General features: G+C 46.7%; 1 protein-coding gene across 1 annotated transcript; it reads right to left on the reverse strand.

Annotated features, from left to right (window-relative positions):
* Positions 1-7,289: 7,289 nt before the first annotated feature.
* LOC123119949 (protein LAX PANICLE 2) lies at positions 7,290-48,669 on the reverse strand. Its single transcript, XM_044539927.1, has 4 exons — positions 48,049-48,669; positions 47,914-47,964; positions 47,618-47,690; positions 7,290-7,679 (listed from the first exon to the last, which is right to left on the reverse strand). The coding sequence occupies exons 1-4, from the start codon at positions 48,588-48,590 to the stop codon at positions 7,515-7,517; spliced, it is 831 nt and encodes a 276-aa protein (XP_044395862.1). The 5' UTR covers positions 48,591-48,669; the 3' UTR covers positions 7,290-7,514.
* Between the last annotated feature and the right edge of the window lie 23,420 nt (positions 48,670-72,089).

The following is a 72,089-nucleotide window of genomic DNA, read 5'->3' on the forward strand; positions in this document are numbered from 1 at the left end:
AGTAGTTGTTCAACATTTTTTAATACTTATTCAACATTTTCAATGACTTATACAGTATTTTTAATAGTTATTCAACATTTTTAATAGTTATTCAATATTTTTCAAAAAGTTGTTCAACACTTTTTAAATACACGCTCAAAAATTCTTAATACCTATTCAATATTTGTCAAATACTTGTTCAACTTTTCAATAGTCATTCAACATTTTCAAATACTTATTCACCATTTTTAAAATACTTGTTCAACATTTTTTAATAGTTATTCAACATTTTTTCAAGACTCGTTCAACATTTTAATGCTTATTCGGTATTTTTTGTGTTTGTTAACCGATATTATTTCGGGGAAAGCATGGGAAAACCGAGAAAAAAACACAGAAAAGGCATGTTGAATTAGACGAGTAAAAATGAAGAAAAAGAAAAATAAAGTAAAAACAAGGAAAGAAAGTAAATATGGTAAAACGAGGCTCATCTTTCTTCTAATAGGCCGCGCTCCCCATCGTGTACAACAAGTGGAGTTTGTCGCAGTGGCTAGCAGCTCTCGGAAGCAACCAGTCTATCCCAGGATCGATTCCCGGTGAGCAACCCTCTCGGCTGGCTTAATGCGAGGAATAGGGGCGTCCGCGAAAGTGCGTGGCTTTTCCTGTGTGTGTGTGGTTTATCGGGCCATGGGTGCAGGTTGGCTAGGCTAGGACAGGCTGCAGCGCTGGCGGAGCTCGGCCGGATTGGTAGGACGTGGCCCACGAGAAGTGACTGGGCGAGGCTGCAGCGGACGCGTGGGTAAACCATGCCAGGCGAGCGGCTGCGAGGCCGATGCGGGTTGATGGTAGTGCGGTGCATATTCGAACATCGTCAGGCAAAGGCGGTGGATGGAAGGGAGACGTAGGCGTCGATGCAGATTGCCCGAGCAGCGGGGATGGCGGCTGGAGCCCAGATGCGGTCGGGCGCCATGGCGTGGCTGCGAGCTCCCGCTCCTGTCCAGAGAGAGATCAAAGATGAGATGAGAGAGAAGATTGGGGCGACGACGCGGCTTACCGACGAGTATTGATTGCGCTCCGGCGAGGTGGAAAGGCGGCGGCACGCATAACTGCAGCGGGACGAGGGAGATCCGCGGCGGAGGCGAGCAGTGTGACGTGCACCTCGGGAGGACCTCGGGCTTGGGCGTGAGAGATCGAGCGAGGCCCGCGAGGCGTTGGCTACCGCCGACAGGCCGGCGGGCATGTCTGGTGTGGGGTCAAGGCGATGTGAGCCCTTGGATGATATGACCGTGCAGATCTAATGAAGGACTAGGGTTTTAGAATTTGTAATGTTATCTGGCTAACCTTTTCTGAAAAAATGATGATAAATGAATATTGTTTTGCTGATATTTTTAGTTGTGACGTGTGATCAAATGATGGTAGTTTCTCTTTGTTTTTGTTTAAAAAATATCTTTTTTGCAAAAGTTGTCATGCTGTTCTGAAAAAAAGGTAACCCTCAAATAACTAAAACTACCATCAAAACATTCGTAAATGTCACCCCTCCTCGTCAACGTTCATCCGATAAGAGGGTCATTTGAGATTGGGGACTAGGAATCCTAATTTGATCTATGGAACCTGTCATTTTTGCTAGGGAATGATCATTCATATACGAAAGGGTGGGATGGCTTAAGTAGGTTGTGCTAGATGGTTGGGCTATTTAGGAAATAGGAAAAATAGTCCATGCCATTTCATTTAGCAAAAACCGTTTATTTATTTAATTCACTACTACACCTCATATATTCAAGCTTTCAGGTATAAAATCGACTCCTATTCGGATGAAATTTGGAATGCAGCCTTGATATACTGTAACAAGATAACACGCAAACTTTTGACTCATTTTGAGAACATTTAATTCCCATTTGTAAAATAATTTGAATCGCATCGCACCACCATGTGCGAAGTGTCTAATTGGTCTGCGAGGAGAAGGTCAGATGACTAGGGGTACTATTCACGTTTCTGGAGAACCATGAAATAAAATAGGGTTATAAGTTCAATAAAAACACCCCATAATACGGTATAAAGGCAATGTGCTGCCGATGCAATGTTGATGATGCCACGATGATGCATAAACAATAATAATGGCCACTATAATAATTAGGGTTACTTTCGGTTGTACAAACACGTGCGCTGCCGCAAATTTAGCTCAGTCCTCTACGAGTCGCGATGCTTTACTATTGCCACATCTGGCGCTGCCACGGGGACCCTTGGGGCTGCCATTGGGACCCACCGACGACCATGGTGTGACCATCGAGGATGGCCTACGACCAACAACTTCAACTGGTGGCGTGACATTGATGTCCGCGTGCGCGACGACCGCTATGTCTTGTTGCGCACTCTATGCCAGGGAGGCACCATGCTTAAATCGCCAAGGCTACCTGCTCCAACCACCTGCATGTGGAGCTGGACCTGCGAGGGGAGCTCCTGCAAGCCCATGCCGTCATGCTAGAACGGTGATGACACTATGCTACGATGGGTGGCATGGGATATTGGAATTATCTTAGCTGCGGGCTGCAATTAGCTATGCCTGGAATTGCATTTGATGAGGGGTGGTTCTGGAACGGCGGTTACCTCTTGCTAGGATAAGGCGCGAGATGCTAGAACCGACCCCCGACGTTGCTACAATTACGTCACCCACGTGATGTAACAGGTGTACAGAGACGCTTTGACTACGGTCATGATGTGCAGGAAACAGCCTGACGATATGCTGCGATAGTGGCCTCTCTATGTGCTGGAACCAGCGTCGGGGATGTGACGCCCCCGATTCGACCGTACACTAATCATGCACGCAAATGTGTACGATCAAGATCAGGGACTCACGGGAAGATATCACAACACAACTCTACAATATAAATAAGTCATACAAGCATCATAATACAAGCCAGGGGCCTCGAGGGCTCGAATACAAGTGCTCGATCATAGACGAGTCAGCGGAAGCAACAATAGCTGAGTATAGACATAAGTTAAACAAGTTTGCCTTAAGAAGGCTAGCAGAAAAGTAGTAACGATCGAAAAGGCAAGGCCTCCTGCCTGGGACCTCCTAACTACTCCTCGAAGCCGAACTCCACGTAGAATCATCCTCGGGATCTCTAGCTCCTGGACTCCAGCATCTGGTTGCGACAACCAGGTATACAAAGGGGAAAAGAGGGAGAAAAGCAACCGTGAGTACTCATCCAAAGTACTCGCAAGCAAGGAGCTACACTACATATGCATGGGTATATGTGTAAAGGGCCATATCAGTGGACTGAACTGCAGAATGCCAGAATAAGAGGGGATATCTAATCCTGTCGAAGACTACGCTTCTGGCCACCTCCATCTTGCTGCATGTAGAAGAGAGTAGATGGTAAGTTCACCAAGTAGCATCGCATAGCATAATCCTACCCGGAGATCCCCTCCTCGTCGCCCTGTTAGAGAGCGATCACCGGGTTATATCTGGCACTTGGAAGGGTGTGTTTTATTAAGTATCCAGTTCTAGTTGTCATAAGGTCAAGGTACAACTCCGGGTCGTCCTTTTATCAAGGGACACGGCTATTCGAATAGATAAACTTCCCTGCAGGGGTGCACCACATAACCCAACACGCTCGATCCCATTTGGCCGGACACACTTTTCTGGGTCATGCCCGGCCTCGGAAGATCAACACGTCGCAGCCCCACCTAGGCTCAACAGAGAGGTCAACACGCCGGTCTAAATCCTATGCGCGCAGGGGTCTGGGCCCATCGCCTATTGCACACCTGCATGTTGCGTACGCGGCCGGAAGAAGACCTAGCCTAGCAGGCGTTCCAGTCCAATCCGGCGCGCGCCGCTCCGTCGCTGACGTCAAGAAGAGGTTCGGCTGATACCATGACGCCGAGTGCCCATAACTGTTCCCGCGTAGTTGGTTAGTGCGTATAGACCAAATGGCCAGACTCAGATAAAATACCAAGATCTCGTTAAGCGTGTTAAGTATCCGCGAACGCCGACCAGGGCCAGGCCCACCTCTCTCCTAGGTGGTCGCAACCTGCCCTGTCACTCCGCCACAAAGTAACAGTCGGGGGCCGTCAGGAACCCAGGCCCACCCCTACCGGGATGGAGCCACCTATCCTTTCAGCCCCCTCATCAGAATCACTTGCGGGTACTCAACGAGCCGACCCGACTTGAGTCACCATATGTGTCATGTATATAAAGTATATAGTATATACCCGTGATCACCTCCCGAAGTGATCACGGACTAGTAGTATAGAATGGCAGACGGACAAGATTGTAGGGCCACTGATGGAACACTAGCATCCTATACTAAGCAGTAGGATAGCAGGTAAGGGTAACAACTGTAGCAACAATGACAGGCTATGCATCAGGATAGGATTAACGGAAAGTAGTAACATGCTACACTACTCTAATGCAAGCAGTATAGAGAAGAATAGGCGATATCTGGTGATCAAGGGGGGGCTTGCCTGGTTGCTTTGGCAAGAAGGAGGGGTCGTCAACACCGTATTCATACTGGGTAGCAGCGGCGTCGGTCTCGGTGTCTAACGAGAGAAGAGGGGGAAGAAACAATAAATATAATGCAAAGATAAGCATGACGATGGAAGACATGTCAATGCGCGGGGCTAGGTGTGCCCTAATGCGGTAGGAGGTGGTACCGACGAAGGGGGGAAACATCCGGGAAAGTATTCCCGGTGTTTCGCGTTTTCGGACAGATGAACCAGAGGGGGAAAGTTGCGTGTTTGCTATGATAGGGATGTGTGGCGGACGAACGGGCTGCGTATCCGGATTCGTTGGATTTTTCTGAGCAACTTTCATGTAGAAAACATTTTAATCCGTGTTACGGATTAAAAGATATGATTTTCAAAAGAATTTATTAATTTCTAGAATTTAATTAATTATTTAACTTAATTCGAAACTGGATTTATGACATCAGCATGATGTCACGCTAACGTCAGCAGTCAACAGGGGTTGACTGGTCAACCTGACATGTGGGTCCCGCTCGTCATTGACTATACTAACTAATCATGATTAATTAGTTTAATTAGTAGTTTAGTTTAATTAATCAAAATTAATTAAGTTAATTAATTCTTTAATTAATTAATTAATTATTTTCATTATTATATTTTTTAATTCTTTTTTTTATAAAAACGTTCTGGGGCTGGTGGGCCCCGTTCGTCAGCGACCCGGGGGCTTAACGGGCACAGGGTGCGGGTGTAAAGGGTGCCGGGTGCCCAGCCCATTTGGGCGTCTGCCCAGACCACGAGGGGGGCGCCGGCAACAGTAGGGCACGACGAGGCCGACCGCCGGAGGTGGCAGTGGCGATGCCACGGCGGGGCGGCGTCGGGGCGCGGCAGCAGCGGTGGAGGGCGGCAAAGGGGCGCGGCGGCACGGCCTCAACTGGGTGAGCGCGTGCGGGCGCGAGGGGCAGGGCCGTCGCAGGTGTGACGAGCTACGGCGCGGACCGAGCGCGACCACGGCGGGGCAGTGGACGCAGCCGGTGGGGCGCGAGCACGGGGCGGCCTGAGCGCGGGCTAGCGGGGCGCGGTCATCGCCGGCGAGGACGCCACGGGCGCGGGGTCAAAGAGGGGAGAGAGAGAGGAGGAGGGGGCTTCCTCACCCCACGTTGCAGGGGAACAAGCGGCGAGGCTTGAGGTGGCTGCTCGGGGGGGAGACAAGGGAGCGTTCCGGCGACGTGGCTCCTGCGGCGGGGTCCCGGGCAGCGTCAGCGTCGCGGCGAGGAGGCGGCCAGGTCAGGGAGGGAACGGAGGAGGTGACGCGGTCGGGGCGGCGCTGACGAGGTCCGGTGGCGCCGGGGACGGCTTCGGGCGACGGGTTGCCGCGGCGGCGCCGATCCAGTGGGAGGGAGAGGGAGGAGTGGATCCAGGGGGAGTGGGGATCGTGGGGGGAATGGGTGTCGGTTAGGGTTACGGTGGGAGGGGGAGTGGGTTAGTAGGCAGCGGGTGGGCCGGCCTGGCGTTGGCCTGGTGGCCCAGTGGCCAGCTGGGCCGAGGCCCAGCGGGGGGGGTCTTTTCCTTTCTTTTTTTTTTTTTTACTTTTTATTTATTTTTCTTTTCTGTTTTATTTCTAGTTTCTCTTTCATTTAGTTTTCATCTAATATTAAAATGATCCCTAATTTAGTAATACATTAAAACCCACTACAACAAAAGGTTTTACCCCAAAACAATTTAGTTTAGTATTTTGTTAATTATAAAAGCATTTAAATATTGGTTTTTGCTACCGTTTTATTCACCTAAGGGTATTTAAACATTTTATAAAAATGGGGTTTCTTCACCATTATTAGCTAGGGATTATTTGTCACAAATAGAACATTTTAGTTTTAATGTTTGAAAACTTTTACCGTTTGACTTGAGTTTGAATTTTGAATTCGAACGGGATTGAATCATCGTGAAACTAACAATACTAATTGTGGTGACGTGGCCTCATTAGCAGAGGTTTACTGTAGCTTAACTATCCGGGCGTCACAAGGGACGCTGCCACTGGGGTCGGCCCATGTTGCGACTAGCATTGGGAGGACAAGATAAGTTGGACAACATGCTGCAACTAGGGCGATGGACCTGCGTGAGCTCGCTGTTGGGTGGTGTTACTAGTGCGGCCTTGGGGGATGATATGAGCAAACCGCATGGTGCGACGAGCTCGCATAGTGGTGTGCATTGTGTGCAAGGCGGAGTGGAGATGCGGTTATGGGAGGGATTGGGAGTGTGCAACTACATGACTAAAGGAAAATCAGGGAAGGGTGCATCCAATGGTCGTGCGAGTTCGGACCGGACGGCTCAATTTTTAAGACGGAGGTTATTGTGTATGTAAGAGATGAAGAGAACGTATATAGTTGGGCCATAGATTTACCCGTGGAATAAACACTACAATGCCACCTTTATAAAAGAGTATCATACTATTTTTGTCAAGAGGTAAGTTTTAATCTCAACCACTCATCTACATCGAAGTTTTAAACCTTTTAAAAGAGGGTGTACTAAAGCACATGCCATACTCTGTATGCTTGGTTGTATGGCTCTGAACTGTGTATTCACTTGGTAGTAATAGTTGGCACTTCTTTCTCCATGATGTTGACTTCCTACTTTCTCTTTTCAATATCTTTCATTGATTTTGAATACTACAAGATGCTGCTTCATGATCTCTCCATTGTGCTACATTGCAGTCGTGTTGGATATTGTGCCTTCCTTATCTTTCAATCTTTCCTTTTATTTATGTTCTGTTGAAAATATGTTGTTAAAACCTTGAAAGACCATCTGATGCTATGAAACTTCCGTTTTCTGAACAAATGTAGAGCATGGGAACAAATTTAATATATTGTAGTTAAATAAATAAGAAATAAATCATTTCTCATATTTCTCAAGTACACTTACAATTGGGGGTTAGTGAAAAAAATGGGATGCTAAAAATCTTAGTGAAGATTAGGTGTTAGGAAATGGGGAAAAGAGGGTATCAGTGGCTGCGGTTAGTGAAAAAGTAATTACAGTATGAAAAAGATAGTTGTGTCTATATGTGTTCCATTCTTCAAGTGTTATCTCCTGCCATAATGCAATGTCATGACCTGGTTCGTGCTGGGCGAGCCAGGGACTCGCAAAATTTCTGCATCCTCTGCTGGTGGGGGCCGCCAAATAGTGTCTCGCACGTGCCGCAATGTCATCACCGGGAGAAGGTTGTGACCTCGACAAGTAATCTCTAACTGCATTTGATATAGAGATAGTTCATGTCAATGTGGATTTGCGGGGATGCCACTATGTTACACTTGTTTAAGCAGCAAGGTAAAGTATCATTTACGCCCAAGAAATTTTACAAATTAGAATTTTTATCATGACTCATGAGATTTTCTTTAACGAATGAACTCTTTACTTATGATGACGCAAAATTTCGATCAAACAAATCTTTCCAGTTTAGTTATGTAGATGGTGGGATGCCAAAAATCTGAAAGGGTGATTGATTTATTTCCTACACTACAATTTTTTATCTAGTAGCGGCCGTGATATTAGTTTCCACTAACTGGTCCAAGTGGTTGAAAAAACAAACATATACCTGAAAGATGTGACACCAATTCTTAAAATGATCCTTCACATTAATCGACAACGTGATAATGCATATTTGGATTACCTCCCCCCCCCCATGTTTGTAAGAGAACTTGAAAAGGTTGGGACATTTAAATGATTAGGTTCCTTTTGGTAAATTAGCTTACCCTTCTTTATATTCTAGACTTGGCGTGGTTGGCCACACATTACACTTATTTAAGTTCTAGACTTGGTTTGTCTACTTGCATATTTCCTTATTTATTCAGACTTCCCGACACTCTTCTTTCAATGGTATGACTAGTCCCTCAACAAGGAGGTGCATGTCGTGCCTTCATCAATCTCAATATCTATTGATGCGGTGTTTCATATATTCTCATAGAGGTGCGTTGTGCGTTCGTAGGGATGAGCATGTATGTTGGTCTATGTGTGTTTTTGTTTGTTTGCTTGTGTGTGTATGTGTGTGTTGTTTGTGTCTATGTCTCACTATGTTTCCAAATAAAAATGTCTTGACATGCTTCCAACCAAATTTTAAAATATGCCAAAATGAAAATGGTGATAAATTTTTTATTTCCATCGAAAGTAGTTCGATGTAATTACACTTCTAATGATTTTCTATTGCTTGAAAATGAAGGTCCCAATGCACTCTGTATATTCTAACTGTAGTTTGAACTAAAAATGTGCCGACCGATATGTATGTTGTATTAATGCATTTGAAGTTTCATGTTTCTAAATTGATGGACTCAAATACTAGAGTACAAAGTTGAACAATCAACAACTGGTTTATAAACCTCGATGTTATACCCTAAATGTGATTAAAAGAGTAGCTAGAAACATGTGCAATAAAGAAAAAAAAACAATGTCTAGCAAAGTTCATCACAACCAAATGTTTGGCATAAATGAGAAGGGAGTAATGATTATAAAATACAATAATTATTTTGTAGTGACGCATTCATAGCTTCCTCCAGTTGTGATTGCGTTCCCAGAAAACGCTTAATTATAGATGCACTTTTCTTTTGAGTTGGCGTGCAAAAAAGGTAAATCTTAACAAACAAGGTGGAAACATACAATTGATAGAAGCACGAGGACAATACTATTTTGTGATTTACGTGTGTTTGTTAAGATGAATACATCCATCTAATCTTCTGTATTTCTTCCATGGTTCACTATTGATCCAATAACGACGGTGCTTGCGTGCCATTGATACGTCTCCAACATATCTATAATTTATGAAGTATTCATGCCATGTTTACAACAATTTTATATGATTTTCGACTGACGTTGTTTTCAGCAGAACTACCGTGGTGTCGTTTTTTGTGCAGAAATAAAAGTTCTCGGAATGGGCTGAAAATTTACTGTGATATTTTATGGACTAAAAGAGACCCCCGAAGCACAAGAGCTAGGCTAGGAAGTGGATGAGGAGTCCGCAAGCCCTCTAGGCGCGCCCTACCCCCTAGGGAGGGTGCCCCGGGCTTGTGGGCCCCTCGAGCACCCCCCCTTGATGTGAGACCAATGCCAAAAATTCTTATAAATACCCAAACCTTCGAAAAGAACCTAGATCGAAAGTTCCGCCGCTGCAAGCTTCTGTAGCCACAAAAAATCAATCTAGGCCCTCTCTAGCACCCTACCGGAGTGGGCCATCATCACCGGAGGCCATGGAGGAGGAAGCCGGAGGGGGCCATCATCACCATGGAGGCCAAGGACCAGAGGAAGAACCTATCCCCATTTAGGGGGAGGCCATGAAGGAGGAAGAACAAGGGGGAGACTCTCTTCCGCTCTCTCTCGGTGTCGCTGGAGTGCCGCTAGGGGAACCATCGCCGCAGTGATCGTCTTCATCAACATCACCATCTTCATCACCTTCCTCATCTCTTTTAAGCGGTCCACTCTCCCGCACCCACTGTAATCCCCTACTTGAACATGGTGCTTTATGCAACATATTATGATCCAATGATTTGTTGCCATCCTATGATGTTTTGAGTTGATTTCTTTTGTCTTTTGGGTTGATTGATGATCTAGATTGGTTTGAGTTGTATGTTTTATTTTGGTGATGTCCTATGGTGCCTTCCGTGCCACGCACACGTGAAGAATTCCCGCTGTAGGGTGTTGCAATACGTTTATGATTTGCTTATAGTGGGTTGCTAGAGTGACAGAAGCTTATACCCGAGTAAGGGGGTCGTTGCGTATGGGATAAAGGGGACTTGATACTTTAATGCTATGGTTGGGTTTTACCTTAATAATCTTTAGTAGTTGCGGATGCTTCCTAGAGTTCCAATCATAAGTGCATATGATCCAAGTAGAGAAAGTATGTTAGCTTATGCCTCTCCCTCGTATAAAATTGCAATAAAGATTACCGATCTTGTTAACAATTGCCTAGGATAATTCCGCACACCGATCCATCATTATTCCACACTAGCTATTTATAATATATAGTAATATATTCTAAATTTATGTTAACATCACCTATTTTTATATTTTAGTTCTTCGTTATCATGCAAATCTATCCTCTTCATACCCACAACGTAGTTTTATTTCTCGTTTCTAGATGGAAGCAAACGTTCGGTGCACGTAGAGTCGTATTAGTGGCAGATAGGACTTGAGAGAATACTGATCTTACCTTTATCTCCTTGTGGGCTCGACACTCCATACTTGTCACTTCCACCTTTGGAAATTGCTACGATGATTCCTTGCACTTGGGGATTATCAAGCTCTTTTCTGGCGTCGTTGCCAGGGAACAATAGCGTGGGGTTGATATTCTTGTGTGTGCTTGTTTGCTTTCTTCACTAAGTAGATTTTGTTTTCCATTTTGTTTTTTTTTCTTTAGTTGTGGGTGAAACAAACAATTTTTTAAAGAATGCAAAATACAAAAAAAATTACTTGCCTCTTATGCCTAAAAACTTTTTTAAAAAGAGAAGTGATTGGAAGGTTATGCATTGGAGAAGCGAGGGTCGACCATGAACACTTGTGTTCATGCTCATGGAAACAATGTAGAATTTTTCATGGAATTTTCTCAAACATCATTATCCCCTTGTATATATCCATTGTATTAAAAAATAATGTGTCAAGTTTTGGCTCTAGGATGATTAGATTGCTTATTTGCTATGTGCGGTGCAAAAACAGACACTTTGGCTATAGTGCGTGAATTTACATTTTTTACTGGAACCTCAAAAGTTTCTGAAATTTTTACACAGTACTGCTATACAATTTTTTTATTTTGTCCTAATTTTTCCAAATTTTTGGAACTACATAAGTCTACGAAGTTTCCAGATTGCTATAGACTGTCATGTTTTTGACAGATTCTGTTTTCTATGTGTTGTTCACTTATTTTGATTAATCTATGGGTTGTATCGGGGGGTATGAACCATGGTGAAGTTGGAATAAAGTAGATATAATGCTAATATGAAATTGGAATGAGTTTACAGCAGTACCTAAAGGTAGTGATTTGCTTTATGATACTAACGGATCTCACAAGGGTTTTTCGTTAAGTTTTGTGTGGATGAAGTGTTCGAAGATCGAGGAGTTATTGATATAAGAGGAATAAGGAGAGGTAAGACTTCAAGCTTGGGGACTCCCAACGCACCCCAAGTAAATATTTCAGGGATACTCAAGCATCTAAGATTGGGGATGCCCCGGTTGACATCCCATCTTTCTTCTTCAACAATTATTGGTATCTCTCGGTTTTTGTTTTGTTCACATGATATGCGTCTTTAGTGTTTGTTTTTTTTCTTTTCCTTTATGCACCATGCTAGTATGAGATAGTCCTTAATTGATGTATAGAATTTTTCATGTGCTTCACTTAAATTTTTAGTAAGGCGTTATAGAATGCTCTTTGTGCTTCACTTAAATCTTTTAAGTATGGTTTTATAAAATGCTTCGTGTGCTTCACTTATATATTTTGAGCTTGGATATTGGTCAATCTATATTGATTGTAGAATGCTCTATGAACTTCACTTATATCTTTTAGAGTATGAATAGAATTATCATCGGAATTGGTCTTGGAAGAGTATCATTAAAATATCATGCCTAGCTAAAAAGGCATTAAAGAAAAGTGTTTGTTGGAAGACAACCCAATATTTACCCCTATTGTTTTTGTGTGTTATAATGATTATTCTACTGTAGTAATCATGTTTTATAGTTTTTTCAATAAAGTGCCAAGTAAGACCTTTGGGATGATCTATGGTGATAGTTGACTTGATTCTGTGCAAAAACATAAAATTTTGCGCTCATTGCCAGAATTTTAAAAAATCATAGAAGTGTGCTTTTGATCTGCATTTTTTACACAAGATTGAAATACAAATTTCCTAGGTTGTCCTAAGTTTTCAGAATTTTTGGAGTAACAGAAGTTTGGCTAGTATTCAGATCATTATAGACTGTTCTGTTTTTGACAGATTTTGCCCTTAATGCATAGTTTGCTTGTTTTATAGTTTCTATGGCTTATATTGCTTAATATAATTGTGGAAATTATATAGTACAGTAGGAATTATGTGGAAACAATTATGAATCTTGTCTTTGACATTACCCAAGTGAATGATTTTTTTATCATACTAACCCATCTCACAAAGTTTCGTTATTGTTTTCTTCGATTGATGTTTTCAAGTTTTGGGTGAGATATCGATATGAGGAGAATAAGGAGTGACAAGACCCTAAGCTTGGGGATTCCCAAGGCACCCCAAGATAAAATTCAAGGAATATAAAATCAACTAAGCTTGGGATGCCTCGGAAGGCATCTCGTCTTTCGTCTTCAAAACTATCGGTATACCTTACTCGGAGCTATATTTTTATTTGTCACATGATATGTGTTTTGCTTGGAGCGTATTTTCATTTTACTATATGTTTGAATAAAATCTTTGGATCTGAAATCTTTAATGAGAGGGAGTCCTCACATGGCTATTTAACTACTTGACTACACATTGATCTTCACTTATATCTTTTTGGAGTAGTTTTGTCATTTACTCTCGTGGTTCACTTATATCCTATGAGTAAATGGTTGAATGAATTGAATATCATAAATCTGAAATTATATATGTTGTATATGCTTATCCCATGGGGAGTAATGACTTCACATATAAGAAGTATTGGTGGTAAAATTTATTGAAAGTTAGCAAACACCGCATTGGTCACTTGAACAATTCATGAAAGAATATTGAAGGAAGAGAGATTTCATATATAATTATACTATCTTGGACATCTTCTATGATTGTGAGCCCCAATAATTATTTTCAAACTTGAGCAAATTAGTTGAAGTTGGACAAGGAAGAAAACGTAATGAGTTATGTTTGGGTATATTTGTATAAAAGTTATATTGTTATGGATCCTCCAACATGTGGTGCTTGCTTAGCATCTTTTGCAAGCCAAAAAATTGTACTAAGTGGAGATAATACTTATGCATCCAAAACCATTAAACCCAGTTTCTTGCCATGAGTGTCCACCATATCTACCTATGGAGCGAATAAGATCCTTCAAGTAAGTTGTCATCGGTGCAAAAAGCAATAGAGATTGCTCCTAAATATGTATGACCTTTTATTGTAAGGGAAAATAAGCGTTGTACGAACTTGTGTTGTTAAAGAAATAAAAGCGACGGACTGCATAATAAAGTTTGCTATCACAAAGGGCAATACAACATGACGTTCCTTTGAATTAAGGGTTTGCACATTCAAAACTTAAAAGCGCATGACAAGCTCTGCTTCCCTTTGTGAAGGGCCTATCTTTTACTTTCATGTATTTACTTTTTATGCAAGAGTCAATAGTATTCCTTCTTAGTTCAACCTCATTTATTTTTTAGTTGGAAAGCATCATGTGGTGGGAAAACATCCAAGCATATATGGCCATTCAAATATATTTGATCATGAATTATTATTTTTCACAATTACCTATATGATAAATAAGTTCAGAGGCGAAACATTAAGTCCATATCTTTCTCTGTGTTCGATGGATGCTGTTTGTTCTAAAAGTATGCTTTGAGTGTTAGCAATCATGGAAGACTATATGATAGTTGAGTATTTGGAATCTGCTTAATCAAAGTTCTTACATAGACCCTTCCTGAAAATAAGATGAATTGCAATTGTTTGGTGACTGAAAGCATAGTTTGTTAGTTTTCAAGAAACTTTATGGTCTATACTTTAACATGTGAATAGCTTGTTACTTGATCACGAGAAGTTTTATGAGATGAGCTACTATTTATGATATATAATGATGCTAGAAAACGTGTTTGGAACTATCATTGATCAAATTTATGCACTATGCTAGCATTCACACTTCATAAATTATTTCTTTTATCATTTACCTACTCGAGGACGAGCAGGAATTAAGCTTGGGGATGATGATATGTCTCGAACATATCTATAATTTATGAAGTATTCATGCCATGTTTACAACAATTTTATATGGTTTTGGTATGGTTTAATTAGAACTAACCCGGACTGACGTTGTTTTCAGCAGAACTACCGTGGTGTCGTTTCTTGTGCAGAAATAAAAGTTCTCGGAATGGGCTGCAAATTTACGGAGATTTTTTACGGACCAAAAGAGACCCCCGAAGCACAAGAGCTAGGCCAAGAACTGGACATCCACAAGCCCTCTAGGCGTGCCCTACCCCCTAGGGGGTGCTCTGGGCTTGTGGGCCCCTCGGGCACCCCCTTGACGTGAGACCGACGCCAAAAATTCTTATAAATACCCAAACCTTCGAAAAGAACCCTAGATCAGAAGTTCCGCCGCTGCAAGCCTCTATTGCCACGCAAAATCAATCTAGCCCCTCTCGGGCACCCTGCCGGAGGGGCCATCATCACCGGAGGCCATGGAGGAGGAAGCTGGAGGGGGCCATCATCACCATGGAGGCCAAGGACCAGATGGAGAACCTATCCCCATCTAGGGGGGATGCCTTGAAGGAGGAAGCACAAGGGGGAGACTCTCTCCCCCTCTCTCTCGGTGTCGCCGTTGTGCCGCCGTGGGAACCATCGCCGTGGTGATCATCTTCATCAACATCACCATCTTCATTACCTTCCTCATCTCTTTTAAACGGTCCACTCTCACGCACCCGCTGTAATCCCCTACTTGAACATGGTGCTTTATGCCACATATTATGATCCAATGATGTGTTGCCATCCTATGATTGTTGAGTAGATTTCTTTTTCCTTTTCAGTTGATTGATGATCTATATTTGTTTGAGTTGTATGTTTTATATTGGTGCTGTGCTATGGTGCTTTCCGTGCCGCGCACACATGAAGGATTCCCGCTGTAGGGTGTTGCCATACGTTCATGATTCGCTTATAGTGGGTTGCTAGAGTGACAGAAGCTTAAACCCAAGTAAGGGGGTTGTTGCGTATGTGATAAAGGGGACTTGATACTTTAATGCTATGGTTGGGCTTTACCTTAATGATCTTTAGTAGTTGCAGTTGCTTGCTAGAGTTCCAATCATAAGTGCATATGATCCAAGTAGAGAAAGTATGTTAGCCTATGCCTCTCCCTCATATTAAATTGCAATAATGATTATCAATCTTGTTAACAATTGCCTACGATAATTCTGCACACCGATCCATCATTATTCCACACTCGCTATTTATAATATATAGTAATATATTCTAACTTTATGTTAACAACACCTATTTTATATTTTAGTTCTTCGTTATCATGCACAACTATCCTCTTCATATCCACAACGTAGTTGTATTTCTCGTTTCTAGAAGGAAGCAAACGTTCGGTGTACGTAGACTCGTATTAGTGGCAGATAAGACTTGAGAGAATATTGATCTTACCTTTAGCTCCTTGTGGGTTCGACACTAAATACTTATCACTTCCACCTTTGGAAATTGCTACGATGATTCCTTGCACTTGGGGATTACCAGTCATACCTTTCCTGAAGGTGTTGTTGTCTGAGAATTCTTTTATAGTTTATGTGTTGTTAATTGTGATGGAGATGTTGCTGATGGTTTGGTTGTTTTGTGTCATTGCTCCTGCCGGATTTTTTTTCTTGTGCTATTCTTATTTTGATCCCTTTTTGGCTGTGTGCATCCTTAGTGTATGGACAATGTACAGATATTGTGCCATTGCAGACTTCAACAATAATCTATACCATGTTGATAGCAATTATGTTTGGATTTCGTGAGGTGTTCACATGTTCATATAAAATTGTTTACACAAATGTTTATAGTGCAAGATATATAGTACATTCACATAGGAGAACCCCCATCATAAGAGGGTGAACTAATTTCAAACATAGCATGACATCCTTCTTGCATTTCCCTAATAATAGTGATTTGTATGGTTTCCAACAACAATCATCATGCTTAGTTGAGAAACCTAACTTACACAAAATAAGTTATGCTTTAGCTTAGTGACTAGCTCCTAATTGGAACCATCATGCGACTTGTGAGCCGAATGCATGGTCTCGACAACAACGAGTTATCTTATTTGGAATTAACATTAGACCAAAATTGTGTTTAGCCCCTACTGCTCAATTAATGATTACAAGAACAATAATGAGACACAATTTACCAAACTATGTTGAATTGTACAGTTGGAAATATTCTTGTTTTTCAACAAAGTCTCATATATTAATATCAAGATGATTACAATTACACTAGGCATTTGCAATGTTAAAAATATTATGACCTACTTTGAGACTTTGAGAATGTGTACACTAATATACAGAAAAGAGAAAGGATCAATAATAAAATTCTATGTGACCAATTACACAATCCACCATCCTTGATGACATGCAAACTATGAGAAAGGTTCTCTGGAAGCAAAACCTCCAAGAAGGAAATAATGCGCAGTGTCGTCATTGTTAGATTCAATCACTAAAGCTGAGATCCCGAGTTCTCATTCCTATGTTCCAATAGCAAGGAGACAGTGTGTAAATACCACCATTGCTACAAGCAACCATTAAAGCTTTAGACCAAGGTTACCCCCTCGCAAAGTGGAGAATCGATACTTGAGGAGTGCCACCTATCCGAAGTAACCTTGTGTTGCTGCCACCACTTGGTGAAGAAGATAATGTTACATAGAGGGGCACACAGACATGTGCATTGTGAATCTTGTTGGTAGGCCCAGGGAGAAGTTGAAGACCATTAATTTTATGTGTTTTATTTGCCGGTCGTTGATCTCTCTTCACTCGAAATGGAATTTAAAGAAGATGAAATTTGGCGCTTGATCAAGAGCCCCCGACAAAGTTCTAGTACCAAACGGGTTTCTCTACTCATTTTTTTCATACCTACTGGTTGATCGTCAAAATGGATATAATGGTGGCAATTAATGATATTACGTGTATGTATGATGGAAATTTCCATGTGCTTAACCAAGATTTGACATCCCTACAGCCAAACCAAGATGGGGTAGTGGACTATTGTGATTCTAGGCCTATTAGTCTTGTTCTTAGGTTGGAAAAATATTTATGAAGGATTTTGGTGTTCATGACCCTCAACCTTGACCAGTTAGTTGCTAAATATCAAAGAGTATTCATCTGGGGTGGGGCAATTAAATACTACTTCATGCTCGCCAGTCAATCTGCAGATCTTTCCACAACCGCAAAACGTCTTTGATATTCCTAGAACTACATATAGCTATCGGTTTCTATGCCATTTTTTCTTCAAGTTCTGGAGAAAATAGGATTTGTCCGTCAATGGCATGTGTGGGCTGCTCTATCTCTATCATCGGTGAGAACTAGTCCTGATAAATGGGCATTCCGATAGGTGCATATGGTAGGTTCGGGGATTGTGGCAAGGCGGCCCTCTTTTGACACCTTTTTACCAACTGGTCATGGATGTCCTAACCAATATGGTAGATAATGTGGAGTCTTGTGACATCTTTGAGTAGCAGAGGAAGTGGGGTGTGTCAGAGCTAAATTCGGCAACTCCCTTGGTAGGGTGTCCTAGCTAGGCGATTTGTCACGATGGTAATAAGAGGCAAGATTTACCCAGGTTCAAGCTCTCCAAAGGAGATAATATCCAACTTTCTAATTCAGTTTTGTTGCGTTGGAGTGTATACAAGTACATGTAAAGTACTAAGGGATTAAATCTGATCTACATTGATCCTGACCACCCTCTTATATACACAATGCGGGGTCCTAGGGTTTACAAAACTAGGTCGGTTATGTTGGTGGAGGTAGAGTCTCCATGGCTCCATCGTAGGATTGTACTCCATGTCTTCTGGAATCTCCACGTAATCGGCTATAGGTTGCGAAAAGTGACCCAGGAAAGAACCAACCTAGGGTGGCATAGCTTGGCTCACCAGGTCAGGAACTGACGTGGCGAGTACCCCTTTGCCCAGGACACCAACGACAACCCATGAACCGGTCTTCAAGCCTGGTTGCACTTCCGGTCATTCACCTTGTACGTCGTCTTCGATCATCGTCTTAAAACAGGTTCGATGGAACGTCCCCAATCAGTATTGTCACGTAGCCGGCCTCCTGCCAAGCTTCTCCAGAGGTGATGAAAACCACTTTGGTCTTGAAAATGTGTAAGGTGCTGACCAATCTGTGAACAAGAAAGGTTTCCTGCGCACCCTACCGCTTGGTGGGCCAAGTTCCTGTGCCGTTCGCTCAACAACTAACCGAATAGTTATGACATGCCATACTGCTCTTATTGAGCAGCCCCACAAGATCACATGTCATCACTCTTTTGACGATCAAGGTGGTGTGCGGGAACAGGCATGGGCCCCACCCATGTCATGTCCCATCAGCGCTCTGATTCTCAAGTCTTATTGACAATGCCTTGATCCTCCGCATAATTAATGTCGTCATCGGGAAGAGGGACACATGGGGATTATGCGCCATGCGGTAGGATAGCCTGCAACTATTTCATCTCCCTCACTCACTATATAAGGGCCAAGGCATACTAGGATAAATTTTTTGCGCCATTCCCCCCTGCAATCTTCTTCCTCACGCTCTCACTGTCAAACACCCAATCACTCCATTTCTCCTCAACTTTTGAGCTGCTCTCCATGCACACAACTACCACCAATAGATTCATGGCCGGGGAATGCCGCCTACGGAAGGCTAGCCAGCCAACATCGGCAAAGCCTCTGCCGTGGATCCTGCAAAGGAGAGAGTCGCTTACTTGACCAAAGGGAAGTAGAAGCCCTTCAATGTCGTGCAGGAGCAACTGGACCGGCTCTCCGATACAGGATGTTTGTCAGTGTCGGAAGTAGTTTTTTCTCGTGCCCCGCTGACCGCCGAGGAAGGCAATGCTTGGTCCAACACAGTGGCCCAGCCCAACTCGGAGGCCAGCGAGCGGGTATGCTTCGTCCTCTTCCTGCTCCGTGGGCTAGCATTTCCCATCCACCCCTTCTTCAAGGGTCTTCTTCATTTCTGTGGTCTTTAACTCCACCACCTTCCCCCATAGTGATGCGGAGCATCCCATGGTCATCCCCACGGACACGACCTCGACTATCCAAGCTCCAAGTGGACCCATGACAAGAGCAGGAGCTCGTACTATTCAATCCGAGATGACATCACTCCTACTTGAGTTCCCCTTTCCTTCGACAGAGACATGGTTACTTCCTAAGTCCGAGACGCTATGTGTGATCAGGTATAGCACACAAGCCACGGAGCCGAGAGCTAAAGAAGGAGAGACGGTCGTCAACTCTCTGTCCACCCCGGAACTTCCGGCCCCCGGAACCTCCGGCCGACCGAGAGCGTCTAGCCTCGATGACCCGGACCAGCCCGGGCGTGCCAACTCTCTGGTTAGCCCAGAACCTGGCCCGGACCTTCCGGCCCCCGGACGCCAGCCTAGCTTCTCCCATGCCAACTCTCTGGACCCTCCCTAGAACCTGGCCCGGAACCTCCAGCGCCCGAACATTCCGGCCTCACCCAAAACTTCCGGCCCTACTGCACGCAATGACTTGGGCCGAGGCCCGTGTACCCTTTCGCCCCGAGAATATATATACTCTTCTCCTACCTACGTTTTAGTGTAAACAAAGTAGTATCTCATTGAGAAGCTTTTCTCTCCACTTGATCCCCTTCTCCTTAGGAGTTCACGGCCTCTACGGAGAAGATCCCCCAAGTGGATTCAAGACCCCTAACGGGAAGACCCCTCAAGACCTCCTCACAGAGAAGATCGTACCACTTGTATCATCCCTTATTGATCGTGGATCTTGTATCTATTTTGTGTTTCGAGGATCTAGCATATGTGTGACCGAATCTTGTTGGTTTGAGTGATTTCTCCCGTGTTTCCCTTGAGATTTCCCTTTGTGTTCTTCGTGTTCCTCGTGGAATCCACTCCTTTCATGAAAGACCGGGCATCTAGGGTTATACCTTACATCATCTTGGTATCATGAGCCACGTTGATCATGATTTTGGAGCCTCCTTCTTTGTTTTCTAGCCTAATTTTGTTGTGATTCGTCCCAATTTAGAAAATCCCCACAAACATAGCCCTCCCAATCTTTTTGTGATTTGTTGGTGTGATGAAGTTTTCTTGGATTTGCTTCGTGGATTTCGTGTGTGGCACGTAGATCTAGCTTCCCCACCCTTCCATCCACCTAAAAATTTTCTTTTCACCCTCGGATTTGGGTTTTTCCCGAAGTTTTTCCGCCCGGATCCACGATCCCCAATTCCCTGTTCTTGCAGAATCGCGACCCCCAGACCTTCCGGCCACACCGGGAACCTCCGGACCCCGGACCTTCTGCTTGCCCGGAACTTCTGGCCTAGACAGAAAGTCTGCGCATCTTCGATGACTTTCGCTACTTCGACAACTCCAACTACCGTGCAGCAACATCTTCGCCGACGTACTGTAGACCGTGCACTATGACATCGAGAACAATCACATCATTTTTACACTCTCAACCGTAAGCAAGAACGGTAACCTCGACGACACTTCATGTAATTCTTTCCATTACATTAATAACCCCTTACCCTTCCTTTTGCGTCGCTTACCCATCGAGACTAGCCTTTGAGTATTGCCGGCAACGTCACTTGTGCACATTAGTGATCATCATCTCGTTGCATATATCATATCATCATTGGTATCCATATCTTGATATCATCTCTTGTGCCACAAGGTTGTCATAGCATATACACAATTGCTACCTTGGTTCATAAATTTTGCATGGAAAAGAGCTCAAAAGAGAAAAAAAAAAGCCAAACAAGCTTTTAAGCAAAATAGAAAAGATAAGCAAAGAGCTTTTAAGCAAGAACCATAGCATCACACTACATTAAGATTGTCATACTTGATCATCTTGGATCATATCATAGAAATACCATACATATAGCATACTTGGGATAGAAGTCATTGCATTTTTTCTTTATAGGTTGTGCACAAGTTTCGTATCCGCCTATTGTGCAATCGTGCTAGCATCTCTCTAGTGTTGTGCAACAAGAGCATTTTCGTGGATTCCACATTTTGGCTCATTTCTTGGTTGCACGACCCCATTTATCTATCCGTGTGTGTTTTTTCGTGTACCATATCTTGCTATCAGTATACTTGTTGCATTGCAAATTTGCGAATCTTCTCCAACATTATTGAGTATCACTAACAATTGCATCAATTTTGTGCCACCATCCTAAACGAGCTCCACTATAAGCTTTATTTGTGTAGGTGTGAGAACCGACAAGAATTGGTACCAATTGTGCTATTTCCCTGTTACATCATTGAGTGATCTTTGATCCACCCTCAACATTGGTCAAGGTACATTTGGTATAAGTTCTTCCCCTTCTCCCACTCACATATTTGCTGGCAATGATGGATAGCCCAAGTTCTTCTACCAACCCACTCTTCATCGAGCAAGACGACGACATGTCTTCCTACGTCACAAAGAGCCACCTCTTTGGTGCACAATGAGCTTTGCATCAAGAACAATAAGCAAGGAGCGACCGCATCGACCATCTCGCCACCGACTTACGCCTCTTGGAGCAACATACAAGAGACTACTTTGACAACAAGCTCAACGAACAAAAACAAGAGAGCAATGCAAGAATGGACGAGATTCGTGCCTTGTTGGTCAACTGCTCTTCTACCTCTTCGTCCCACTCAAGACGGAGCTGCTCCAGTAGACACTCCGATGACACCATCTCCGGCTCAAGTACTCCTACATCGAACACTCTTCGACGAGCCGCACACCAAGATCGTCAAGCAAACCGCAATCCTCTACACGACACCGATCATCAAGAGCAACTTCAAGCGCAAGAACATCGACATCGTCAAAATCAAGCTACTCTTGCGCAAGCACAAGAACGACAATGTCTATGCCAGCAAGAGGAAGAACGAGCGCGGAAACACCAAGACAAGGAAGATGCCGAGGCACAACATCTTCAACAACAATGGTGTGAAGCTCAAGCACTTGAGGCGCAACATGCCCTCCAAGACACAAGCCGCAACGTAGCCGCGCAACCGACAAACTCATGAGCAAGAAGAAGCGCTTCACGAGGAAATTCAAGAGAGGAACTATCAAGCATGATTGCACCATCAAGTTCCTCAAGCTCCTCCACAAGTTCCACAAGCTCGACAAGTACCACAAGTTCACCATGAGCAACAAGACAATGGGAATCCTCTACTCCAAGAGCAACATGAGGCTGATTACACTCCACGTCAAGGGTGTCATCATCATCCCCGACCCCAACACAATGAAGAGAAACGCTACGGCAAGCTAAAGTTCACCATGCCCAAGTTCACCGGAAGCAATGATCCCGAAGAGTACCTTTCATGGGCATTGAAGGTTGACAAAATCTTCCGTTTGCACAACTATGAGGAAGACAAGAAGATCGCTATGGCATCCCTTGAGTTCCAAGATTATGTCCTCATATGGTAGGAACAAGTCATTGAGCGCCGTGGCAAGAGGTGAACCACCAATCACTACTTGGGCACAAATGAAGGATGTCATGAGAGCACATTTCGTGCCAACCTACTACAACCACGACCTATTCAAGAAACTCCAACTCCTCAAGCAAGGAACAAAGAGTGTTGAAGAGTACTATAAGGAAATGGAGATTGCCATGATACGAGCCAATGCCACGGAAGATGATGAGCAAAACATGGCACGTTTATTGAATGGACTCAATCATCCTATCAAGAAGATCGCCGACTTCCAACCTTACTCCAACCTCATCGAGCTAGTGCACCAAGCCACCAAGGCGGAGCGGCAAGTGCAAGATGACTTTAGGTATGCCAAGTTCTCTTCCAAGTCCTATAGCTTCTCCAACAACCAAGCTTCAACGACTCCAACACCCTATAAAAGCAACAGCGACAAGTCAAGTTCCAAGAAAACTTCGACAACCTCAAGTCGTCCTCCTACTACAAGCAACTTCAAGCCGAAAGCTTCATCATCATCTACTCCAACCGATGACACCGTCAAGACAAGTTCCATCAAGTGCTTCACATGCGGCGGCCGAGGCCACAAGTCCTTTGAGTGTACCAACAAGCGCACCATGATCCTCAATGACGACGGAACATATGACTCCATGAGTGAAGGAGAGCTGGAAGCCCTTGAGCAAGTGGCCATGCACCAGTGCGTGAACAAAGATGAAGATGATCAAGTCTTTTGGGACGAAGATTCGAGCCCCGCTCTCATTATCTCCAAGGTCTTGACACTTCAACATCAACAAGACGAAGACCAAAGATGACATATCTTCCACACCAAGGCCGGCATCAATGGAAGGTCCGTGAAGGTCATCATCGATGGAGGGAGTTTCCATAATTTGGCGAGTGAAGAGATATGCTCCAAGCTCCAATTAGTCAAGATGAAGCACCCGCACCCCTACAAGGTACAATGTCTAAGTGACTCCGGCACTATCCAAGTCGAGCATATGGTGCAAGTTTCCTTCAAGATCGGAGAATACGAAGACACTTTGGATTGTGATGTCGTGCCGATGTCCGTTTGCCACCTCCTTCTTGGACGGCCATGGAAATTTGACCGAGGCGTCATCCACAACGGGCGTACAAATCACTATAGCTTCAAGATGAAGGGAAAGGAGTATGTGCTATGACCTATGTCTCCTAGCCAAGTGATCGCCGACAAGAAAGCCACCCATCATGGAGAAAATAGTGAGAGTGCGAACCACCAAAAAGAGAGTGAGCGCCATAAGCCCAAATTGAGTGCCTCCACGATGAGCGACAAGAAAAACTTAGTCCTATTTGCCACCAAAAGTGAGATGAGAGAAGTGTGTGAGAACCCATCAAGTGGCATGCACTATGTCCTTTTGTGCAAGGACAAGGCACCCAAAACTAACAACTCTCACAATCTCCCTTTAGTGTTATCTTCTCCATTGAAGGAATTCCAAGATGTTTTCCACGACGAGCTACCTCCGGGTCTACCTCCACTACGAGGCATCGGACACCGCATCGACCTCATCCCCGGAGCACCCCTTCCTAACAAGGCTCCCTACCGCGTCAATCCCGAGGAAACCAAGGAGATCCAACGGCAAGTACAACAACTCATCAACAAAGGCCATGTACGTGAAAGCTTGAGCCCTTGTGCCGTCTCGGTAATCCTTGTTCCCAAGAAACATGGTACATATCACATGTGTTCCGATTGTCGTCCTATCAATGCTATTACCGTGTGTTATCGTTACCCCATTCCACGCCTAGATGATATGCTAGATGAACTTAGCGGAGCCACAATTTTCTCTAAAATTGATCTTAAAAGTGGCTACTATCAAATACGCATCCAAGAAGGTGATGAATGGAAAACCGCATTTGAGACCAAATTTGGCTTATATGAATGGCTTGTTATGCCTATGGGTTTATCTGCGGTACTTTCATGCGACTCATGCATTTTGTCCTTCGACCCTATATTGGCGTATTTGTTGTGGTCTATTTTGACGATATCCTTGTCTTTATCAAATCTCTTAAAGATCATGTCACCCATCCTAGAACCGTGTTGCAAACCCTTAGGAAAGAGCGCCTTTATGCTAATATGGACAAATGCCTTTTTAGTGTTGATAAGCTTGTTTTCCTGGGTTTCGTTGTGTCTTCTAAGGGTGTTCATGTAGATGAATCTAAGATCAATGCTATTAAAACTTGGCCCCAACCAACAAATTTGCAACAAGTGTGAAGTTTCCTTGGTTTAGCCGGTTTGTACCATAGATTTGTGAAGGATTTTAGCACCTTTGCTTTACCTTTACATGCTTTGAGTAAGAAGAATGCTCCCTTTGTTTGTGGACCATCTCAAGATGCCACATTCAATGAGCTTAAGAATTTGCTAACACAAGCTCCTTTGCTTGCTTTGCCCAACTTTGATAAACCTTTTGAGATCCATTGCGATGCTAGCGGTTATGGCATTGGAGGTGTATTAATGCAAGAGAGGCGCCCCATAGCTTACTTTAGCGAAAAACTTTCCAGAGTGCAACTCAATTATCCCATATATGACAAAGAGCTATATGCTTTAGTGAGAGTCTTGCATGTTTGGGAGCATTACCTCCGCTAGAGTCTTGCATGTTTGGGTCAAACTAAGTTGAATAAGCGTCATGCTAAGTGGAGTGAGTTCATTGAGTCATTTCCTTATGTCATCAAGTACATCAAAGGTAAGGAAAATGTTGTGGTGGATGCACTTTCCCGCATATGCATGCTTGTTACCAAACTTGAATTGAATATCATTGGCTTTGAGCACATAAAAGACTTGTATGCACATGATCCTACTTTTGATATCCCATATGCTAAATGTTTGACGCATACATCTTGGGAGCGATATTACATCAAAGATGATTATCTTATGAGAGCTAACAAACTATGTATTCCGAGTCTTCCCTTCGTTTGTTGTTTTTGCAAGAATCTCATGGAGGAGGACTAATGGGACACTTTGCACGCGACAAGACATTCGCTACGCTCTCCAAGAACTATTTTTGGCCCAAGATGTTCCGCGACGTCTCACGCTTCACCAACCGATGCTCTACATGCCACAAAGCTAAGTCTAACGCTCAATCCCATTGTCTCTATATGCCACTTCCTATTCCATATCACCCATGGGAAGATATTAACATGGATTTTGTGCTTGGTTTGCCTAGAACTAGAAACGGCAAAGATTCTGTGTTTGTTGTTGTGGACCGATTCTCTAAGATGGCTCATTTCATTCCTTGCAACAACATAGACGATGCTTCACATGTTGCAAATCTTTTTTGTAGAGAAATCTTACACCTCCATGGAGTCCCAAAGACTATTGTCTTGGACCGTGACGTCAAGTTTTTGAGCTACTTTTGGAATACTCTATGCGTTAAGCTCAGAATCAAGGTTTTGTTCTCATCGGCATACCATCCTCAAACCGGCGGCCAAACGGAGGTGACAAACCGAACACTCTCCACTCTACTTCGCGTGTTGATCAACAAGAACATCGAGGAGTGGGAGGAGTGTCTACCCATCACCGAGTACGCCTACAACCGCGCAAGACATTCGATTACCGGAAAGTCCCCCTTCGAGGTCGTCTACGGTTTCAACCTGTTGTCCCCATTGGACATTCTTCCTCTACCACTACAAGAGCGCATCAACATGGACGCAAGTGCCCGAGTGAACTACCTCAAGAAGATGCATGAAGATACAAGGCACACTATCGAGCGCCAAGTACAACGACTCGCGACCAAGCTCAACGTCAACAAGCAACCCGTGATATTCAACATTGGAGATCTTGTGTGGCTACACCTTCAAAAGGAACGCTTCCCCAACGAACGCAAGTCCAAACTTCTACCAAGAGCTGATGGACCCTTCAAGGTGCTTGAATGATACAACAAAAAACACCTACAAGATCGACATCCCACGCGACAAGTACTCCGTGAGTGACATATTCAACGTCAAAGATCTTTACCCGTACCATGGTGATCAGGATTTCGATCCGAGGTCGGATCTTTCCCAAGGGGGGGGAGATGATGGAGCATCCCATGGTCATCCCCATGGACACTACCTCGACTATCCAAGCTCCAAGTGGACCCGTGACAAGAGCAAGAGCTCGTGCTATTCAATCCGAGGTGACATCACTCCTACTTGAGTTCCCCTTTCCTTCGACTAGGACATGGCTACTGCCTAAGTCCGAGACGCTATGTGTGATCAGGTATAGCGCACAAGCCACGGAGCCGAGAGATAAAGAAGAAGAGACATGCATCAACTCTCTGTCCAGCCCTGAACTTCCGGCCCCCATAACCTCCGGCCGACCCGGAGCTTCCGGCCTCCGACGACGCGGACCAGCCCGGGTGTGCCAACTCTCTGGTTAGCCCGGAACAAGGCCCGGACCTTCCGCCCCCAGGAACCTCGGCCCGCCCGGACCTTCCGGCCCCCAGACGCCAGCCTAGCTTCTCCCGTGCCAACTCTCTGGTTAGTCCGGATCCTCCCCGGAACCTCCGGCGTCCGGACCTTCCGGCCTCGCCCGGAACTTCCGGCCCTACCTGTGCGCATTGACTTGGGCTGAGGCCCGTGTACCCTTTTGCCCCGAGACTATATATACTCTTCTCCTACCTACATTTTAGGGTTAGCAAAGTAGTAGCTCATTGAGATGCTTTGCTATCCACTTGATCCCCTTCTCCTTAGGAGTTTACGGCCTCTACGAAGAAGATCCCCCAAGTGGATTCAAGACCCCTAACGGGAAGACCCCTCAAGACCTCCTCACGGAGAAGATCGTGCCACTTGTATCATCCCTTGTTGATCGTGGATCTTGTATCTCTTTTGTGTTTCGAGGATCTAGCATATGTGTGACCAAATCTTGTTGGTTTGAGTTATTTCTCCCGTGTTTCTCCCGTGTTTCCCTTGAGATTTCCCTTTGTGTTCTTTGTGTTCCTCGCGGAATCCGCTCCTTTCGTGAAAGATCGGGCATCTAGGGTTCTACCCTACATCACATAGTTGGGGGCTTTCCTTTGTCGTGAGCCACACTTCGACTTCTGGCAAAAAAATATGCATCAAGCTACACACAAACGTCACCTGAATGCGGCGAGACTACCATCGGTCGGGTTGGAGACTCCAAGTACAATCCGGGGAGTTCGTGGAGATAAACATAAGGTGGCGGGAGGAGTGTCTCTACATCCTAGATGTACAACTGCCAGACCCACCTCAGTCTAGCATCACCACGCCACTAAGCCCGACCCCACCACTCAGGTGCAACTCCTGGACCCCAAAGAACTATCCACAGGAGTACGTGACGGTTGGGAAGCTGGCGCGCAAGGTGGCCGAGCTACATGACCAAGGGCTGACACACGAACACATCATGCACGTGGCCCTCAGACGATGATTCCAATTGCTGCAAGCTCGGGCCCATCCAGTGTTTGAGTTCACTGGCGAAGACCACCCGACCCATGTCATCTGAGGTGCCTTCTTTGAGGGGAAGTCCATGAAGGAAAGGATGTCTCGTATGTTCAAGGGAAAGGTAGAGGAATTCCCCAGTGACGCATTTGCACCAGCTTTGACACCCAAAAGAAAGCTATAAAGCATTTGCTCCCACAATCGTAATCTTTGTCAATTACCACAAGCCATGGTTGATTATTTACTTGTTGCAACATCCATGGGGCAGATGGGCAGCCGATACAGGACATCCTTTCACTAGCCACACACTGGATGGCCCCTAGCCAGAAGAGCTGGACTGGTTATGGGCCGAGAACACCACCCCAAACCCAGCGCGACAAAATGTAACAAGGTGCCCATGATTGAACTCAATGATCACATCGATGAGGTTGTCGAGGAGTCCAATAGAGAGATCGATGAAGCTGAGTTGCATCAATATGAGATCCGAAAACAATCTATGGAGGCGGGAACCTTGGCCACAGGCACCGCCAAGCCGGACCCGCCCGAGGAATCCTGAGGAATCAGGACGCGAGAAGCGCTAGAAGGTGCACTAGGATCAGGTAACCGGCTTGGACGCCCGTCTTCTGTCCAAGGAGTGACCCCACTAACAAAGGTCGGCAAACTTTTTCCTCCTTCCAAAAACCTCGGAAGAAGCTGGCAAACACCTTGGAAGCAACTTTCAATAGTTTGTTTACTAAATTTACCTTGAACTCATTGGGGTAATACTCATTTTGATCGTTCTGCTGGCCCTTGTGCAAGTTTGGCGCCATGATCACCGTCGCCCCGAAAACATCTCCAATACCCTCTGTCAATGACACCCCCAACAGCGAGATGATATGTCTCCAACGTATCTATAATTTTTGATTGTTCCATGCTATTATATTATCCATCTAGGATGTTTTATATGCATTTTTATGCTATTTTTATATGATTTTTGGGACTAACCTATTAACCTAGAGCCCAGTGCCATTTTCTGTTTTTTCCTTGTTTTTGAGTATCGCAGAAAAGGAATACCAAACGGAGTCCAATTGACGTGCCAATTTTTGATGATTTTTTATGGACCAAAAGAAGCCCCCGGAGTAAAAGAGTTGGGCCAGAAGAGTCCCTGGCTGTCCACGAGGGTGGCGGCGCGCCCTACCCCCCTGGGAGTGTTCCCCTATCTCGTGGACGACTCGGAGACCCCCCTGACGTGAGACCTATGCCAAAAATTCCTATAAATACAGAAACCTCCAGAAAATAACCTAGATCGGGAGTTCCGCCACCGCAAGCCTCTGTAGCCACCAAAAACCAATTGGGACCCTGTTCCGGCACCCTGCCGGAGGGGGAATCCCTCACCGGTGGCCATCTTCATCATCCCGGCGCCCTCCATGACGAGGAGGGAGTAGTTCACCCTTGGGGCTGAGGGTATGTACCAGTAGCTATGTGTTTGATCTCTCTCTCGTGTTATTGATTTGGCATGATCTTGATGTATCGCGAGCATTGCTATTATAGTTGGATCCTATGATGTTTCTCCCCCTCTACTCTCTTGTAATGGATTGAGTTTTCCCTTTGAAGTTATCTTATTGGATTGAATCTTTAAGGATTTGAGAACACTTGATGTATGTCTTGCGTGGGATACCCGTGGTGACAATGGGGTATTCTATTGATTCACTTGATGTATGTTTTGGTGATCAACTTGCGGGTTCCGTGACCTTGGGAATCTATGCATAGGGGTTGGCACACGTTTTCTTCTTGACTCTCCGGTAGAAACTTTGGGGCACTCTTTGGAGTACTTTGTGTTGGTTTGAATAGATGAATCTGAGATTGTGAGATGCATATCGTATAATCATACCCACGGATACTTGTGGTGACATTGAAGTATCTAGGTGACATTAGGGTTTTGGTTGATTTGTGTCATAAGGTGTTATTCTAGTACGAACTCTATGATAGATCCAACAGAAATAATAGCTTCGTGTTATTTTACTAAGGACTCTTAATAGATCGATCAGAAAGAATAAGTTTGAGGTGGTTTCGTACCCTACCATAATCTCTTCGTTTGTTCTCCGCTATTAGTGACTTTGGAGTGACTCTTTGTTGCATGTAGAGGAATAGTTATATGATCTAATTATGTTGTCCTTGTTGAGAGAACTTGCACTAGTGAAAGTATGAACATTAGGCCTTGTTTCCTAGCATTGCAATCCGTTTACGCTCACTTTTATCGTTAGTTACCTTGCTGTTTTTATATTATTCAGATTACAAAAACCTATATCTACCATCCATATTGCACTTGTATCACCATCTCTTCGCCGAACTAGTGCACCTATACAATTTACCATTGTATTGGGTGTGTTGGGGACACAAGAGACTCTTTGTTATTTGGTTGCAGGGTTGTTTGAGAGAGACCATCTTCATCCTACGCCTCCCCCGGATTGATAAACCTTAGGTCATCCACTTGAGGAAAATTTGCTACTGTCCTACAAAACTCTGCACTTGGAGGCCCAACAACGTCTACAAGAAGAAGATTGTGTAGTAGACATCAACCAGTTTCTGGCGCCGTTGCCGGGGAGGTTAGTGCTTGAAGGTATATCTTTAGATCTTGCAATCAAATCATTTTGTTCCTTGTTTTATCACTAGTTTAATTTATAAAAGAAAACTACAAAAAAATGGAATTTAGGGTGCCTCATATGCTTCATCTTTTTAATGTCTTTCATGAAAATGATGGAAAGGAAAATTGTGCTCAAGTGCTAGAAGAAGAATTACATAGAATGCTTGGCATAAAATATGTGAATGATGAGCATGATTGCAATGTTTTTAGTATGAATTCTTTGAATACCCATGATGCTAATGATATGCAAAGCCACAAGCTTGGGGATGCTATGTTTGATGAAGATGATATGTTTAGTGCCCCAAGTTTTGATGAGAATATTTATTATGATGAAAGCATGCCTCCTATTTATGATGACTATATTGATGAAAGTGGGTTTGGAAGAGTGTCAACTTTAGGAAGTAATGATCACACTATTTTGGAGGGTGTTGAATCTTATTGTGACAATTATGAAAGTGATTTGGAGAGGTCATGACTTTATTTAGTAATGATTCCACTATCTTGGAAGAGGTTTCAATTGATTATGATGAGAACAAAGTTGCTACTTATGATGATTATTGTGATGACACTTATGCTATAAAAAGTAGTGATGATTATATTTATAAAACTTGTCATGATTATGGTTACCTTTTTTCTGAACATTACTCTTTTAATGCGGAAACAATTTATAGTATTCGAGTTTCTTATGATACTCCCACTATTCCGAATGAGAAGAATTTTGCTTATGGGGAGAGTAATAAAAATTCTATGCATGTGGCACATGAAAAGAATGCTTTATGTGATAGTTATATTGTTGAATTCATTCATGATGCTGCTGAAAATTATTATGAGGGAGGAACATATGCTTGTAGGAATTGCAATAATATCAAGTTTCCTATGTGCTTAAAGTTTTAAAGTTATGATTGTTTTGCCTTCCTATGCTAGTTGATTATTGTTCCCATAAGTTGTTTGCTCACAAAATCCCTATGCATACGAAGTGGGTTAGACTTAAATATGCTAGTCAGATTCTTCATGATTCTCTTTTTATGTTTCAATTCTTATCTTTTATGTGAGCATCATTGGAATCATCATGCCTAGCTAGGGGCGTTAAACGTTAGCGCTTGTTGGGAGGCAACCCAATTTTATTTTTGTTCTTTGATTTTGCTCCTGTTTAGTAATAAATAATTCATATAGCCTATTTATAGATGTGGTTTTATGTTTTAATTAGTGTTTGTGCCAAGTAGAACCTTTGGGAAGACTTGGGTGAAGTCTTCGTGATCTTGCTGTAAAAAGCAGAAACTTTAGCGCTCACGAGATTAGCTGCCAGTTTTTACTGGATAGTGATTTTAGGTTGATTCTTTTTGAAGATGATTAATAGACAAATTCCTCAGGTCCACCAATTTATTTCAGAATTTTTGGAGTTCCATAAGTATACATTTGATACAGATTACTACAGACTGTTCTGTTTTTGGCAGATTCTGTTTTCTATGTGTTGTTTGCTTATTTTGATGAATCTATGAGTATTATCGGAGGGTATGAACCATAGAGAAGTTGTAATACAGTAGATATTACACCAATATTAATTTATAATGAGTTCATAAAAGTACCAAAAGTGGTGATTTAGTTTCTTATACTAACGGAGCTTACGAGTTTTCTGTTAAGTTTTGTATTGTGAAGTTTTCAAGTTTTGGGTAAAGATTCGATGGACTATGGAATAAGGTGTGGAAAGAGCCTAAGCTTGGGGATGACCAAGGCACCCCAAGGTAATATTCAAGGACAACCAAGAGCCTAATCTTGGGGATGCCCCAGAAGGCATCCCCTGTTTCGTCTTCGTTCATCGGTAACCTTACTTGGAGCTATATTTTTATTCACCACATGATATGTGTTTTGCTTGGTGCGTCATTTTATTTTATTTTGTTTTGCTTGATGTTTGAATAAAATACCAAGCTATGAAATTCTTAATTGTTAGAGAGTCTTCACATAGTTGCATAATTATTCGACTACTCATTGATCTTCACTTATATCTTTCGGAGTAGTTTGTCGTTTGCTCTAGTGCTTCACTTATATCTTTTTAGAGCACGGTGGTGGTTTTATTTTATAGAAATAATTGATCTCTCATGCGTCACTTATATTATTTTGAGAGTCTTTTAGAACAGCGTGGTAATTTGCTTTGGTTATAAAACTAGTCCGAATATGATAGGCATCCAAGATGGGTATAATAAAAACTTCCATATAAAGTGCATTGAATACTATGTGAAGTTTGATGCTTGATGATTGTTTTGAGATATAAAGATGGTGATATTAGAGTCATGCTAATTGAGTAATTGTGAAATACTTGTGTTGAGTTTTGCAAGTCCCGTAGCATGCATGTATGGTAACCGTTGTGTGACAAATTTGAAACATGAGGTGTTCTTTGATTGCCTTCCTTATGAGTGGCGGTCGGGGACGAGCGATGGTCTTTTCCTACCAATCTATCCCCCTAGGAGCATGCATGTAGTGCTTGGTTTTGATGACTTGTAGATTTTTTCAATAAGTATGTGAGTTCTTTATGACTAATGTTGAGTCCATGGATTATACGCACTCTCACCCTTCCATCATTGCTAGCCTCTTCGGTACCGTGCATTGCCCTTTCTCACCTTGAGAGTTGGTGCAAACTTCGCCGGTGCATCCAACCCCCGTGATATGATACGCTCTATCACACATAAACCTCCTTATATCTTCCTCAAAACAGCCACCATACCTACCTATTATGGCATTTCCATAGCCATTCCGAGATATATTGTCATGCAACTTTCCACTGTTCGATTTATCATGACACGCTTCATCATTGTCATATTGCCTTGCATGATCATGTAGTTGACATCGTATTTGTGGCAAAGCCACCATGCATAATTTCATACATGCCACTCTTGATTCATTGCCCATCCCGGTACACCGCCGGAGGCACTCATATAGAGTCATACTTTGTTCTAGTATCGAGTTGTAATCCTTGAGTTGTAAATAAATAGAAGTGTGATGATCATCATTATTAGAGCATTGTCTCGAAGAAAAAAAGAAAGGCCAAATATATATATAAAAAAGAAAGGCCAAATAAAAAATAAAAAAATAAAAGAAATAAAAGGGACAATGCTACTATCCTTTTTCCACACTTGTGCTTCAAAGTAGCACCATGATCTTCATGATAGAGAGTGTCTTATATTGTCACTTTCATATACTAGCGGGAATTTTTTATTATAGAACTTGGCTTGTATATTCCAACAATGGGCTTCCTCAAATGCCCTAGGTCTTCGTGAGCAAGCAAGTTGGATGCACACCCACTTAGTTTCTTTTGTTGAGCTTTCATAGATTTATAGCTCTAGTGCATCCGTTGCATGGCAATCCCTACTCCTCGCATTGACATCAATTGATGGGCATCTCCATAGCCCGTTGATTAGCCGCGTCGATGTGAGACTTTCTCCCTTTTTGTCTTCTCCACACAACCTCCACCATCATATTCTATTCCACCCATAGTGCTATGTCCATGGCTCGCGCTCATGTATTGTGTGAAAGTTGAAAAAGTTTGAGAATACTAAAGTATGAAACAATTGCTTGGCTTATCATCGGGGTTGTGCATGATGGGAGCATTTTGTGTGATGAAAATGAAGCATGGCCAAAATATATGACTTTGTAGGGATGTGCTTTCTTTGGCTATGTTATTTTGAGAAGACATAATTGCTTGGTTAGTATGCTTGAAGTATTATTATTTTATGTCAATATTAAACTTTTGTCTTGAATCTTATGGATCTGAATATTCTTGCCACAATAAAGAAGATTACATTGATAAATATGTTAGGTAGCATTCCACATCAAAAATTCTGTTTTTATCATTTACCTACTCGAGGACGAGCAGGAATTAAGTTTGGGGATGCTGATACGTCTCCAACGTATCTATAATTTTTTATTGTTCCATGCTATTATGTTATCCATCTAGGATGTTTTATATGCATTTATATGCTACTTTATATGATTTTTGTGACTAACCTATTAACCTAGAGCCCAGTGCCAGTTTCTGTTTTTTCCTTGTTTTTGAGTATCGCAGAAAAGGAATACCAAACGGAGTCCAATTGACGTGCAAATTTTGATGATTTTTGATGGACCAAAAGAAGCCCCCGGAGTAAAGGAGTTGGGCCAGAAGAGTCCCGGGATGTCCACGAGGGTGGGGGCGCGCCCTACCCCCCTGGGCGCGTCCCCCTATCTCGTGGACGACTCGGAGACCCCTGTGACGTGAGACCTGTGCCAAAAATTCCTATAAATACAGAAACCTCCAGAAAATAACCTGGATCGGGAGTTCCGCCGCCGCAAGCCTCTGTAGCCACCAAAAACCAATCGGGACCCTGTTCTGGCACCCTGCCGGAGGGGGAATCCCTCACAGATGGCCATCTTCATCACCCCTGCGCCCTCCATGACGAGGAGGGAGTAGTTCACCCTCGAGGCTGAGGGTATGTACCAGTAGCTATGTGTTTGATCTCTCTCTCTCTCGTGTTCTTGATTTGGCATGATCTTGATGTATCGCGAGCTTTGCTATTATAGTTGGCTCCTATGATGTTTCTCCCCCTCTACTCTCTTGTAATGGATTGAGTTTTCCCTTTGAAGTTATCTTATCGGATTGAGTCTTTAAGGATTTGAGAACACTTGATGTATGTCTTGCGTGGGATACCCGTGGTGACAATGGGGTATTCTATTGATTCACTTGATGTATGTTTTGGTGATCAACTTGCGGGTTCCGTGACCTTGGGAATCTATGCATAGGGGTTGGCACACGTTTTTGTCTTGACTCTCCGGTAGAAACTTTGGGGCACTCTTTGGAGTACTTTGTGTTGGTTTGAATAGATGAATCTGAGATTGTGTGATGCATATCGTATAATCATACCCACGGATACTTGTGGTGACATTGGAGTATCTAGGTGACACTAGGGTTTTGGTTGATTTGTGTCATGAGGTGTTATTCTAGTACGAACTCTATGATTGTCGACGGAAAGAATAGCTTTGTGTTATTTTACTACAGACTCTTGAATAGATCGATCAGAAAGAATAACTTTGAGGTGGTTTCATACCCTACCATAATCACTTCGTTTGTTCTCCACTATTAGTGACTCTTTGTTGCATGTTGAGGAATAGTTATATTATCTAATTATGTTATCCTTGTTGAGAGAACTTGCACTAGTGAAAGTATGAACCTTAGGCCTTGTTTCCTAGCATTGCAATACCGTTTACGCTCACTTTTATCGTTAGTTACCTTGCTGTTTTTATATTTTTCAAATTACAAAAACCTATATCTACCATCCATATTGCACTTGTATCACCATCTCTTCGCCGAACTAGTGCACCTATACAATTTACCATTGTATTGGGTGTGTTGGGGACACAAGAGACTCTTTGTTATTTGGTTGCAGGGTTGTTTGAGAGAGACCGTCTTCATCCTACGCCTCCCACGGATTGATAAACCTTAGGTCATCCACTTCAGGGAAATTTGCTACTGTCCTACAAACCTCTGCACTTGGAGGCCCAACAACGTCTACAAGAAGAAGGTTGTGTAGTAGACATCACGAGACAAGCACCTTGCTGGCGAGGCCCCTGTTACCAAGCTCCTCCTCCTCCATGGAATTCCACTGTTTTCCTTCTAGCTGTGGGGCTGGATGAGGTTGGTGAGGCCGACCACGCCGTTGATGACCTGACGCCGCTACGCAGTGTTTGCAAAACAACTTGCCTGCCTTGGAGATGGGCAGTGCAAGCCAAATACGCTACTCTAAGGTTACACCCCGGGAGGCTGGAAACGCAAAACACACTAGGGAGGTATAAACTTCCAGGTTTGCTAAGTGGAAGAGCAAGACCTTATGGCTCCTCCCCTCAGTCCGACCAACCCGGCCATGACAGTCGAGCCATCAACCACGCGCAATACTAGCACCACTGTCAACTTCTACTGCCACGCTTGGCATGGCTGTTGTACCAAAAGCCTACGTGAAAATGTGTGTGACCACTTCTGAGGCTGCGTCAACCCTTCCCGGCCAGAATGACAAGAAATCCTAGACGAACCCGACATTGACGTGATGCCAAGGGGCTTCCTCATAGCAGCAAGGGAGCAAGTCAATGCCATGAACCAGGGCTTGAAGGACATGACAGATGTCTTTGCGGCTAATATGGAGGTAAACTTTTCCCATGCTTCTAAATTAGCAAATGACAGCATAGCCAGTAGACTCAAGGTGTGTATCGGTACAAAATCCAGCATGCGCCTAGGTCTTGAAAATAACTTGGCGTCCTTGCATACCGCGATCCCCAACGTGCAGCTCGACATGGAATATGTCGGGATGCAGGTTGGTGTTGATAGACATAGTAGATAGAGAAAAATAGGCAATGTGTTGTAGTCCCCGAGACTCAGGTCGGGCACACGTGGCCGACCTAAGGATCAAACCGTCCTCAGTTGGTATCTCATCCTTTGTAATAAAAGAAACCATCGATCTAGTAGCCCTCAAGACTCAGGTTGATTTGATAAGTCAGCCCGAGGACCGAACTTGAGCACGGGAGCACACATAGAACAAAATTGATATGCAGTAGCCCATGAGACTTAGGTCGGGCACAAGTGGTTGACGTGAGAATTGCAACCATGCCGGGAACTCCATAATGCTTAGAGTGATTGAATCACGGATGAAGTATCCCGTGAGATTGAGGTCGGCTTTAGAGAAGTGCACCTCATGATCAAATCTCCTGAGGAACCTAATACTAAGCATTGTGGTTCATTCTGGTGATATGCAGAAGGCCGGCCTATTCGTCCACAACCTTACCCAAGACCTGGTGAAGGTGGAGAACATCCTGGCATAGGCTGAGCTCAAGGGACAGTGCCTAGAGCAGCTAGCCGAAAATACTTTAGGTATGTCATATTGTATGTTTTAATCTTTCGCTTCAATTTTTTATACAACTCGAATTATTGCCAATGTAATATTGTTGCATTTTGTTAGTGGTGAAGAAGCGTGTGGCCAAGCCGGAATCTTAGCTCCAAACTGCCCAACAATAGGCCCAGGCCGCCCGGGAAGAAGCTCAACATTCCCAGGGCATGGCTCAGAAGATGTCTGCCCTCCTCGAAGAAGAGCACTTGCCGGGCTGCCCGATATGCATTTGCCCTTCTCCAGCAGATCTTAACAAGCACATCGAGGACTACGACTAGCTGAGGGTCAAAAGGCACACCATGGATGATGACCTGAAGAAGCAGACCTTGGACCTCAAGGAGGCTAAACTACGCTAGGGTACCGGCGAGGACGAGCTTAGGCAAGCTGACAACGTCCTTGCCAGTAAGGTGTATCTTCTGTAGTGCACTTTTGGATGCCGACACTACCCCGAGCTCACACAAACTTGGTGTGATTCTGATTACTTCGGCGATCTACCCAGAGTGTTGCCCACGCACATGTCTTCTACCAAGGGAGCCCTGATCCTGAGCATGGGAAGTGCCAAGCTTTTTGGGGGAAATTTCAGGACGTCTCATGTCCTGTTATTCTTGCTGATAAGCTCAAATAGCTCAAGGAGCTTCAAGCTTTCTTCCGTATGGCGATCGAGGTTATTTTTCATATGTTGTGCCCCGGGGAAGCCACCTGGACACTCTCTTCAACCTTGTTCTCTGTCTTCAGGGTGCTCCTTTTTGGATCGACTTATAGAAGTACTCGGTTGCCTGGGAAGGAGCACCTCAGGTGTGGGCAATGCTTCAGGACAACTTCCTTGAGCTCAACATGCTTCCTATCACGAAGTCGAACCCCTTGGGACCAGAATGCCAGGGCGTGCTCCCGAACAACTTCTTCTACAAGGTCATGGAGATGCCTGGCTGACCGAGCAAGATTCCCTCGAGAAAACAATAGGGTAGATTAGTAGTAGTTTGAACATGGAATGCCGATTATGTGCTTGTAAAAAACTTTGAGCCTCAACTATTGTAAATAGTTCTGTTTCCAAGACGTGTTGGTCTGAAGTTTTATGTTTGTGTGCTCCCGTCGTACCTGTTAATGTTGCAGCATTGGATTTCGTATGCTGTGACAACCAGGGTTTGATTTCACCCACCTTAGGCACCCTACCAGGGAAACTAGAGGGGCAAACAAAGGGGTGCTTCCATGCCAATCTTAGCCGAACTGGCAGAAACATAAGGGGCAAACATAGGAGCAAGAAAACCCGATTTTGCCAAAGACACAAGTCGAAAAGCACAACGTAGAAACTTGGCAAAAATGACTAAGGAAGAAATCACATAGGCAGGAAAACTACCCGATTGTAAGTAAGGGCTTTAACTACCACCCAGTTTGGGCCAGTGGAATAATTCCAACAACTCGGTCAAAATCAAAATAGGGTAAATTATTGAGCATGATGACTAAAAAAAATTGGCCCAACAAGAAGATATAAGATACCCCGAACTAGGGGTATCAAACTTTATTTGAGTCATACTATAATGTCTGGGATTGAGTTAAACAGTAATATAAGCTAAGATAAAGATAAATAGAGCTAAGTGAAAACAATAATGTAACAGGGAAATGCTCTAGGGATTGATCTTTAAGGCGCTTACTCATGGCTTGTTTGGATCTGACAAGATCCTATTTAGGATTGGGTTGGTTCCCATAGAAGTCATCATGGAATAATTCATAGGGCGTGCCTTAGGTTTGACGATATTGTCGTCGAGCTAGATTAATGTTAGCTTTGAGCATTTGGTGAGGATGATGTCGCATTTTCTTACTTTTGCCTTCTTTTCGGATGAACCCTTACCTGCCAAAGATTTAGCTTCCGCCTCGGCCATGAAGGCCACTTTCTGCTGCTTGGTCCTTAGGGACAGTTCAGCACTGCCCGAGATTGTAATGACGCCTTTTGGGCCTGACATCTTCAACTTCATGTACGTGTACTGAGGTACGACATGAAAATGCGTAAACGCGATCCGACCTATGAGGGCATGATAGCCACTCAGAAAGGTACTATGTCGGAGCTAAATGGCTCTAGCCGATAGTTATCAGGGGCAACGAACACCACATAGAGTGTGACCTTGCCGGTGCATCGAGCTCCATGCCAGGGATAATACCCTTGAACCTGGTCTTGCCGAGCTCGATGTGCCATGAGTCGAACTGCATCTTTAAGCATCTCAGCATAGATGCGATTTAAAATGCCGCCACCATCCATAAGCACACTAGTGAGGTGAAAACTATCCACAATTGGGTCTAGGACGAGTGCAACAGTTTGCCATGGCGGATGCTAGTCGGATGGTCTCGGCGATCAAAAGTGATCGGGATTTCCAACCATGGGTTATATTTTGGTTCTCCTCACTCCACAGTATAGATCTCAGGAAGAGCATGCTTCCGAACCTTTTTGGAGATAGGGGATGCGTACATCATGATCACATTCTTTACCTCCGGTGGGAATTGACTCCGGCCGCCATTGCCCTGCTCGGGCTGCTGCATGCCCCCGTTGTCACCATGGGGCCAGCCTGTCGGGCTTGCTGCTTCCAATTTGTATGGCCTGCCTATGGACCCATCAATTCTGGTTAATGTGGGTGGCGGGCCGGTCTGTCGTTCCTGGGTGGATAGCACAAGGCTAGTCCAGGATCTTGTCCCGACAAGGGGCCTCTGCCACCTTTCCTTCCTTGGAGTGTCTTCTTCTTGCCACTTCTTCCTTGGTTGTTGAATTCAGCATTAACCTCACCAACCTCAACATTGCTGCCACCTTGGTGCTTGTTTCGATGGTTCCGGCGTGACCTTCCGTTCCCATCCTTTACCTCAAACATCTTGGGATTGTTACCTTGGTCCTTCTTCTTTGCTAGCCATGTGTCATCACCGGAGCAAAATACGGTCTTCATTTCCATGATTTCATGCATGATCTTGGGCTTGTAGTGACTGAGGCCCCTTGCGAGGAACTTTTCGTCGACACCATGCTTGAATGCGGGATGGCCTCGGCGTCCTTGCACTCAACGATTTCGTTTTTCGATTCTTGACAACCCAGGTCCAGTAACTATGTACTGATTCATTTTTTCTTGCCTCATGCTACCTAGGTCACTGGCATCCGCAAGTCAAACATACGTACCCCAGAAATTTTCCATGAATACAGCCTGAAGGTCTGCCCGACTATCAATTGAGCCGTCTAGAGAGTGTGCAACCAAGACGGAGCTAACCCTTTGAGCATGAGGGACATGTGCTTCAGTGTTGGTAGCCATTACCATTCGCCATTGGTACCACTAGGATATAGTCAACAATCCTAACCGTGGGACCCAAGGTGTCATCATATTTGTCATGCTTTTTTATTTTAAAGTTCGGCGAGAAGGGATGGGAAACTATTCAATCCGAGAAACATGAAGGGCATAGCACAGACGGGCCTCCAGATCCTCGAAGGGCGTCAATGGTGTGACGCGCATCATTTATGCTTATTGATTTATCATGTTTGCTGGCCTCCTCACGAAGTCGAACTACTTGCTCGGCTGACGTCTCATAGTGGCGAGGGGACGAGGTGCATAGCGCTTGGACAGGTAGATTGTCCGCGGAGCCTCATACTAGAGTGATCTTGGGATCTTCTCCTTTGTACATGAGCTCGACTTTTCCCTACACCGGGAGGCCGAGCTGCCGACGTGATGAGATGTCTCGGTGTGGATCTTAATGTGATGGCCCACCGCTTCTGGAGCATGCTTGCTTTTGTCAGCCCGCCTATCGACATGATAGGCCCGTTGATCTCCTGCACCAGGGTGCAGATTCTATGCCCACAAACATTCTAAAAACTGCGTTGTGGTCCGCAACAATATCCATATCCTTCATTAGGTTTCGATCATGCCCGACTGGTGCCTTCTTTGCCGCTCTCCACTGTGATCACCCTTCAGGTTCTCCTCATATTGGAGGACTTGCTTCTAGTGATATTCGGGGTCCTGAATTCTCCCAGGAAACCAATTGTTGTCCGTGGTCACCTTACATGCTAACCTAAGAAGCCTCAGATGAGCCTCGTCGTATCTAGGGCCTCCTAGAGACTCATTTAGTATTTCCTCATCATAACGGACAAACTCGCTTAGGGACCAAGGTTCCTCGTCACGCGGGGGCTCTCCCACTCAGGATAACAGTCAGGGTCGAGCCAACTTCAACCTTATTAATTAAATTTTGCAAACCGTGTGAGTGCCTTGCATTTTTACTCGTGGGAGATGCGAGGGGGGAGACAAGGTAGTGTATGTTTGCAGTACGTATGTAAATAGAGTAATGGTGGCACATTCCTTTAATTTTTATGCGCTCTCTCATCTTATTTTTAATAGACGCAAGTTGTAGCGTGTCTCTATAAAATGCTTAGTGCTTGCCGCTAAACCCCTTTACCCCTTCCTTTGAAACATGCTCATACAATAGGGTAGGTCTACATAAGTCTTGAAAGTAGAAACGAGCACTCACCTTGTTTAAGTTAGGTTTGCATAAGTCTTTTAAATACAAGTGAGTACTCACTTTTCTTAATATACTCTTTTTCCTTGGAGATGACCATCATCCACCCGGCAACAATTCAGAAAGCAGATTTGTTGATGGGCTTCGTTAGCTGGTTATCCCATAGACAATGGTCTGGGTAGGAATATGGGTGCTCATCGCTTTTATTTGATTCTTTTTAAGGCAATTTTATTCTTTAACTGTCTACGTTATATTGGCTTCTGTTGTATAAGTTGTATCTTGGTCCAAAAGCTCATACTGTATTCATTCGTTCAATTTGACTCTCCAGAGTTGTTGTGTGTGTATGTTGTCATTGTTGCGGACTATTTTGATTATTCGTGTTGTGATACCGACTGTTCCAACACATGGCGTGCACGTTTCGACATGTCCATTATGTGAAGGTGGAACCTTAGAATCATTATTATGCAAAGTGTACGGAAGGATGTTAGATCTACATACTGCCGATCCGGGGGTGCTACACTATACACGGATGTGTCTGGACATATCCGTGAACAAGTTGGCGGCTAAATTTACCCAATCCGATTAGAGATGCCCTAATCACCTTTTCTCCCAACAAAAGGTGATTTATTAATTCATAATGTCGTATGAAGGGATATAGGCAAATGAATACACACCTGAATTTTTGCGTGGCTATGATGATCGCAACTAAACACACCCACGCACATTGAGTACAAACAACAAGGTCAAAAATGACCAAATAGAGGTACTATTTTTATTTGCTTGTTGTAGCCTAGATGCACGTCAGCTCAACTTGACGACTGACTGGAGTGAGCTGGCTCTAGAGACCATTAGGGCTTCTAGGAGAAAAGAAGCCCAGCAATTGCTAAATCTACCCAGACCCCCTCGCCCCAACCACTGCATTGGAGTTGTGAGCTGAGGGGAAGCTCGGTTGCTGGTATGTGTGTTTTAGCAATATTCTGATGATGAGTTTTGTGGTCTTAATGAAAACATGCGAGCGTTGGACATGACGTTAGTGAAAATAAAGGTTATCAGGTTCTTCCCCTGCTGTCGCGTTGCTTTTTGGGTGAGAGCATGGAGCTATAGCGATGATCTTGCTATCGGTTTAGTGCAACCGCTCATGCAAGGTTTAGGCATATGTCCACAAAGGACCGATCGGTTGAGTTTTTATCAATGTGGTTTGGGTGCTTTTACTGGTTCACCTTTTTTGTGAAGCTAGAGTACTCTTTGCTTCGAATTATGGTGAAAATCTTGCATTTCGACAGCCTGCAGATCTAGGGGACCATCCAGGCCGAAGTCCGCCGGTTGTTTCTCTTTGGATGGGCAAAGGCCTATCTGAAACATTTATCTATAATCAAATTTGTGCAGGTGTACAAGTGGTAGTGTAGCTACTCCGGTTTAATTGTGGTGTTTTTGTTGAAGGCTTGGGATAACTCTGTCTTCTTAGTTTTAGGAATTACTTTGCAATTTCTTGGATCTTGGATCCAGAGCATTGTATTTGTAATGGTTATCTGTTTGAAAAAAGTTACACACATATTTCTAAAAAAATACTAGTTGACGCAGAAAAGAAAAGAAAACTTTACCGGCCAGGCAGGCATGTCGCAAGCACAAGTATAGTGTCCTGATCTGCAGTGGCGGAGGACTCTGGTGGGCAAGGTCTAGTAGCCGTCACACCTCGATTTGGTCCAGTTTTCCTTTGGCCGATGCTAGGCGTAAGCTGGCTGATAGCTTAGAGTTATCAGCCGCCTTGATAACCGTTCAATGGTGCAAATCCTAGCCGTTTCTTTGGTGTCCCATGGATCGCACTTCCCCTCAGTGCTATCTTCCCCTCGCGCAACACATGCATCACCCACAGCTCCCACTGTCCCGCTCCAAGCACGGCAGCAGCAGCCTCGACGCCGTCTGAGCTATGATGCAACGGCCACCGGAGCTACGATGCAGCGGACGACGACGCCGCCGCCGGAGCTACGATGCAGCGGCCGCCGGAGCTGCTACACAGCGGTCATCGATGCCGCCGGAGCTGCGATGCAGCGGTCCTCGATGCCGCCGGAGTTGCATTGCAGCGGCCGTGACACCGCCGGAGCTGCTATGCAGTGATCGTTGATGCTGCCGGAGCTGCTATGCAGCAGGCGTCGATGCCGCCGGAGCTGCGATGCAGCGGCCGCCGACGTCATTGGAGCTGCTATGCAGTGGCCGCTGGAGCTGCGATGCAGCGGTCGTCGACGCTGGCGGAGGTGCGATGCAGCGGTTGCGGCGCCGCCGTAGCTGCCATGCAGCGGGCATCAATGTCTGCTGTCGTGGACGAGTTGCATCACAGCAAGAGCAGTCGTGACGAGGTTGCATCGCAACAAGAACAGCGCCGGCGAGGTGCATCGCACCACGGTGGCCATGGGCGAGTTGCTGCATCGCAGCACGGCCGCCATGGGCGAGTTGCTGTGTCGCAGCACGACGGCCGCGCGCGAGCGCCGCATCCCATCGTCGACAGCAACGACGAGCGGCCGCCTCGGCGCCTCAGCCCGCATGTTGTGTCACCCCCGCTGGGTTGCAGCACTACGACGGTGGCGCTCGGGGGTCGGGGCTTCAGCACCCACCGTTTGCAACAGGGATGTAGCATTGGGTTGGCGCCGCCGCTCCTCCCTAGTTCACTGCAGCGAGCGGGGGTGGCCAGCATTGCCATGGCCCATGGGAGATTCTCTCCTTCGAGCGGGAGGGCTAGAGATGGGGAGGGGAAAAAGATGAGCGGCGAAAACGTACGGAGGACAAGGGATGCGAAGAGATAAGGCTGGAGCAAAGCGATGGATGGGTCCAGGGGGCACGTGGCAAGCAGTGCGGGAGGTTTAAGTTTCGTTATTATCAGCCGGTGAAAACAGAGGTTTTTCCTTTTCCTTTTATACCTACGCGTATATACGTGCTCTCTCGACTAGCTACACAACCTAGGCTAGGTCTTGTCGCTGCTGCCCCGCTGGAAATATCAAGAGAGGCCGCAAATGGGCCACGCACACACAGTTGGGCCACGAAGCACAACCGATCCAGCAGGCAGCGACCAAACTCGTCTTTGACGCACACGCCCAGCACGAACGACCAGCGCCCAGCCCAGACCGATATGCCACTTGCCCACTTTGCTCACAAAAAGAAAGAAACAAAAAACACACACACTTTGCTCACAAAAGAAGAAGAAAAAAACACACGCACGCAGACACAACACTGGTTAGCGCGGTGGCGGCTGACCACGACGAGACAGACATTGGTCGACAGCAGCCAGTGAGGGTCGAGAAAGTGTGGCGGCTAGGAACTGCCACTCAGGATGTAGACTGCAGTGCTGTGCCGAGGCGCAGCAAATTTGACCTATGGACGAAATCAAATCATAAAATGAACTGTCCGTGAAACTATTTCACGCGGCTGACTTTTTTGTGCGACGCCCGACACGAAGGCGCCACACTACACTGTGCAACGCCTCACAGATAGGCGCTACACGGCCAGCGTCGCACCCGTGTGATCCGAAAATTACTAAGTCAGTGTGCAACGCCTGAGAGCTAGGCGCTACACTATACCTAGGCGTTGCACTAGTGCAGCGCCTAGCTCCTAGGCGTTGCACGCCTAAGAGCTAGGCGCCACGGGTCAGCCGCGTGAAATAGTTTCACGGACAGTTCATTCTGTGATTTGATTTCGTCTATAGGTCAAATTTGTCAAATTTGCCCCGAGGCGCAGCTAGCGGCGAAAGCGAGCAATGGCGCAATGGCGCGGAGTCCAATGAGGGGCGGCATCGACCGTTGTTGGTGTGTTTTAGGTTGTTTCTCTATTAAAATATGTTGACATTTTCACTGTATTTGGTCATTCGTTTTTAGTGTGCATTGTCATCGTGTATTGACTCTTTTGGTTTTTCACAAAAATAATCTTTGCCTAAGACTTCGCCCCACCTTAAAAAAAATTCATCCTCCGCCGCTGTGCCGGATGATGCATTACTTCCATCGAATTAGGTGAGACATACCCTCTTTTTTGGGTCAGTAATATCTTGAAGTAAACTCAATACCCCTCACAAACTTCCTTCTATTTAAAAAATGCATGAGGTGTAGCATGCATTCCGTCCACTCACAAAAAGAAGTTATGCATCATGAGTGTGTGTGGTCGGTTTGCGCCTGCGTGGCGCGTGCACGTGTGCCCCTAACTTGTAATCGCAGAAAGGTAGAGGGAGCTCAGCACAAATATATAGAGTTCAAGCCAAAATTTGTTATAACCATATTATTTGAAATTAAAAGTTATTTTAGTGATTAGGTGGATCATCTAAATAATAGTTTACTCCACACAATTGGCTTCTTGGGTCATTCGGCTCTAGGCAAAATTGATGGGAAGTTAAAACTCACCACCACTCACAGTACACACATAAACCCTAGATCTTTGCTAATACGACACCTGGCAACCACTCCAAAGTTTTTCCCTCCCACGGAAGGCCTCTAAAATACACACCTAGTTATGGCGGTGGTGCCGCTTTTTTTCTTCATTTTTTTTTGCAGGGGATGCCATTTCCTATTGTTCAGGTCCATGTCCAGGGTAGACACAGCTAAATTAAGGAGATCATGTACACCAAATATATTAGTAAGCCATAAGCAGGCATGCAGCTACCAGCAGTCACAATAGCATTCACGAGAGAGAGAGAGAGAGAGAGAGAGAGAGAGAGAGAGAGAGAGAGAGAGAGAGAGACCTTAATCATGGGGTGGCGCCATGATGTAACGCATGGACTGGCACCCGTCACCTACAACAGCAACAAAGACAATTGGGAATCCCGACGTCTAAACTACTGTCCGTAGCTCCAAAGCTCCTTTCACCTACCAATTTGTGCGCTGCCACTTTAAACTACCATAACATGCAAGATTAGATCTGTAGCGACATGGATGCACTGCTAGGTTTCCCTAGCTACTATCTAGCGTCCCCTGCCAGTCTTTCCTCCTAACTTTTTCTCCAGCATTCTCTCTATTTTACACACCATATAAATATAATACGGAGTAGTACCAAAAAAGAGACAAAATATCCAGTGCGGGGAGTTCTTTTTCTTGATGGCTTGTTTGGATACACCGACACCCGTTTCGGTCACTTGAATGTGGTACACTCGTACTTGAATAATGAATGTAGGAGTATGTTATATGTATTAGTTTTGGCTAAATGGTTTCTTTCGGATCCTTTAATGGCTGAACGATTAGAACCATTTCGTTTGTTTGGGAGCTCATGGGACTAGTCAGCTCAATTAATAAAGCAAACTTCAGTGAATCATATCCAAACGAAAATCCTAGTAGAAACTATGAAAATATCACTGTTCTGCACTTAAAGGGCACATATAAAATACTCCCTCTATAAAGTAATATAAGAGTGTTTAGCTTATATTAGTCTACGGAGGAAGTAGAAATTAAGCATAAAGAAAAGAGTGCAGACAAATTGCAAGGAAAGGAGACGGATGCTATATGGCATACCTGTGAGTTGTCCTCAAGACCCAGCTTGCTAACCAGGTACCCCATCACTACTCTAACTGTCATCCGCCCGTCTCTACTGGCCGTGCAACAATAGCACACACCAAAGGAAGTCAATATCTAATGGGTCAAATGTATCAATAATTTTTCCTAATTAACCCAACCAAGAATCCATCATTAATCCATTTATTTGTCGTTAATGACTTCGATCCAAGTTAAAAGATCGATGCTGATGGACCATGCATGCATGGTAATTTGTATTAGTAAAAACATTAAGGCAAGTTTAGGAGCTAACCTACCTGACCCTCAAGTAGCTCCTGTGCACCTGCGGCAATGGCGGCTCCCTTCTCCTGCATTGGATCAACGGCAACCAGTACATGAGCTAGCTACCCACATTGGCAAATGCACAAGATCGCAGCACGTGGCGTACTCACTGGTTATGCGCCGCCTGGAGCACGAACCATGTGCCGGCCTGGTGCTCTGGAGGAGGCGCCGCCGCCACCACTGAACCCGCTGCCGACAGCGACGAAGAACCAGCTGGGAACAGAGACAGCCCTAGCTCTGACAGCGGCGGCGGAGCGTCCGGTTGTATGGACGACGAGGGTCCAGCTTCATAGTCGTTTCTTGTCCGTTTCCCGCGCAAAGACGACGAAGCCGAGTGTCCGGTACCGAGCTGCAGCCACGAACTGGTGTCGCCGCAGCTGCTACTGCTCGTACTTGGTTCCTGGACGTCGGGCGGTGGCGGAGATGCCGCTGGCGGCAGCTGCTGCTCTGGTTGCTGTTGTGAGATCGGGACAGTGTCGTCCTCCTTTGTTGGCTGGTAGGGGTGCGGGGGGTCCTCCGCCATGGGCGTGAGGCAGCCGCAGCGGCAGGGGAGCAACGACGACGGCGAATGGAGGCGGTGGCTTCTCCGGAGGCGAACGTTGACGGCGGTCGGTCCATGGGCGTGAGGGAGCGGCCGGAGGAACGTCACCATCCTCTCATACCTTCTCCTCTCTTTTGAAGTTGCGCAGCACCGCGGCCGACATTATGGGAGGAGGAGAATGTTCAAAGGGGAAAGCATCTGCGTTTCATGTACATAACATAACCCCGGGTGTGGTGCGGGGTAAGGTGAGCTGTCAACGGTGTGTGTACAGGGTCCAACTTTGGACTCTGTACTAGATGGATGTACTACAAGACGGAATATTTTTCCATTTCTTTAGCATGCTGACATCTAGTGGTGTGGCCTGATGATGAATAGTTTATTTCTAGCTTCTTAATTAACTAGCCGTGTCTTCATCCATGTGTGTTAAGCGTGTGTCACTACCAGAATCGCCCCCTATGCTGACGGTCCTGGCCGTCGGCATAGCCTTGATTCCCGTCGGGACAGGCCTATGCCGACGGCCCCCGCCGGCATAGGGCCGTCGGCGTAGCCCGGGAGGCCGTCAGCATAAAAGGCCGTCAACATAGATCCTATCCCGATGGTGTCCATACATCTATGCCGACGGCCTCGGCCATCGGCAATGTCCCCGCCTAACGGTGGCCGCCGTCAAGTGCTGCCCAACACCTGCGCGCCATGTGGCACACGTGGCGCGCTGCTGCACCTCCTGGGGCAGGGCTATGCTGATGGCCTGGCCGTCGGCATAGTTTCAAACCTACACCGACGGCCAGGCCGTCGGCATAGCCCTGCCCCAGGAGCTACAGGTGCTCGCCACGTGGCACCTATGCTGATGGCTGGCCCTCGGCATAGGTGCCACATGGCGAGCACTGGTAGCTCGCGCCAGCCCTAGGCCATCGGCATAGTTTGTGTCTGTTTTTTTTCTTTTTCTGTTTTCTTTCCAGCTCAATTCATTTGAATATATACATCATATATAAGAATCATAGAGCAATATATGCATCAGATAACAATAAGGAGCAGCATCATACAACAATATATGCATCATCACACAACATAAGAAGCATCGCAAAGCATAAACATATAAGTATCATCAGCACCAAACATATAAGAATCTCACAAACAACAATAAGGAACATCACAAGCATATAAGTATCATCACCACCAAGACCGCCACAAGTCACCCAAAGGCTTAAGCGCCAGGACGTCGAGCACCGCGGAGGTCGTCACCACCAAGTCTGCCGAAGCCCAGGTCGTCACTGCTAGCGGCAGCGCTACGGCCAAGACCGCCACCGCCTCCGCCTCCGCCTCCGCCTCCGTGGATCGGAGTGATCGGGCTCCGTGACTCGGGAGTACTGCGAAGACCACCACCAACGGTAGATCCACCGGTTCCCTGGATGTTGAAAAGACATGTTAACGGGATATATGACTGTGTTGAATAAACGATATGCTTTGGGTGAATAGATTGGGGATGAACTAACCGACGAGGGGCTAGCGTTCTGTGCCAGAAACTCCTCAAAGGTAAGCATCCTTGGTTGTGGTGGAGGAGATGGTACTGGTTGCAATTCAGGAACCCTGTCGGCCGCCATTTCCTGAAGAGCGTGCTACATCATGTGATTGTTCTGCTCGTGCCACGCCATGGTCTCCTGGCGTGTGTACTCCATGTAGGCCTACGGTATGACATGCTGGAACTCATAGAACTACTAAATGCGGAAATAAAGTGAGCAATGAAGATAAGAGGGAAAATAATTACAGATTGCCACTCCTGAAAGAGGGAATGTGACTGCGCACTCGTCATGGGCGTGCTCGTGCGCTGGCTCAGGCTCGGGTCGATCCGATGGGGCTGTGTGTAGGAGATAGTAGGAGTGATCACAGCATCCAGAACCGCCTCCCGACCGTGCTCCTTGGGCCCTGTGCCCACCACCACTCCCTCGTCCAGATCCGCCGCAACGGGGTCAGGTGTGTCAGGATGTAACCTTAGATACCCTTCGGAGTAGGCCTTCTTCCTCTACGCGGTCTTGCCGTGAGGGGGGCACACCCCGGAGCCGCATGCCGGGTGCCTGCGCCTGCCACCACGCTTCCAAAAGCGTAGGAGGGCCCACTGCAACACCTGGCGGCATTGCTACCCACCAAGATAGCCCGTCCCGTCTCCCCACTCCGTGACCGACGGCAGCAAGGCCCGTGTGGGGGGGGGGGTCGATATATATATATAAAATCGAGATATGTTTTCTGTACATAAGGCACATTTAAGTTAATCAAATTAGTTTTGGAAAAAATAAAAAGGAAAAAGAGAAAATAAATAAACTATTAAAATATGATTAGAAATCTATGCCTACGCCAATGCCGTCGGCATAGCTACGGCCACGGAACGGTAGAGCCCTGGATCGATGACGTGGCGTAGGGCGCGGATCAATGACGTGGCAAGGGCCATGGGCCAGGCCTATGCCGATGGCAAGGCCGTCGGCATAGATATGCCACCCCATGGACCGGCAAGCGGCTCAGATCGATGACGTGGCACACGACGCAGATCGATGACATGCGCACACCTATGCCGACGGCCTCGCCATGGGCATAGCTATGCGGACGGCCACCGTTAGTCCGTCGGCGTAGGCCTCACACCGTCAAACTGCCGTCGCCGTCCGGCTAGCCGGGCCCACATAATATACCGACGGCCGCGTCTATGCCGACGGCTGCCGTAGGCATATTTTTTGCGATGCCGCCGGCCGACCTATGCCGATGGCCCCAGTCGGCATAGATGGATATATGCCGACGGCTTATCTACGCCGACGGCTTGAACTGGTCCGTCGGGATACACCTATCTATGCTGACGGGGGCCGTGGGCATCGCCGGTTATTCTGGTAGCGTGTCTTGCTACCTCGTTGAACGCCCCTCCCTATTTTCACTCTAAGGTGGAACCCTAATCTTGCAGGTGAAGCTCTCACTTCCACATGGATGCGCTGCGCACATGTTCCCTTAGTGTGTGTGTGGGTGCACTAGATCTCGATGTGCGTCGGCACTTTGGCTACTCAGCTCTGTCCGACGGTTCAGAAATCTATCAGATCTCTCGATAGGGTGTGGGATGTGATTGGAAGTACTGGGACGGGGCTCGCACGTACTAGTTTCAAAGGCTTGCTTCTTATTATTCACGGTGGTGGTATACCTCATACGAATGAATACAATGATATAGATGAGATTGATATCGACAGTTGTTTTTACACGAGTAGATGCCACTACTGCACCCGCCCACTAGTTGTGTGTGAAAGTGGCATTAGAGACGCTTCAAAAAATAGAACCATTTGCCGAAAAAATAATTGTGTGCAATTGTAGGTCCATCACGCATGACCAAAAAATAAAACTGTATACGACAAGACGAAAGTATGCGATGAACTAATCTAATACACATGGGCATTTCTGAGTGACCGTGGGCTAAACCTGGCAAACGGGTGGAGTTGAGGAATTGTGTGTGATCATAATAACACATCGCAGTAGTTATTCCGTATGCGATACAGTTCATACAATTATTAGAAAGCAATTGTGTGTGATGCTTGAAGTTTCACAAACAACTATTTTCAGGAGTACTTCTGTAAAGATCACAATGCGTCATGTGTTTTTTTAGCCAAAATCGCATACAGTTAATGTTTACGAAACGTGCGTGATTGACGTCAGTATAAATATATCCTCAGAAGGTAGTTTGACTCATAAAAAAGGGACATCCAATACGAAAATAAGATAGAAAATCATCAGATAATACTCCACGCAATCCAGTTCATTACATAATATTTATATATTTAATCACACACATATACAATGTGATGACATTCAATAGGAAAATATGATATAATTTAAAGAAAAATTAACTCAAATTCTATAATCCTTCCTGAGGGCCCTTCCCCTACTTCTGGCCACGGACTCCCCGATGGGCACCGGCTTCCCAATGCAGCGGGAGTTGGCCTCCTCTCCTCCGCCGTTTCTCGCACTCCGCGACATGCTTTGCGGCGGCTTCTCGGCGGGCGTAGGCCTTCGACGAGGCCAATGCAGTTGGCACATATAGCCACTCCTTCTCGGTGGCCTCCTAATGTAGGGCAAAACCCTAGTTGGCCCGATGATCACGAATTGGAGGTGGATTCGAGGAGGAACATGAAGAACACAAGGGGAAAACGTGGAGAAATCAAAGGGGAAAACACTCCATTGGACAAGATCCACACCAAGTACTCCTCAAATCACAAGCAATACATGGGATGCATCAAGATCCAAGAACAACATGGAAAATAAAGATAAAAGGTAGTTCATCCAAATCTCTAGGAGAGATGGGTCTTGATAATTCCCTTGGGGAATCCTTCTCCACATGTGGAGGTCTTGCATACATTAGGGATCTTCTCCATAGGAAGCCTTGCACTCCAATGGATTCTTCTCTATCAAGAGGAATCCCAGCAGGGGAGATACATGAGCTAAGCTATATGATATGAGATATAATCTTAGGTATCCCTAGAAATGAGGAGGAGGAGGTCTATATATATTGCTAGGGGCGAAGGGGTAAGTTAGGTGGGGATACAAGGTCAAGTGGCCTGTCATGCACACAGGCCGGGCTGGATGATCCGGATGGGCTCCTGGATGATCCGGTCATCTTCCAGATGGTACAGATGTACTCCCGGATGATCCAGCTTCGTGGTGGAGTTTCGGGTGCTCTTAGATCTGGTAGCCGGACGATTCGGGAGGAGGTTCAGATGATCCTGTTGATACCCGGATGATCCGGATTGTCATTCGAATGTCCGGCTTTAGCCGGGTAGTTGTGACGTTGATAACCTACAAGTATCGGGGATCATAACAGTTTTCGAGGGTAGAGTATTCAATCCAAATTTATTGATTCGACACAAGGGGAGACAAAGAATATTTGCAAGTATTAGCAGTTGGGTTCTCAATTCAACTAGACCTGGAGAACTAAATATATGCAACAGAGTGATCAGTAGCACAGTATTTTGATAGTTTGATAGCGGTAGTAGCAATAGCGACAGTAACCGTAACGGTAGCAGTAGTTTTGTAGTAATTGTGACAGCAGCAACAACTGTAGTAACTTAGCAAAGATCAATATGTGAAAAGCTCAAAGGTATTGGATCGGTGATGGATAATTATGTTGGATAACATTCATCATGTACCAATTATAACCTAGGGTGACACAGAACTAGCTCCATTCATCAATGTAATGTAGGCATGTATTCCATATATAGTCAAATGTGCTTACGATAAGAACTTGCATGACATCTTTTGTCCTACCCTCCCATGGCAGCGTGTCCATAAGGAAACTAAGGGATATTAAGGCCTCCTTTTAATAGAGAACCGGAACAAAGTATTAACACATAGTGAATACATGAACTCCTCAAACTATGGTAATCACTCGAAAGGATCCCAATTATTGTCACCTTGGGGTATGCGGATCATAACACGTAACAGGTGCATACAACTTGCAATATAGGATCAAGAACACAAATATATTCATGAAAACATAAATGGTTCGGATATGAAATCATGGCACTCGGGCCCTAATGACAAACATTAAGCATAGTAAAGTCATAGCAACATCAATCTCAGAACATAGTGGATACTAGGGATCAAGCCCTAACAAAACTAACTCGATTCACTGCAAAAAAAGACACATCCGTGACATTATGGGCCGAAGGAATTTTTTTCTGTCATGCTTATGACACTTCTACGATGATAATTGTGACAAAACTACGTATCATCATTGATGTGGTGGGCTCCTACTTCTATGACAAAAAATCATGACAGAAAATTGGCTTTTCGTCTTTGGGCGGGCCGGGGACTCACCTACATGACATTATTTGGGCCGTGCATGATGGAAAAAATCATGGTAGAAGCGAGGGCGAGGAAAATATCGGGGAGTTTCCCGGTTACGGTGGGTGGTCGGGGCCGAGCGATGCACGGAGGTTTGCGTGTTTCTCTTGTACATGTACGCGTGTATGTGCGAGGCGTTGGGCTCTAACTGAACCCGAGCGAGGCGTTCGCTTACTAAACCCGAGCGATTTTACTAGCTACGTTACTGAACCCGAGCGATCGATCCCTTGGCTGTTAACTGAACCCAAGCGCTTCCTTCACTACTGCTGCTAACAGAAGCCGATCGACCTGCTTGATGAACATTGGTCGTTGTTGGGGGTTGGATGAACAGTTCCCGGTGGGGGTTGGATGAACAGGACCCCGTGGTTGTAGAGGCCGTTGCCGCTAGATGAACATGACCCCGATCGAGGAGGCCACCACACACCCGAGCCGGTTAGGGGTGGATGAACAGGACCCCGTGGAGGGCTAGTTGTACAGTAGCCGGTGGAGGTGGGATGAACAGGACCCCGTGGAGGGCTGGTTGAATAGTATCCGGTGGAGGCTGGATGAACAATAGCCCGTGGATGAACAGTAGCTGGTGGAGGCTGGAGGAAGTCTACGGTGGATGAACAGTAGCCCGTGGAGGCTGGAGGAAGTCTACGGTGGATGAACAGTAGCCCGTGGAGGTTGGAGCGAGCCATTATACGGTTGATGAACAGTAGCCCCGTGGAGTCCCGTTTTGTGGTACGCCACACCCCTCTTGACGAACAGGACCCTGTTTCGACTGTAGGCACTCCAACACAAGTCTGTTTCCTCCGTTTTATAGTACACCACACCCTTCCTGATCAATAGGACCCCGTTTCGATCATAGGCGCTCCAACAGAAGGCTGTTTCCTCCGTTCTACGGTACGCCAGACCCCGTTTTTGTTGTTCCATCCAAGCCGATTGGCTCCCGATGAACATGACGCATTTCGTTGCTTCCCGATGAACACGACGCAGTTTCTCCGTTCCGACCCAGCCGGTTGACTTCCGATGAACAGGACGACGTTGCTGCCATCCGTTGCCTTTCCATGTACACGAGCCCTAGCCGTACGTATGCGCGAGTACGCGTTCGAGGCCCCCGCCCGTATGTACGTACATGGCCATATTTTTTGGCATCTGGATGTACGTACGTGTACACTGTTTAGAAGGGACTGCCTGAACTACTACGTTGGGAGCTCTACTACTACACGTGCCACTGCTTGCTCGGCCACGGTTCATCATTACAGAGAGACTGTTCGACCAGTATGTATGTACACGTCTGCGACCACACAGACAACACTATGTATGCCTAGACCGGGTGGGTCCCAGCTGTCAGGGATGATAAGGAGGTAGTTCATTGTGTGGGAAGATATGGCTGGTGGGTCCCAGCTGTCAGCATCATCGTGTACAATCGTCTTTTGATAGCTGTCATGCATTCGTGGACCACGTTGACCAAACCGCGCTAAGAGCACCAAGGCAGTGGACGATGGGGAGGCCTAGGAAGGGAACATCACGGAGCTGGAGAAGACGCGACAGTGGATGCCTACGAAGTGGGGAGTACGAGGGTTGACTTGTTCGGCTGCGGTGTGAGGCTACCCTCGCCGGAGAATAACAAGAGGTGTGGGTGAGTAGAGCGATGGCATGCCTAGCGGTGCCAGCACAGCCGGCCATGGGAGGCAGGAGTAGGCGGTCCCGACGGCGCTGGTTTCGGCGGGTAGAGGAAGAAGATCCGAGATTGAAGAAGGAGCGCGACCGTTGGATGTTAATCCAACGGTCGCTGCTGCTAGAATCGTTTGTTGACTAGGTTAACAAAATAACAAATCCTTGCATACGTGTCAACTTAGGAGGCCCACAAGTCATCCTCTAAATCACGTGGGTCCGAGCTAGCAAGGGGGGACTCATTTTTCTTGCACGTAATAAGGGGGCACTTCCTTCCATGCGAAGATGTAGCTCGTGGGTCCCAGCTGTCATCGGGGGGAATTTTTTTCGCGTAATAAGAAGGAACATCCTTGCGTGCGAAGATTGCAGTTGGTGGGTCCAACATGTCAGGGGGAGGAATCATTTATTCCCGCATAATAAGGAGGCACTAGCTTGCATGCAAAGATGTTGCTGGTGGTTCCCCACTGTCAGACACTCGATGTACTCCATGTTGGCTCTCGTTGTTGACCACTCATAGTCGAGCGGACCACGGCGGTGGACGACGGCGAGGCCTAAGATGGGAATGATCTGGAGTCGTGGAACAAGGGGCACTGGAGTCCCTGGTGGAGGGGAGTACGAGGGACTGGTTTGGCTGCGGGGAGAGGCTGCCGTCGCCGGAGAATAACAGAAGGTGTGGGTGAGTACATGTATGACTTGGCCACCATTGGAAGTAGGGTGGGGCGACGAGGCCTACGCGGCAGCACATACGACCACAGGAGGCAGATCCAGGCACTCCAACTGGCGATGGTTTTTGCGGCTGGAGCAAGAGCAACTAGATCAGAGATTGAAGAAGCAAGATAGTCGTTGGATGTCAATACAAATAATACAGATGTCAGAATAATTTGTTGACCTTTTATTTTAGACCATTAAATCATTTTGTTCACGAAATTGACAACACCTTGCGCAGGCTTCGTCCTAGTGGTCCAACAAAGTCAGCTTTGAAAGCTGTGGCGGAATGCAGCCCATTTATTTAGGTTTTACAACCCATTTCATATTGTTGGCCAATACATCTATTTCCTGGGCTTTAACTAAAAAAATAATCTATTTCCTCGGCTAGGTAAAAATAATAATAGACGATTTACTATTTATGATAATTTACAGTGCGTTTGATTATTTATTTGAATACACATATTTACTGGGCTGGGTGAAAAAATAATATTACGTGCATGCGGCCCATTTATTATTTCTGATAATTTACATCCAATTTGATTTTACTAGAAATGGGCCCATTTTCTAGGATCAGTGAAAAAGCAATGATGGTCTGGACTAAGCATTTCGTATTTAAAAAATAATATCGAGATAGGAATATTATTAAAAAAATTAAGTTGGGCTCGGTAATCTTATTATATAAAAAGAACTGACTTGTGCATTTTATTCAAAGAAACATAGGCTAGGCTATGCTTAATTTAGGATCTTTTGTACAATTGTCGGCCCATTTGCATTGCTAATATTCAACGAAAAAGGCCTAGGTAGTAGTCCAGTAAAACTTTACATAGCTACTCAGCCCACATTTAACAACACATGAAAAGGCCCAAACAAGGCTTGTGTAAAACTTTTTGAAGTCACTGAGCTCAATTTATAACTTAAAGAAAAAAGTTAGAGTATAGTGGAACCTAATTAAAAGCTTTCATGAGGGAAGAAATAATTCAACGGGTCCCACTTATGTGTGTGTGTGTGTGTGAGAGAGAGAGAGAGAGAGGGAGAGACCCATCGGTCAATGCTCGTGAATACATGTTTTAGCCATATGCATTGGTGATGCTTAGTAAAAACTTATATAGTTGACAGAATCATATACAACATCATAGCACATTGAACTTGTATACAAAAATTTCACACAAGCGGCACAATCAGGGTGGAAGCAGTGGATCGCTACGGCTAGGGATATGTTGAAACCAACAAACTCGTACATAATCGTTCATCGTCTTTATCAATGACGGGGAAATATCTTGAATGTTGTGCAAAGAAAACAGACAGATAGCACAATAAGTTCTGCTAGCACATTAAGTTGACATACACCCCTTTCTAAAAAAAGTTCAGGTACAAAAATATAAAAAGTCACAATCAAATATACTGGCACATCAGTGCTTCACACCGATAGCTCGGATTTAACTAGTATCTGAGAAGATCCAGTTGCTCAAATTTGAGCACATCTAGGCAGCCGCCCCTGCCTCTTCTCCCAAAGAAGCAGTGGCCCCCGCCGCGCGATGGAGTAGGCCCTGTGCCATCCATTGTTTCGAGCAACACGGGGAAAGTCTGATGTTGACTCCTGTAATGGACGTCGTCGACGGACCCTGGCACCAGCGGCTGCGGCAGGACTTCAATTGATGGATTGACCACTTCTTCGACATGCACGAGCACTCGATACAGGTACATCACTAACGTGGTCCGCGACGGTCTTGGTGGCGACGAATAGTACAACCCTGGTTCCTGCACCGGTATCTCAACACCAATCACCTTCGGTATGGTGGACAGCTTCTTCATCCATGCCATAACCGTCAGAGCCCAACTGCCTGGAGGAACAAACATACTTACGAGCCCACCTCCTAGGTCGTTGATAAGCTCATTCATGGACTCGCTATTCCAAGCACGTCGAGGCATGCCGTGGAAGGTAAGACTTGTTAAAAACTCAAGCTCAGAGGGCACCGAGCCCCATCCTGGGTGCCACCGATCAAAGCTCACCAGTGCACCATCGCAGAACAAACGCCGGGAAGATTTGAACACACAAGTGCAGTCGAAAGTTGTCCGGATCCTAACAAAGAAATCAGCCGGTGGCGGACAGACTTCGACGAGAAAGTCGCTTATTTGGATGCCGTGCGCAATGCCAAGAGCTTTGACAAGGTCGTCCGGCGAGATGGGAGGCCGGTCATCGTTGATGGTTACCATCAGTACTTTGCCGGTGAACTGGTCATCAAGCGCCTCCATGCCATTGTTGAGTGACAGCACGCAGTGCCCGAAGGCAGGACGGACCTCAGGATCTCCGGCTCGGAGATTCGTATTGATCGGCGACATGATAGTGCGCTGGACTACAGAGAGTACATGAGGGCGATTTGGGGGAACTGGACACTGGAGTATGAATTGAGATTCTAGAGGTGGGGAAGGGGCGGCAGATTGGGGATGAAAAGGTAGCATGAATTTTGAACACGCGCTAATACGCTAATACTCCACCCTTTCAACGCAACAGGCCAATTACCTATCAACCTGAAGGCTTGAACCACATCACTGCCTGTCGGACTTGAGACACCCAAGGATCAAAGTTAATCCAGATGCCTTTGTCATTCTCACCTTCTTTTGGCTGCAGGCTGTATCGTTGACAATCAGGGGAGTTTGCTCCCGAAGTCCTAGGGCTCGCCGTGTAGACACAGTTTTCCCTAGCAAACAGAGCCTCTCTGCCATCAAGGTCCTTGCCAACGGTGATCTCCTGGTTAATTGGATAATTGAGTCCAAGAAACAAAGAGTGTGAACCAAGGCTGTTTACCCACCTCCAGCTCAAAAATCTTGAAGGCCCCAACAAGCTGGTATTCTGCTCATAGACGTAACAGCCACTCTCCGGATTCTCACATATTTTATGGTGCTTGTACACAGTGTTTTTTTTTTGCAATATAACTTCGCCGGTTCATGTGTGCGAATGATCATCATTCTTTTGCCGTCGTCTGATTGAGCGATGAACCAGTTGTACTTCCCTGTTTTTGGCAAAGGTGGTGTGATTACAAAGGGCAGTAACAGTAGGGACAGTGCATCATATCAAAAAGGATAGGCATTGTTAATGTAATATCAGCATTGTTCAGAGTATGAGTAGGATAATGCAAGAACAACATTGATCTGTCCCTGTTGGAACCGAGAGGAAAATATAGGGAAATGTATATTGGGTTCGAAAATATAGAAGTACCATGCATGGTTATATTCATGTTATCTCGCAATCGATTCTTCACAAGAAACTACCATGCCATGCATGTTATGTAATCATGTTCTGTCCTCACAAATAAATTCTTCAAGGAAACTAACACACCATGCATTGGTATATACTCATGTTCTATGGGCAAAATTCTTGTGAGGATATTATTCTAGCCACTGATTGCTGAAGGGCGATATAGGTATAGACACATGGTAAGCATTACATGATTTCACTACTTCCAAATATAGAGTTCTCCATATGCACATTTACTTCCCTAATGTATGTTTAGATGAAACCAACAGTATGATGCATGTTTCTACATCATGAAAATGAGGGAACTAACATGGCTATTGATACACACACATATTTGGTAGTATATAGATTACTATAAAGTAAGGAGAATATCCATATCTTCCTAACCGTTTGATTATTCAAGGGTACAAATTGGCTGTATCGACATCGTCACAATGGCATGAATTAACTCAGTCCTTATATAGCTGATTGACAACATCTCTAATACATTGCCATAGTTCTACTCAAATTCTCCTCAAACAGGGATATGCCAATCATCACAAAACGTTCAAACAGTGTCATGGCGTTATCATTAAAATCAGACGAAAACATCTTACACGCATTGTCCCAGCAATACGTGGTGCCATCTGCTTTCCCGATCATGTAGATGATGCCATTGTGTTTAATAGCATCACAGAAGTGCGTATTAGATTTGACGATCCACTGTGAGGTGAGTTGTCTCCAGCTAAAGAAGGCAACGGCGGTAAGATAGGCGAGTCCAGGATCGAACAAGGTAATTAGCTTGAAGTCTGCATAATCTACATTTCATGTGGGCACTTGGCAGATTACAATCTTCTGCAAAACAAGGTGCGCCCAACTGACAAGCTAATCTAGATGACTTCGACTGCGACGGTAAAACCCTATATAATCCAACGTAGGAAGGATAACCTCATGGGAGTTGTGGAAGTTCACGAGCACCAACTTTTTCGGTCTTCTCTGACGGCAGCCATCCAGTGGGAGTTCATGCCGACCCAGTACATACCTTCCAAGAAGTTTCGAGCGATGGTGATCGGATCGAAGTCGAGGGGCATGATGTATGGCAGCCCAGTACATACCTACAAAGAAGTTTCCGCTAATGGAGGTCGTAATGAAATTGAGGGGCATAATGTACGCCTCCGTATCATGGTGAGTGCATCTCGCAAGAGCAGATAGCAATAAGTAGGGTGTCTTGAAAAGCTCAGGCCTCTGTTCGACGATGGCCGCGTGCATGTCCCTTGAGCATGCAGCCAGTCGCATGATGCTCAACATATCCATATGCAAACAACAGAGGTCGAGGATGTCACTGGGGAGATTGCTCCAGTCGCGGCTTATATGGATGATGCGCGCTTCACGTTCGGCCATGGTGGAGTTTGGAAGGTGGGGTTTTTTGGGGCTTGATTTACGGGGGAGAAGGCTCTCGGTACTAGAGCGGCTGGCGAGGGAATAGTGGTACTGGGGGGAGGCGAGCGAGGTGAGGGTACACGGGGGCACAGTGAGATGATGAAGAGTGGCCTCAGGATCTCCGGCGAGATGGAGATGGAGTGGTGCTAGGGGAGAGGGAGATGAGGCGAGGCATGCTATACAGCGGCGGTAACAGTGACTACACAGTGCACAAGGTGAGGCTGACTTTGGTAACCCGAACATGCCGCCTGGACTAGTGTCACCTCGGGCGCAGGGTCTTGTCACTTCACTGTGAGGACCGATGAATAATTTTTTGACCATCATGTGTACTACAGTTGTAGTACTACTAGTAGTAACATACGGAGTAGTCCTGTATAGAGGAAAGAGGTCTCCCATGCTAGGATGCCTCTGGGTTCACTTCATCCTCCATGTAGCATCCATATTGCGAGCAGAACCAAATTCTCGTGCATGCGGAAGTGCGAAGAAGGGCTTTTTCTTTTTTTAGGATAACCGCATATTCCTTAACTAGAAAATGTTGTGTCTCGCAAGCACGCGCCAATATCCATCCGAACCAGCTATGACACATTTTTGTGTGCAAAGAGATGGATATGTTTGTATATCTATTCGTCCACCCAAGTGGGTTATGCATAGGTCCCACTTATCAGGAGGGGTGCAGAAATAAAAAGGAATCATAAAATGTTTCGCCATGGTGATTCGTAAGAGTGACCTCAACTAACCAGTGGCACATGTAGCGATAGAAAGATGGGCACATACACGAACACGTACCACTCCTCACTATGCTACCCGCATAGACATTTTGTTTCGCGGGTTGGTCTACCTAGCATCTAATCAACTACCTGCATGCTACTTTTCCCATTTACTTCTCCACTGGGAACTGATTTTCCTCGGCATCCTCACCTCTCCTTCATTTGTGTTAAAACCCATTTGATTCACATTGTTTTAACCTCTTCAGATACTCCTAGAGTAATTCCAAAGCCCCTCTAAATAATCATGTTCTTCAGTTAGACTAGCCTTCTTAATTCTAATTCTCCAAACCATAGCCCTCCGGTCCAGCGGTTTCAAATGGCGAAAGAGATCCCTATGCAGGCTTTTAGCATCAAACATGTCCTCGTTGAAGGCTCATCGAGCACAGTTGCCACCGTCACCGACCACCCAAGGGTTGTTCGGGAGTGGATCAACAATGTATCCAACTCCTTCAAAAAGGTAGAGATGAAGGTCATCGGTCTCGAGGCAGAGTACACAGAGCGTGCCACTGGGATGATCCAACGCGCCGCCGTCCTTCAGCTGTGCCTCAAAGATGAAATTTTGGTGTATCACATCATACACGCACCCTCCATACTAGGTGAGCTCCATGATTTCATGTCTCGGGAGGACATATACTTCTGTGGGGCAGCCATCGAAGGGGACAAACAGAACCTCGCGCTGTACAACCTTGACTTGAAAAACATCGTTGACCTACAAACCAGATTTCCTGTAGATGATTGTGATAAAGAAAGACCATCCCTATTTGTCGTAGCAAATTATGTGCTTGGACAAATCCTGAGAGGGGCGACGAGACGCTGGGATTAAGGTCGTCTTGATGGGAGAATTATCCCTTGACCTATGAGCGGATAAATTATGCTGCCCTCCATGCATGTGTGAGTTTTGAGAAAGCTGCAAGGTCGAAAGAGCTTGTTACGAAGCCGTCTCCCACAGAAAATGAGAAGAAGAAGAAGAAGAAGGTGCACCAGCAGCAGGGCATTATAGATGGATGAACTATTTCCTCTCTTGTAAAAAAAATTCCACTCTGTGTACACTGATATAGATGAACTATTTCATTGGTGTGCATGTCTTTGGAACAAGTGTATTAGCGTAGGTCCACTTGACTACAATTACCTATTTATCAGCCTAGTTTTCTCTACTACTCCTTGTAGTGATCGGTATGCAATGCATGTGTCAGTATACATGACAGCTTGTCGATGGAAGTTGAACTATGGCGGCCATCACGTTTATACCACTTCCACACGCGATTCCCACGACGCCGCTCCAACCCACAGCACGTCCCCCGACGTCAGCCTCACCCCTCTCAGCCCCACCGCTCCTCTGCCTTTGGGTGCATGACATGTGGGCTAGCTGAACTACGGAGACCATCAAGTTTCTACCTGTTAGGACCGAGAGTATATCGACCAGAGGGGGTGAATGGGAGATTCAAATTTTCTTTCAAAAGCTTTGAAACTTATTCCAAACACTGCAACGGAATAGAGTATTGAGAGAAATGCACTGAATCGGATTTCTTCATCAGAGGCATATTAATTGAGAAAAGCGTTCACAACAGAGCGAGCATGATAGATAATGGGTTTAACAACAATAAGAGTTATGCAATAAGCAAACATGAGTAATAGAATGAAACACAACATAACAGAAACTAAAGGAAATGCAATTGAAGGGTTACACAAGATAACAATGATATAGACTAATAACAAAGGAATTGAAATGAGGAGAAGATTTGATATTACAACACAGGATGAAAGACGCAGAACAAAACAATGATCAGAGAATCTAATGGCACAGAGCACGAATGAAAACTACTGAATGAAATGCAGTAGAGTAGATATAACCAGTGGTGCTCGATGGCGACAAGAGATTTGGTAGACCAGCTCACCCTTCTGCCAAAGGGCTACATCTAGTTGGAGGGGCTGTGACTTAACATGGAAGATAAACTCTCTTCACCCTATTCTCCTTCAACACAGAGCTGATCAGACTCAGGTTGATTTCACTCATGGTAGATCCTTGTCGGTGATCTCCAAACCATCGATCGACCTTCGCGAACTACAATCACTCTTGGTTGCTGAAGATTAGGCTCAGTGAAGACAACAACTCTTCAACACTAGAAGCCAAACCTATCCGTCTAGAGAGTGCGCAGCTCTCAAGAGTAACAGGTACAAGAACTCTCACTCAGAACTGTTGTGATGCTAAACCACTGTCTAAGTTTGGGCTCTTGATTTTCTCTCGGTGGATCTTAAACTCAAATCACTCAGAGAGAGGTGCTCAAATCAATCTTCTCAGAAATCTCAAACAGAGCAGCCACCGGTACGCGTTGGTCCTAAACAAACGGTATTTAACCCCTTTCCGCGACGACATTTGGAACCGCTGCCAAGTGAGTGTGGGCGATACGGGGGTCCTTCCCACACGACCCAGAAAACTGTCGGGGATATGCCCTCCTGGCACACACGTTCGGCAAAATGAGGTCGTGTGCGACCGGCGAGCGCTCAAATACGGAAATACGTACAGTAGAGCTAAAAAATACAATTATACGGTGAAATTGTTTCCGGTCGCAAGTACATCCCACACAGTCAGTCCCCGTTAAACGTTTCCGTTCGTATGTATGTCGGTGGGAATGACACCTATGGGGTCACTGGGATTCTTTCTACGGTCGGCGGGCGCGAGGTTGTGCAAAGAGCAGGTCTGACAGGAAGCACACGGGTCGTTTACCCAGGTTCGGGCCGCAAAGATGCGTAATACCCTAGTCCTGCTTTGGTGGATGTATTGAGTGTTCTTGAGCTAGCTACGGGGTGTAACTTGCCCAAAAGAGCCGAATCCCTCTCCTGGTCGCCTCGGGCCTCCTTTTATAGGCAAAAGGGGTTGCCACAGTGGCACACATGAGGTGGAAAGGTCTACAGTTGACAAGCCTATCCTTTGGGACCGTCGGACAAATGCATCAATGCGCTGCCGACGTGTCTCCCTTGCTTTATCGAGGACGGCAAGGAAGCACGTCCCAGCTGTCGCCGCCTCGCCTGGCCTTGACACGCATCTGAGCTGACGAGGCGTCGTGGCGCCACGTTGGCTGGCTGCTGGGCTGGTGCGGTGGTGGAGCCTTCATGAAGGATTGCATGCCACCACGCAGGTGCTTGCTGAGTCGGTGTAGAGGCCGCCCGTCGCCACGCAGGTGCCTGCCCAGCTGGTTGGGCTAGCAGCTGCTTCGGGACAGCGGTGGAGTCTTGGCTGGCGTGGGCCTGGCAGTGGCCCTGCTGATGCCTTCGGCAAGGGTCTTGCCGGGGGCCCAACAAGGGTCTTTCCATTGGTGTTACAGTCGTCCCTGGCAAGGCGCTTGCCGGGGGTCTTGTGGATTTCCTCGGCCAGGATCCCGCCGAGGGTCGCCGTCTTCTGGTCCTCATCAGATCTCACATGTTTATGATATTGACGAAGATCTGCGTGCCACCACAGAGGTGCCTCCCGAGCCTTGGTTCCAATGTAGATTGGTGGTGTTGGAAACCGTGGGCTCAAGGGTGGCTTGCTCTGCTGGCATCGAGCAGGCTGCCCCGGCAAGGCTCTTGCCGGGGCTGTGGAGGCTGCCTCGGCAAGGATCTTGCTGAGGGATTCTACTTCGCCCTCTTGTCCTTCTGTGCTTCCGGTCTTGGCGTTGCTTTGGTTGTCTTGTGCTTTGGCTTCTCTCCGGCTTCTCTCCCCTGCCCTGCTAAGCGTGGCCGTGGCATGTGGCTCTGACTGCCCGTGCACAAGTAAAGCGGTCAAAAGGAGAGCCCCTACTTTTGTACACCGACAGGAGCCCCCGGGTCTGGGCCACACATAAGCGCGACGCGTTGTTGGGCCAGGCCCAGAACGGTGCGCGGGCCGGTGGGGCGGTTTTCACCGTAGTAACTGTTTCGTCCGCTGCACTTCCCCATGACCTGCGTTGAACGCGCGATGTGGAGGGTCGTGTGTGACGTGGGGGCCATGCATGGGGTGATTCCCACATGCATGCATCACATCATGGTAAAGATGCGGCTTGCGCCTTTCCCATAAAAAGAGGGAGGCGTGGTGGCGCGGCTCATTTACTGGGTGGACTCGGGTCGCAGTCTTCAAGGTGCCCACGCCCCACGATCATGGGGCGGGGAACGGTCGCCTCATCCGTCCCCTCGATCCTGCTTGCTCGCCACACGTCCTTCATGTAGGTGGCAGGCGGTGGAGGCGGGAAACCGGGCCGTCGTTGATTGGGGCAGCGGGTCGGTCCTGATTCCCTGCGCCTCCGATGGCTGGATTGGTCGAGTGGGGCGGCGAGCCTCGACCCCGCCCCTTTATAAGGAGGGGGAAGGGGATGTCATCCCACATTCTCCCAGCATCCATCTTCTTCCATTTCCGCTCCTTCCTTCCACCCGTCATGGCGTGAGGGGGTGCAGGCCCTTCAACGACGGGGGCGAGGGTCGCCGCTCGACAGGGCGTTCCTCCTTCCCACAAGCTCGCGGCGGCGGAGCCAGCCACGAGAGGAACTGGGAGGGGGCGAGGCCGAGGACGCCGCGGTGGTCGGGGGAGAGGGGGACGAGGCGGCGCGATGGCCGTGTCTCCGCCAGCGATGCCGCCTGTGATGGAGGGCCACGTCGAGGGCCAGCCTCGGGAGTTCTTCATCAGGCTGCGCCGGCCACCGCGTCGTCGTCTCCGTCTCCCTACCCCGTTTGCTCGGGAAATGGAGCTCGATCCACCCCAGACCCTCAGATTGCACATGAGGGGTTGCGGGAACGGCGGCACACAGGTCGACGTCGACTTCCCCGCTCCTCATGTTATGTACCTCCGTCGCGAATGGAAGACATTTGCTCGCATCCACAGCCTGACGGCGGGGCTCATCCTCTACTTCAAGTTAATGGAGGGCGGCCTGCTCTCCGTCAAGGTCTTCGGAGATCTTGGAACTCGCCTAAAGGGCTGTGTGGAGAGCTCCTCCAATGATGAAGATCCCTCCTTAAGTGGGAGTGAAGAGGAGGACAGCGACAACGGCGACGAGGGAGTCGAGCGGCGGGACGCCGACTCCGACTGACCGCGTCGTCCTCCCCTCGGCCACGCACCCTGCCGAGGGCCTTCCTCGTAAAGCTCTCCATCGGGGCGCTCCCCGTCGTCTCCTTGGGCGGCTGGCATAGGAGGGCCGGAGAAGGTGAAGAAGGCGGGTGGCGGCCGTCAAGTCGGAGTACGCGGGCACCGACACCTTCGTCGCATATTGTCGGCCCGCAGCCTTGTCTTCCAGCTCTCCTGCGGCACCGAGATGCTCTCTAGGCGCCTTCTGCTCCTCGCACTTCGCCTAGGAACTCTTTTTTCCCTCCTGCTGTCTTGTTCCACTTTCTGAAGAGAGGGACAAGAAAGGGATTACGGGCACCTTATCTCTTTTTAGTTTGTAAGCCTGCGGGCACTTGTTAATTTTAAGACTTGTAATCCCCTTGCTCATGTTTTTAATTCTGTATGAACTGTACCTGTATGGGATGTTTTTAATGAAAAAGGGTGTTTGCCGGGTTCTTTGTGCGTGAGCGAGGCCCATGCCAAGGAACGAATCCTCGTTATTTTTAGGATAAACATTGTCGCCCGGCAACAGGCCTTGCCGTCCCCTGACTTCAGTCGACCATTCTCACGCTTTTGGCGGAGGCAGGGGCGCAGTAGAGTTAGGCCACTCGTTCATTTCCTTGCCACCGCGTCTACGACCCGGTTCTGTTCCAGGGACTTGGGTACAAGTAAAAGGGGGAGCACGGTGGTCTTGGAGTAAAACGAGGTTTCATTTGTCCCAATTCTATACGGAAATGCATAACAGGGGATGAAGGACTTATCTAAATCCGCAGCCCCCGGTAACCTTGGCTTGCCGTGGTTAGATCCTTGTGTCTTCAGCCCCCGGCAGTCCTGGCTTGCCGGGGCCGGAGCGCCGGTTCGTCCTCTTTTTCCCAAGCGGCTCAGCAGAAGTGTCAACGTGCCCTGCGAACCAAAGAGGACAGAAAGACACATACTCGACCTCTAGGCTAGGGGTTAGCCGCCGCTAAGTACTATCAACCCTAACCGAGGGAGAGACTTAACCTAGCATGCATGCTAAAACTTAGGGCACAAGCGCTTCATTTATTTATGCTCAGGGTCTGTGCCTGGCTTTGTACAGAGGGTTACATGCCTTGCCGGCAAAGCTTGTACAAAAGGTGGCTTGCCGGGAGGCCCGGCAGCCGTGCCTTATGGGTAAAACTTGCAAAGATGTTCGATGTTCCAGGAGTTGCTCACTGGGACAGCATCTGCGGTCTCCAAGCGAACTGCGTCGGGCCTGGTGACTCGTATTACCCGATAAGGGCCTTCCCACTTTGGCGTCAACTTGTTGGAATTCTTGGTCGACTAAACGCGCCGAAGAACAAGGTCGCCTTCCTCAAAGCTTCGAGCATGAACCATGCGGCTATGGTAGCGGCGCAAGGCTTGCTAGTAGCGTGCTGCTCTCACAGCCGCCCGAAGGTGATCTTCCTCAAGGAGCGTTGCGTCATCTTGCCGCAATTGCTCTTGCTCAAGCTCGTCATAAGCGAGCACTCGAGGTGACCCGTATGTTAGTTCTGTGGGGAGAACTGCTTCTGCCCCGTATACCAGGGCAAAGGGTGTCTGGCCGGTGGCTTGATTTGGCGTCGTTCTGATCGACCAAAGAACCGCTGGCAACTCATCAATCCAGCGCCTTCCACTCTTATGTAGCCTGTCAAAAGTCTTTGTCCTCAGGCCCCGCAACACTTCAGCATTTGCCCTCTCTGCCTGGCCGTTGCTCCGTGGATGTGCCACGGAAGCGAAACAGACCTTGCTGCCGAGGACTTGGATGTATTGCATGAAGGTGTGGCTTGTGAACTGCGTGCCGTTGTCGGTGATGACTCTGTTTGGCACACCAAAATGGCAGACTAGCCCTTTGAAGAACTTGACGGCTGACCGTGCAGTAACCTTCCTCACTGCCTCCACCTCCGGCCACTTTGTGAACTTGTCGATTGCAACGTACAAGTACTCAAAGCCCCCGACAGCGCGAGGGAAAGGGCCCAGTATGTCGAGCCCCCAGACTGAAAACGGCCAGGAGAGAGGGATTGTTTGAAGGGCTTGAGCTGGTTGATGAAGCTTCTTTGAATGGAACTGGCACGCCACCTGGTTACTAGTGCCGTCGCATCCTGGAGGGCGGTGGGCCAGAAGAAGCCTTGCCGGCAAGGGCCCTCGACCCTATGTGGGAGCCACATATGCCTCCATGTATCTCTGCCAACAACTCCAGTCCTTCCTCCCGGGGGATGCACTTCAATTTCACACCGTTCGGCCTTTTTCTGCACAGGACGTCGTCGACGAACTGGTACAAGGCAGACCGACGGGCTACTTTTTCCGCTTCTTCCTGCTCCTCAGGAAGTTCCCCTGTCTGGAGGAAATGGACGGTATGATGTGCCCATGCCGGAGCCTGGGGCTCGACGACAAGGACCAAAGGCATTTCTTCCGCCATGGGAGCGGCCGTCTCCACGGTCAGGGCTTGACGTCCTGCCGGAGTCAGTCGCTCCTCGGAAGGCTCAGAACCGGCGGCAACACCCTTGCCGGCAGCCCCTGGGAGCTCAGCGGGAATGTACTTGTCGGGGCCTGATTTCCTCCGTTTGTTCTGCTCCGTTGATGGTTCGACGGATGGTTGAGTTAACCGAAGCAAAAAGGTACCTGGTTCCACAGGTAGCTTGAATGCAGCATGCTTCGACAGGTAATTAGTGATGTCGTTCTCCGCTCGGGGAACATGCTCCGCTTGTATACCGTCGAAGCGCTCCTCCAGCTTCCTCACCTCATCTACGTAGGTCTCCATCAATGGGCTCTGATAATCTTTGTTGACTTGTCTGACGACAAGCTGCGAATCACCCCTGACGATGAGCTTCTTAACCCGAGGTCTGCCGCGATCCTGAGACCGGCAAGCAGCCCCTCGTACTCAGCAGTGTTGTTCGTGGACATCTCCCTGGGAAAGTGCATCTGGATTACATACTTGAGGTGCTCTCCGGTGGGTGCGACAGGTAGCACACCGGCACCGGCGCCTTGCAGCAAGAAAGCCCCATCCAAGTACATGATCCAGTCGCGACTTGCTTCCTTGCCGGGGAGAGTGGTCTCCTGGATTTCCTCATCAGGCGTTGAGGTCCATTCTGCAATGAACTCTGCCAAGACTCTACTCTAGATTGTCGAAGTACTTTCAAATTTCAACCCAAAGCTCGACAACTCCAGGGCCCACTCCACAATCATTCCGGTTGCGTCTGGGTTGTGCAGTATCCGTTGCAACGGAGGCGGGTGACGACAGTGATCTCGTGGGCTTGGAAGTAATGACGCAGCTTCCTTGAGGCCATAAGGAGGCCGAAGAGCAATTTCTGCACACCGGAGTACCATGACCTAGCCCCCTGCAGGAGGGGCTGACAAAGTAAACCGGGTGCTGCATCATCTTCTTCTTCTGCACCACTTCACTTGGCTGCGCGGGCCTTGTCCCGATGGCGTCAGACTCTGCCGGGGGCCTTGCCTTGCCGACACCAGGCCCTGCCGGGGGAATCTCTGACGTGCCATCCGCCAGTCCTGCCGTTGTCACTGCCTCCTCGTCGACCTCCCTCTACGCCACCAGTGCGGCGCTGACCACTTGATTCGTCGCCGCCAGATACAGCAGCAACGACTCTTGTGGTTTGGGCGCAACCAGTACTGGCGTAGAGGAGAGGTATTTCTTCAGGTCCTGCAGTGCTTCTGCGGCCTCCGGGGTCCACTCCATTGGGCCTGCCTTTTCCAAAATCTTGAAAAAGGGAAGGGCGCACTTGGCAGACTTGGAGATGAATCGGCTCATGGTGGCAACGCAGCCAGTGAGCCGACGCACATCCTTGATCCGCTTGGGCGCCTCAATCTGTTCGATAGCCTTAATCTTGTCCGGGTTTGCCTCGATCCCACGCTGCGACACAAAGAACCCGAGAAGCTTGCCGGACGGAACGCCGAAGACACACTTCTCAGGGTTCAACTTGAGGTTGATCTTGCGTAGGTTGGCAAACGCCTCTTCTAAGTCTCGTACAAGTGTTTCCCTGTCCTTGGTCTTGACCACTATGTCATCCATGTATGCTTCCATATTTCTACACAGCTGGGGCTCAAAACCAATTTGGACTGCTCTTGCAAACGTTGAGCCAGCACTCTTCAACCCAAAAGGCATCCGTAAAAAGCAATACGTACCACATGGGGTGATGAATGCTGTCTTCTCTGGTCATGAAGATCTGATGATATCCTGAGTATGCGTCAAGGAATGACAACAGATCACACCCGGCCGTGGAGTCAACAATCTGGTCGATACGCGGCAACGGGAAAGGGTCCTTGGGACAAGCCTTATTGATATCTGTGTAATCAATGCACAACCTCCACTTCCCGTTTGCTTGCGTACCACCACCGGATTGGCCAACCACGTCGGATGGAAGACTCCTCTCACCAAGCCTGCCGCTTCCAACTTCCTGATCTCCTCTGTGATGAACTCTTGCCTTACTAGAGGCTGCTTCCTGACCTTCTGCTTGACGGGGCGCGCATGTGGACAGGCAGCAAGGTGGTGCTCGATCACCTCCCTGGGAACACCGGGGATGTCGGATGCTTGCCATGCAAACACATCAACTTGCCGGAGTGGGTGCGAGAGGTCTTGCCGGTCTTCTTCTTCCCTCCCGGGGCTTCAGCGGCAGGAGCAAGTGCCTTGGTGGCAGCTGCTGCAACTGCTTCCCTGTAGAGTAGGTCGACGCAGACCAGCGCATCCTTCTTGTCACAGGGGACGGTGATGACGGACATCGGCCCAGGCAACTTCAGCGTGTTGTAGGCATAATGCGCCGCCGCCATGAACTTGGCTAGTGCCGGGCGGCCGAGGATCCCGTTGTAGGGCAAGGGGATCTCGGCTACATCAAAGACGATCCTCTCCGTCCTGTAGTTCAGCTCGCCTCCAAACGTCACAG

Source organism: Triticum aestivum, chromosome 5D, assembly GCF_018294505.1.
Source record: "Triticum aestivum cultivar Chinese Spring chromosome 5D, IWGSC CS RefSeq v2.1, whole genome shotgun sequence".
NCBI classification, from domain to species: Eukaryota; Viridiplantae; Streptophyta; class Magnoliopsida; order Poales; family Poaceae; genus Triticum; species Triticum aestivum.

Excerpts from the sequence above, each read along its gene's own strand:
- LOC123119949 (XM_044539927.1), bottom strand. The coding sequence starts at position 48,590 with ATGGTGACGTTCCTCCGGCCGCTCCCTCACGCCCATGGACCGACCGCC. Across the intron at positions 47,965-48,048 it reads CTCCAGGCGGCGCATAACCA|GAGAAGGGAGCCGCCATTGC; the intron begins GTGAGTACGCCA and ends GATCCAATGCAG. Across the intron at positions 7,680-47,617 it reads GTCTTGAGGACAACTCACAG|TTAGAGATTACTTGTCGAGG; the intron begins GTATGCCATATA and ends TATCAAATGCAG.